The sequence below is a fragment of the Oryctolagus cuniculus genome, chromosome 4 (genome assembly GCF_051225735.1).
Source record: "Oryctolagus cuniculus isolate XC-2025 breed Fujian yellow rabbit chromosome 4, ASM5122573v1, whole genome shotgun sequence".
Taxonomy (NCBI): Eukaryota; Metazoa; Chordata; class Mammalia; order Lagomorpha; family Leporidae; genus Oryctolagus; species Oryctolagus cuniculus.
Genome location: NC_142870.1, coordinates 113,866,108 through 113,938,196, shown reverse-complemented (window position 1 = coordinate 113,938,196; position 72,089 = coordinate 113,866,108). Strand labels below are relative to the sequence as shown.

At 37.4% G+C, this 72,089-nt stretch overlaps 1 long non-coding RNA gene across 1 annotated transcript; it reads right to left on the bottom strand.

Annotated features, from left to right (window-relative positions):
- Positions 1–13,694: 13,694 nt before the first annotated feature.
- LOC149127080 (uncharacterized) lies at positions 13,695–42,662 on the bottom strand. Its single transcript, XR_016232583.1, has 3 exons — positions 41,757–42,662; positions 18,899–18,965; positions 13,695–14,063 (listed from the first exon to the last, which is right to left on the bottom strand). It is a non-coding gene; the product is annotated as an uncharacterized LOC149127080 (long non-coding RNA).
- Positions 42,663–72,089: the final 29,427 nt, after the last annotated feature.

Here is a 72,089-nt window from a genome sequence, read left to right as displayed (position 1 = left end):
TGAAGCCAATAAACACAAGAGAAGGGGGTTTTTTTTAGCAAGGTTTTATTGAAGTGAACAGAGACAGCTCTCACAGCTAAGCAGAACAAGAAGTGGGATCTTCTGAAATGCAAAGGCCTTATTTAAAAGAGGAGAGACAATACTCCCTGGAAAGCAGTTGGAAGGGGCTTTTCTCCACAGGAAAAAAAAAAAAAAACATTGAAAGGAAGTAATGTGGATGTTTTAGAGCCTCTGGAAAGTTTGTACAGGGCCCTTTATGCCCCTCTATGAGCTCATCCTGCCTTCTTGTCCCCCATGCCTCTCATTTTGTCAGTCTCTGGTACCAGTTGTCTCCACACCCAATTTTCTTTAACTTGTTAACAGAAGGTCCTGAGCTTTCATCCCTTATCTCATTAATTTGTAGTCTCCAGGTTTTCTGTTTTTTGAGTCTCCTGTTTAGTTTTTGTTAGGCCTATCTCATAAGTGCATGCCCTTGTTTTGCTTAGTAATCAGCGGCCACTCTCCAACCAGGTAACCCCACCCCCATCCTTAGCTGTGTGCCTAAGTCTAACCAACCTAGGATGTTTTCTGCTACCTGCATCAATATGGCAGCATTTGTGCTTTCAAAGTAGAAATTATTCTCTTAACTTCACAGGAAATTATCAAATACAATGATTTTATACTGTTTTAAAAGTTAAAACTAAGACAAGCACAATATTTGATCTCTGTCACCTAAAGAAGCAAAAGGTGGGATTGCTATTGAATTTTTGAAAACAACAAACAGGCAAATGGAAAAATTACAATAAATTATATAATTTAATCTATGTTAATTACTATATAATTAAATTGTAATGTAAATTATGATATAATATACAACCTAATAATATAGTAATTTATTAGATAAATTATATAATAAAGTAAGTAATAAATACTGAGCAAATGTATAGGAGGCAGTAGGTAACAAATATTTAGTATTTATACACTCTTTTGAATATTTATACTCTTTAATAATTTATATGTTTTATTTATTTGAGAGGCAGAGAGAAAGAAAGAAAAAAATGTCCTACCTGCAGATTTACTCCTCAAATACCTGCAGCAGAGGAGTGAGGGACTCAATCCAGTCTGCCACGTGGGTATCTGATACCCAAGTAGTTGGTCGTAACCTGAGCCATATCTGCTGCCCCCTGGGGTGTGCATTAGGATTAAGCTGGAATCAGGACAGAGTCAGAAATCAAAACCCATACATTTTGATATGGGATGGGAATGTCCCAATTAGCATGTTAACTACTATGTCGAACAGCCACCCTTCATAAGTTTAATTCCTTGCCAAGTTTAAGTCTTCCTTAGAGTCCAGGGAGTTATAATCATCAAATAAAATTATTCCCAGTGACCAGACAGTCTCATTTTTAACAACATTCAATAAACTATAAAAAGAGTTTTAAATATATTGGGTTATTATTTAATTATAAAAATAATTTCATGTATATATTAAGTAGGATTTATACCCCCCAACACAGGCACACATGCATGGAATATAATAGAAATAATAAATTTAGTTAATTACAAATTGTAACATAAAATAGTGATTTCAAAAAAAAAAGAGGAAAACAGAAAGACTGGAGTTAGGAGATTGTTGAAATGATAAGCATACTCATATATCATATTTGGAAAATAAAACTATGTTCCATCCCTGTTGTAGCTTTAAGTCTAATGTTTCCCAACTTAAAGCCTTGCTTAAATATTTACTTATCCTTCTCTTTTACCCTCATCTATATGCATTGAGGTTATGCTCGTTTGTAGGGATTAACTGTTACATTACTCATCAGAATAGAACAAAATGAAGTCCTCCATGACAGCATTTATAAATCCCTGTATATGTGTAATTATTATTCATTATAATTTGAACTTTGGCTATTTGTGTAGGGATTATTTTCCACTCATCTTGTTAGTGACTATTAGCTAATTGGAGTCATAAAAACTCACTATATATACACACATATATACATATATTTTACATACATATATACATTTATATTCTTGCATATGTATATTTACATATACATATATATACACATGTATAAATACATACATATATGGACTGATAGATATGTAGATATGGCTAGTATCAAGAAGTCAGGTTATCCCTGGTCAGAGCTAATTTAAGAAAATCTGATCAGATTTTAATTAAATGAAACACAGAAGGAATAAGCTTGAGTGCCTACACAGCAGTGCAAGCACTGCAGTTCACAATAACCTATCATATGATTCACGAAGAAAGAATCTGAGGTCTTCAAACATAAACCGTTATAAGGAGATGCAAACCTTAATTACTGTGATTTGATGACCACACTGCATATATTTATTGAAATATCAAACTGCATTCCATTAATATTTATAAATATTACATATTAATAAACGTTTATGTGTTTAAGGATATGGAAATTCTAGTTACCTTGATTTGATCATTACACATTGCATACAGGTGTGTAAAATCATACTAATCCTCAAAAATAGATACTTAAGATAATAAATAAGACATGTAAAGTAATTAAAGTAATCAAATTAAGTGAAACCTTAGCTATCACGATGTATTTTAACTTTTTAGAAAAATAGAATGATTTTAGTTACAAAAATACTTGTATCACACCTCTGGTTCACTAACTTGGCAGTTCTGCAATATGGTCAAGACCTTGCCCTTGAGCTGCGGTGTTCCCTTATTTTTATAAAAGAAATAATACTTTATAATAATTTTATATTAGAATTATATAAGAGTTGATCTGAGCTTAGGAATTACAACTGTGGGGTCCAGTGTCATAGGACAGCAGGTAAAGCCACCCCACCTGCATTCCAGTATCCTGTTTGGGTGTCTGTTCAAGTCCTGGCTGCTCTACCTTCCAATCCAGCTCCCTGCTAATGGCCTGGGAAAGCAGCAGAAATCACCCATGTGGGGGACCCAGAGAAGTTCCTGGTTCCTGGCTTTGGCTGGCCCAGCCATGGCCTATGTGGCCATTTGGGGAGCAAAAAAAAATTGATGGGAGATCTCTCTCTCTCTCTTACTCCCTACTTTTCTGTAACTCTGCCTTTCAAATAAATAAAATGACTCTTAAAACAAAGACTTATAACAATGAATCCCTGTCTCTCAAAGTGGATATGCAGAAATTTGAAGCTATTAATAAAAGTGACAGTCAAAATTATCAATCATCTAAGGGTTGGCTACAATAAAGAATCCATAAATCTATTATGTTAGATTAAGAAAATGATTAATTTTATTAGGATATGTATACATGCCATTTACAAATTGTACAATCATGAAAGTAAATACTCTCAAATATTGTACTACACTACTTATCAGATATTATATTATCTCTACCCAGAAAAATATACAAACAAAAGACGAGTACAATACCATCAGGTGCTTTGTGGCTGTCTACAAGTGCGGATTTTAAAATATATAATCATAAAGGCCAGACATTGTGGTGTAACAGGTTAAGTTGCTGCACAGAATCGGCATAGCCCATATCCGAAGGGCCATTCAAATGTCCAGCTATCCTATCTCAAATCCAGCTTCTTGATAAGGCAACGGAGAAGGCAGCAAATGATGACTCAAGTACTTGGGCCCCCTGTAGCCATGTTGGAGAGCTGAATAGGGTTCCAGAATCCTGGCTTTGGCCTGGCCCAGGCCATGGCAACCATTTGGAGAATTAATCAGCAGATGGGAGATTCTCTCTGTTTCTCTTTCTCTTTCCTGCTGCTTGCTCTCATTCTTTCTACCTCTATCTCAATAATCATTCTTCCTTTCAAATAAATAAAACATTAAAATATAGCCATATGTAATCAAAACAAATGGAAATAGGTGCAAATTAACTTATTGCTCTTCATTTAGTTAAATTAGTTGTGTTTGAAATATGCTAATGTTGCTTTGTGTAATTTAGAATACAATTATATAAATACCTCACATAACAGAGACATAAATACATGACTATATTCATTTCAGTTCTATTTTATTTGACAAAAATGTTGTGTATCTGTGCAGCAGTGAGGGAGAGAGAGAGATAGGAGATAGGAAATAAGGATTTGTATCATGTAAATATAAATGATTTAAATGGTGAAGTAAAATAAAACAAATATACAATGTTAGAGAATTCACTGAAAAAATATTGCTAGGAAATGGTACAGAATGTTGATGCAAAAATGCTTTTGTCTTGCCCTGAAACTTTAAGTTTTGTGGGTGTTTTATTAAATTTCCCCATAGTTATACTTACCAAAGTGTAGCGTACACTTGCATTTTAAAAATTTATTGTGATTCTTAGGACTCATTTCTAAAACAGTCCTTTTCTATGAACTCCTTTTGTGCTGTTGGAAAGGAGTTAGCATTCATGCTCTTACATTCAATTCTTCAGAAGCATAAATCTTTTCAAATGCAAGTGGGTCCTAAAAATAGTTGCTGGCCAGTAAGGATTAATCAGCGTCTGCTCATGTTATCAGTTATTTATATACCATTTTCCCCACTGAGCATCCCTACTGCCATAATGACCTGACTGCAAGCAGTGCAGGCTGCTGAGACAAAGCTCACAAGCTGATTTTATTGCTGTAGACACATTGAACAACAGAAGAGCCCATCAGCATAGGAACATTAGGATGCTGGAAGTGCATTGCAATCATTTGCAATAGGAAATCACTGTACAGTGTGAATATATATCAAATCTTGTGTCTTTTATCCCTTCAAAAAAAGTCTATAATACCCAATAAGTTATACTTTAACAGCAATGATAAATCTTTTCTTCTGACCTAATGAAAATGAAAATCATCACCACTACTTGCAAATGGTTTAATAGTTAACCTCTTCAACTTAGCGCAACACAGTATTGGGCATATTGGATTAGCTTCTATTGACTTAGAATAGTAACCTTCATATCCACAATACACAATGGTATTTTATTTTTGGGCCTGGGTCCCTGATGTTTCATAGAGAACCCTTCTTCATAAACCATAGTAATTGAATTTGTGTTACCTATAAGTCATTGATCTAGACAACTATTTATATGTAATTCAACTGTCCTTGAAAAACCAAATGGTCTGTGTGTGTATGTGAGGGGGAGGGGGAAGATTCATTTCAAAAGCCAAAAGAAATGTGGAATAATTGTTTCTAGTTTACACCAATTATAACTACTATAGCTTCCATGATTTCATATTATGGTATCTTACACAAGATATATGTCTAATGGCATGCCATATTAGTTGGTTGACAGAATACGGTTATCATAAAAATGTATTATTACAAGCACTTATTTTTATATAGCATTTTATTTGTTTGCAACATAAAACTCCAATGAAAATCTTGAAAATACTTTTTCACTGTCACAACCTCATTATACAGAATGCTACCAAAATAAATTTTTAGAGATTTTTTTAAATCAAATAAAATACTCATTTTGTTTAATTCTGTCTATGACATAAATAGGAATAAAATGCTTTTAAATATTTGACAAAGCAATTGCAAAGCAAATAAATCAAAAAGTAAATTATGAAATGTCACCATTATTCATTTTTGGGTGATTGTGCACACATCTATATATTTAATACTTAAAAGTTATCATTATTTATAGGTATATCCTATGATAATAATCTCAAAGTCGTCAATGTGAAGCAATCAAAATCAATTTACCAATACAAGTGTGAATAGTGTACTGCTCCTATCTTAATTAATTAATATTGGATTCAAGAAATAACTGACATAAATAAAGCATAGGGTCTGTCTTTGTGACAGTTTGTATTCACTGCCTGTGAAGCTAGCATTCCATGTCAGAAGGCTGGTTCTTGTCCCGACTGCTTGAGTTCCAGTCCAGCTTGCTGCTAATATTCTTGGGAAGGCAGTACGTAATGGCCCATGTATTTTGGGTCCCCACCACTAAATTGAGAGACAGGAATGGAGGTCCTACCTCCTGTCTATGGTCTGATCCAAACCTTATCGTTGTGGCCATCTGGGGAGAATTGGCAGATAGAGGAGCTCCACCCTTTCTCTCTCTCCCTCTCTCTCTTCCTCTGTCTCTCTCCCCGCCCCCATCCCTACCTCTCAGTTTCTGTCACTCCTCTCACTCTGTCTCTTCCTCTCCTTGTTATGCTCTGCTTTACAAATAAGAAAGTATAAGTGTTTACAATAAATTCATGAATATAACATATGAATGATTATTTTTTGAATAAGGAATGTAGTAAAAATAACCAAATTGAGTCCAAATTTGATAGACTGAGTATGATATAAACTTTTAAATCTGCTCTGGCATGAATTGAGTGCCAGGTCATCTAGCATCATTCGGGAGTTACAGAATGTGATTATTACTGCATTTTTGCTGAGTTAATAGTACATCACGAAGGATTATTGGGAAACATTAAGGAAAATACCAAAAATGAATAAATTTAAATGCCCTATGAATTTGTTGAACTGTTTAGACTGTGATTTGACTTCTAAATTTTTATCTATATCCTGAAAAAACACTTTTTGTCTTAATGACTTTTCGTCACTTTGGATGGAATCTGAAGTAGTTTCTGTGTCTGGCCCTACTCATGCTTTAATACAAAAAGCCAAAATTTCCAGAAGTTGAAATGGAATTAAATCCTTCACATTCCCATTTCAAAGTAATGAAGTAAGATTCTTGCTTCCCCTGAATACCTGGGGCAATTCTTATTGGGATATTGTTTCTGGATGTGTTTAATTTTCTATCATGTTTTTGGTATTCATATTCATGTCTTTTCTCCCATTCAAGAGTAAAAACTTCTTAAACAAAGGCATTTTTCCCTTGTGTTGATAACACTTGTTAGTACTTGGCATACAGATTTTTAGATCAATCTATAGAATAAATCAAAGAAAGTTAATACTTGGACAATATTTTACCCAACAGATGTTTAAGCTCATGCTAAATAATTACATCAGACAGAAAATATTAAAAAGCAATCATTCTAAATAAATAGTAAAATGCCAAATTAATAGTAAAGTGGTAATACAGAGGCAAGCATACGATTTAGTGGTGAAGATGCCTGTCATGACGCCTGCATCCAATATCAGCATACCACATTTTTAGTTTCCATTCTAGTTTCTCATTCTCATTTCTTCACTAATGCAGAACCAGGGTGGCAGCAGTAACAGTAGTGAAGGCCCAAGGAATTGGGTTCTTGCCTACAACACTGGAGATCTGGAATGAGTTCCTGCCTCCTGACTTCTGCTTGGCCAAAGCATGGGCTTTAGGCTGTGTGATCCAGCAGATGGGAAGCCTTTCTCCTCATCTTTCTGTGTGTATCTACTGGTCTATATATAAAAAAAAAAATAGAGTGCTAATATGTTAATATTTTTAAACGGTACATCTTGTAAAATAATATGTGGACATCCAGTGTATGTAATTTATTATTTTATATCATATAAAATTCGTGAAATATTTTGTAGCTGATACTCTAGAATAATGTATTCCAAAGCCAAGGACAGCAAAAGGAAAAAAGAAAAATATTGCTCTCAAAAAATTTTTAAGGTTACTTGAGGCCTGCAGAAGATGTGTTACATATTATATGATGAAGTTTTTTTAAAATTTTTTTTTTACATTTATTTATTTATTTTAAAAGCAGTTACAGAGAGGCAGAAGCAGAGAAAGAGAGAGAAGTCTTCCATTCACTGGTTCACTCCCTAAATGGTCACAAAGGCTGGAGTTAAGACGATCTGAAGCCAGGAGCCAGGAGCTTCCTATGGGTCTTCCCATGCGAGTGCAGGGGCACAAGGACTTGGGCCATCTTCTACTGCTCTCCCAGGCCATAGCAGAGAGCTGGATCAGAAGTGGAGCATCGGGGACTTGAACCAGTGCCCATATGGGATGCTGGCACTGCAGGCAGCTGCTTGACCCACTGTGCCACAGCGCCGTCCCCCTATGATGCGGGTTTACATATACCTGATATCTTTTAAAATGCAAAATATACTTAGGAGTATGGTACTAACAGAAAAGAATATGCTGGAACAAACAAAATCAAACAGAAATATCTTACTTAGATATGCCATAGCAAGAATTTTCTCTGAAAATTATTTACTTCAAGAAATTGTCTTCCTCCAAATGGTAATGATTTTTATTCAGTTTTATCCTATCTGGTTGTATTAACATGAATAAGTAACGAATAGCAATAAAAATCCACTAGCCTCAGGCGTTACTAAAATAAAATAGTATATCTTAGGTATTAATGCATAGCTAATCTTTGAAGTTACTTATCAATTAGAAAATACACTGTTATTGCTTTATAAATTATATTTACTTTGCCACAGCACCACCACTTATACTTTTTGTATATTGTTTCTAGTCAAACCAGTGCTTCCAATACTCCAGTAAACCAACTACTCTAGGATTTTGCTTTTTCTGTTTATTTGAATAATTTTAATTTATTTCATCAATTAAATCTGGCAACCAAAACCTTAACAAAAGTAACAACATTTCAAATGTTAATTAAAAAAAAAAAATCTATGCAGATCCTCTCTGGGGAGAGAGCAAACATTTTCAGAGGTAGTTTCTGAGAGGCCTGGGAAAAGCTAATATAGAACTTATTTGAATTTATTTTCCTTTAGGAATCAAGAAACATGGAGAATTATTTGTTCTAGTATCATTCTATTTTTTGAAACCTATCTGGTATGAAGGTAAGTATTAGGAATGTCTTCTGCAGAGGATACAAGAAGAATGCTTCAATATATCACATAATTAGATTTTTCAGTTAAATTATTTAAATATTAAAGCATGCCTTGTTTCTTCATGGAACTCTAATAGAGTTTAACTGATTTAGAAGCCATTCCAAATGACTTAAATTTTAAAAGCGTTTGGAAATATTACCTCAGGTAATAGAACTATACAAGATATATATAAAAATGATGGCATAATTTAGGGCACAGACAAGGCATAGCTGACAGGTGAGTCATGGATGCACAGTCCAGCAAATGTATAGTTGAAGGGTCAATGAACAAAATTAATTAAAATCTACAGTGTGATATTGATTTTAATATTCATTATTGAACATAGTGCAATAACATATGGACAGCAGCTGAATACATTCTATTACCAGAATTTTATACCATGTTGACCACAAATTTTGACACTTCTATTTCAACAATCTTAGTTGATCTAGAAGAATATACCTTGGATAGTTTATAAATGCAAAAACTATCAGTTATTAGTTGGTTAAATAGCAGAACAGATGATTAAAAAGAGCTGATTATTCTTCCTAGCAAAGTAAAATGTACTATTATATGCAAAACATTAATAATAAAAATCAACAAAACAGCTATGTAATTTGTAGAAATATAAAAATGGAGATTATTCCTATGGAAACATTAATGCATATTAAGTTTTCCATCCATATCTAGTGAATTAAAGGCACAGACAATGGAATGTAATTTTACAAAATATTCAATTAATCCAAAATAATTCACAGAAAGCAGAAAAGGAGAACAAAAATAAATGGCTCAAAAATCTATCAAAATAGTATCTAAAAATTGAAATACACAAATAACACACATAACAATATAAGTATATGAATTGTCCAAACAGTTCAATATATTGAATTAATACAAAGATACAATTCTATACTACCTAATAAATATCCACATTACATATAAACACAAATAAATTAAAAATTAAAGAATAAAACATGGGGGCCAGCGCTGTGCCTCAGTGGGTTAAGGCCCAGGCCTGCAGTGCCCAAGTCCTTGGGCCCCTACACTTGCGTAGGAGACCTGGAGGAAGCTCCTGGCTCTGGGCTTCGGATCATCTCAGCTCTGGCCATTGTGGTCATGTGGGGAGTCAACCAGCAGAATGGAAGACCTCTCTTTCTGGCTCTACCTCTCCCTGTAACTCTGTCTTTCAAAGAAATAAGATAATTCTTTTAAAAAAAGAATAAAAGAACATGATAAACCATGTTCATGCTAATTGAAAAATTAAGTGATTATATTATTATTCATCAAGTTTAAAAATAAAAATATAAGTAAGGGTTATTTTATAATTATACACTGTTCAAATTTTCAAAAAGACCTCATAATTTTCATCATTCATCTATTCAATTTTGCTGTAAAACACAGAAGAAATCACCTGCTTTTCTATTTCAAGAGAAAATAAACAAATCCACCTGTATAGTTTCAATAATTAATTTAAATACATGTCTATTAATAATCAATAGAACAACCGAAAAATCAGTAAGAATGTACAAAAATTCACCAAAATTCTCAACCGCGTTGATTTCATTGACATTTATAGAAAATTGTATTCAAGCACACTAGCATGCACATTGCTTCCAAAGTACAAGGGTACTTACCCAGTAGACCATTTTCTAGATCAAAGAATTTCTCATACATTTAAAATACATGTCATAAAATGTATGTTCTCTGACTATAATAAAATTAAATTATATCTCCTTCTAGAAAAATACATGGAAATGACCAAACTTTTGTAAACTAAATGAAACATTCGTTTCCTGTGGGTCAAATTAAAAAGCAAGTAAGTTAGAAGAAACATCTCAAAGCAATATCTTCAGCTTTTCATTTCAGAAAGTAGAAAAACAAGGGGGTGTAACACCCAACATTCACAAAGAAAGAAAAACAAACAAAATATCAGAGTAGGAAAATATGAAGCTTAAGATGAAACAAAAACCAAGATTGTGAGAGTTCTATCCAGACAGATCTATAAAACGAGTAAGATCTCATATTACCAATATCGAAAGTGAGGGAGGTGATATCACTGCAGTTTATAGGTATTATAAGATAATATGCTAGGGACAACTGTATGTCAATAAATGCTAAAAAAAAAAAAAAAGAAACAGTGAAATGTGAAATTTCTTGAAAGCCAGAATGATCAGTTGTTGTCAAAAGAACAAACTAAAGAACTCCACATAAAAGAGTCTGAATATGTGCTTAGAAATCTTTACGTGGGGTGTACATTTGGCCTAGTGGTTAAGATGTCCACAACCCACATTGAAGTATTTGAGTTCACTGCACGGTTCCAGCTCCTGGCTCCAGGTTATCACAAACACAGAACCTAGGAGGCTGTGGTGATGACTCAAGTAGTTGGTTTTCTGCCACCCAGGTAGGAGACCTAGGAAGTGCACCTGTCACCCAGCTTTAGCCCTGGCACAGTCCTGCCTGCTGCAGATATTTATGGAGTAAGCTAAAAGATGGAAGGATCTCTTGCCCCCTCCTTCTCTCTTTAGTTAATAAATTTATCAATTTAAAAATGTTTTCATGAAAGAAACTTGAGGCCTGAATAGCATTATTAGTGAATACTATGAAACATTTAGTGATAAAATTAAACTAAGCCACACATACCCTTATACAAAAATGAAGAAATGAGGGGCCGGCTCCGTGCAAGATGGATATGTTCCAACAACTGATTTTTGTAAAATTCTAATTTCCCTGATGACAGACTGAAGAAAAATACCACTAGAAAATATAATTACAAATAAATGACCCTCTTGATAGTAGATACAGAAGTTCTTTGCCAAAATTTAACAATTAAACCTTACAAAATATCTTTTGAAAGTTAGAAATTCAAGTTTCTGATAAAACATGTAAGGAGTTTAAAAGTCTTCTCTTCAGGGCCAGCACTGTGGCTCACTTGGCTAATCCTCCACCCGTGGTGCCGGCATCCCATACGGGTGCCAGTTCTAGTCCCAGTTGCTCCTCTTCCAGTCCAGCTCTCTGCTGTGGCCCGGGAGGGCAGTGGAGGATGGCCCAAGTCCTTGGGCCCTGCACCTGCATGGGAGACCAGGAGAAGCACCTGGCTCCTGGCTTTGAATTGGCGTAGTTCCGGCTGTGGTGGCCACTTGGTGGGTGAACCAACAGAAAGAAGACCTTTCTCTCTCTCTCACTGTCTATAACTCTACCTGTCAAAAAAAAAAAAAAAAAAATGTCCTCTCTTCTTCACAAGAAAATGCAAAACACTATGAAATCTAACAACTCATCTTAGATTCATTAGATAACTGAAATTATAAAGAAAACATTGCACTGACAACTAAGTGATACAAAGAACTTCAAAAGGTTCTTGGAAAATGTGTTTTTCTTTCTTATGCCATTTTTTCAAATTCCTGCATATGAAGCATCTTCAAAATGTTCATATAAATGAATATTATTAAAATGTTATGCACATATTTCAAACACTTATGCACCAAAATGAAATTAACTTTGCATTTCATTTCCCACAAAATTTTTGAAATTCCTTTGTATGTGCGTACTTGAACTACAGATCACCAGTAACTGACGATGACAAGCAAACTCTGGGGAACAGAATTTGGAAGCTGCACCAAGTCACATCCAGTGCTGGTTGGAATATTCCTTGTGTAATTGACTGATTTCTGGAAGTTTAGTGTGGACTAACTTGATGGGTTAAAAAAAGAAAATAAAAATAAACTGCGGCCTAGTCTTCAGGACAGCAGGGTAAAAGGGAACATTTATAAATTTTACCTACAGGAGCCCTACCGCTTTCTCACTGGGAAGATCAAAGCACATCCTTTCTTGCTTCAGGCAGCAGAAGGGAAAACATCATCGTTTTAATTTATGCCCAGCACACATTATTTCTCTTTTACAATGATTGCCCTTAAATGAAAATATTTTTCCACAGCCTAATTGATCAGGAGGAAGAGAAATATTTAACGCTAGCCTTTCCAAGCCCTTGGTGTGGGAGAAGGAACTAGCCAACTCCAGTTCCAGCTTGCTTTTGGTGTAGGCGAAGGTTTACACACAATTACTTAATTTCTTCCCCCTAAGTCCTCCCTGATTTAACTAAGGAATGAGAAAAAAAAAGATGAGAAAAAAAGGAAAAAGCTCAGAAGCACTTGTGAGGGTCATAACCTAGGGACACAGGTGCACTAAAAGACTGTGACTTAATCATTGAAGACTCTGTTCCCATTGACCCCTTACCACTGCATAAATCAGGTACTCACTTTATTACCATGGATTAAGGTTGAATGGATGTCAAGGCTAACGTCCCATTTAAGAAACAAACTCTAGGAAAACAGAAAGAAGATAGACACTAGCCGGAATTGTAACATATTTAACCTATAGCTGTAGCGAAAATCACATACAGTCCAAAAATCACATAAACATATAACTTATTATTACAGGTGAAGACATCACACAAAATTTACAGGACAATATCCCTTACAAATGGACATACAAAATTCCTCACTAAAACCCTTGCAAACTGTATAAAATACTACATCAATAATAAAATGCAAAGTTGTATTAATATCTAAAAAACAATATCACAGATCACGTAAATAGAATAAAGTACAAATACATTTTTTAATAGATGCAGAAAGAACATTTGATGCAGCTCAACACTATTTTAAAAGACAGCACTCAACACAGAATGTAAACAGGACCTTCAATATGATAAAAGGCATTAATGAAAAATCTGTCATTATTACCTTACTTAAATGTCAAAGATATTAGTCCACCCTGCTCTCCAAAAATCTGGAAAAATACAATGTGTTTCTATTCAACATTACACTGTATGCAGTACACTCATTAGATAATAAAATTATAGAATTTATAATTGCATTAAAAGTAGAAACAAAATTATTTATCTAAATAGATGGTATAATCTTATAGTCAAATATTATAAAGATATAAGTATTTCATTAAAATACTAGAAAATTAATGAAAGGAATTTACAAAGTCCAGATACCAAAAAAAAATTATCTTTATTCAACAACAGTGAGCAAACTGAAACTGAAATTAAGAAAATTATCCCAGGCCAGCGCGGCAGCTCAATAGGCTAAATTCTCTGCCTGCGGTGCTGCAAACCGGGTTCTAGTCCCCATCAGGGTGCCGGATTCTGTCCTGGTGGCTCCTCTTCTTGTACAGTTCTCTGCTGTGGCCCGGGAGTGCAATAGAGGATGGCCCAAATCCTTGGGCCCTGCACCCACCCACATGGGAGACCAGGAGAAGCACCTGGCTCCTGGCTTCAGATCAGCGCGGTGTGCTGGCTACAGTGCGCTGGCCGCAGCAGCCATTGAGGGATGAACCAACAGTAAAGAAAGACCTTTCTCTCTCTCTCTCTCTCTTTCACTGTCCACTCTGCCTGTCAAAAAAAAAAAAAAATCCCATTTATCATAGCTTAAACACAAATTTTCAGAATAAATTTGTTTAAAAAGTCAAAATATATATTCTAAAAACTACAAATTATTATTGAAAAATGTTAAATATCTAATTAAAACAAAAAACTATGTCCTTTGATTACAAAAATCAATATTGTTAATTGGCAATTGACCTCAAAATTTAACAAAAGTGATATATAAATTTAATACAATCCTTACCTAAATCCCACCAAGTCAATGAATATGCAGACAAATAATTCAGTTATAAAATGCTCAAGAGATTCAAATATTGCAAACCATTTGAAAGCAGATTTATAACAATTTCAAAGGCTAAACTGATAGTTATCAAATAACTCAAAATTTCATTATTGGGTATGTATCTAACTCAGAAAAAATATAAATTTATGTAGGTACATCAATTTGTACATGGATGTTCATAGCAGCATTATTTATTATAGCCAAAGGGTAGAAACATTCCAAATTTCTATCAGATGTTGAATGAATAAACAATGTGAGATATATCCATCACTTCTCGGCTTTTTGACTAAGATCAAGTGTGTGGAGTTATATTCATATTTTGCAATATTATTTGTCAATAAAAGGAAATTGCACTTGCCCCAAACTGTAGAGTTAGAAACCAGGGGATTCCAATTCAATCCCATCAAGGTGGCATGTATCAATGCCATCTCATTAGTCCAAGTGATCAGTGTCCATTCACAATTGATCATAATGATAGGATTAAGAGTCAAAGGGATCACACAAACAAGACTAATGTCTGCTAATACTAGCTGATATATTAAAAAGGAGAGAACAATGCAACATGGGAAGCAGTATACACAGTCCGTTTGGTTCATAGAATGGCAGATGTCCTAAACAGCACTCTGGCCTCAGATACAGCCCTTATGGCATTTGGATCCAGCTAAAAAGCCCATGAGAGTATTTCAGGCATGGAAAGCCAAGACACCCTGGCAAAGAAAAAAAAAAGGACCTAAATGAAAGATCTCTGCGAGTGAGATCCCAGCGGAAAGAACAGGCCATCAAAGAAGGAGGTACCTTTCTCTGAAGGGAGGAGAGCACTTCCCCTTTACTATGACCTTGTCTAAATAAGATCAGAGTTGGCAAACTCAAAAGACTTCCATAGCCTTGGCAACTCATGGCAAGAGCCTAGGGTGATTACTGATGCCATAAACAAGAGTGCCAATTGTTAAGTCAACAACAGGAGTCAGTGTGCACTTATTCCCCAAGTAGGATCTCTGTCCTTAATGTGTTGCACTATGTGAATTACTGGTATAACTAGTACTCAAACAGTACTTTACACTTGTGTGTCTGTGTGTATGCAAACTGTTGAAATTTTTACTTAGTATATACTAAATTGATCTTCTGTATATAAAGATAATTAAAAATGAATCTTGATGTGAATGGAATGGGAGAGGGAGCAGAAGATGGGAGGGTTGCGGGTGGGAGGGAGTTTATGGGAGAGAAAAGCCATTGTAATCCAAAAGCTGTACTTTGGAAATTTGTATTTATTAAATAAACGTTAAAAAAATAAAAGGAAATGGAAAAATGATGAAAGTTACAACATGGATGAGCCTTAAAAACATTATACTAATAGAAAGAAGTCAGTGAAACAGTACTACATATAGTATGATTACATTGATGTGAAATGTGTAGAATATTCAAATCCATAATAACATAAAATATGCTTTCTTGGAGCTGGAGAAAGGATTAGTAGATGAGGAGTGATGGCTTAAGAATGCAGGGTTATTTCTTTTCTTGTAGTTCTTAAAATTCTTCTAAAATAGAAAGTGATGATAGCTACAAAATTTTTAAAGCATACACTCAAAATGAGTGAGCTGTGTATTATGTGAATATTTCAATTAAGATGTTAAAAAAGGCAATCTAACACATCAGCAAGAAAATGCATGTGATTATCCCATGAAATTTTGAAAGTGCATTTGAGAACTTCCAGCATCCACTCTTTACAAAAAATTATCAGAAAACTAGAAAGAAAAGATAACTCAGAGACAAATGGTTTCAATGAAAAATCTATAGTTAATACTGTACTTAATGAGACATGATTGCATGCTTTATACCTCATGAGGAACAGAGTAAAGATACCTATTCCCTTTTTATTTAACATGATACTGGATGTTTTACTCAGGATACATAAGCAAAAAAAAAAAAAAAAGAAAGAAAAATAATTCACATTTAAAATGAAAAATCGAAACCTTTATTAACAAATCACATAAAAAACTTAAACAAAACCCTCCTTGAACCTTCAGAAAAGCCACTATAAATAATAAGTAAGTTAAGTAAGCTTACAGAATGCAAGATAAATACATAAAAACCATTGTAATTTTATATATTGGCCAGAAAAGTGGAATTTGAGACTCATATGTTGTCATTTACAATAGCACTGCTCAATATGAAAAACTAGAGATAAATATAATTACATATGATGTTATACATTAAATATTACTTATACAATGAATTGGTGACAAAAGTTACAGGTCCTCGTTTAGTGGATAGATATGTCATTGAACATATTGGTAAGTATTGCTCAGACATCAATTCTGACTTAATATTGGTCAGACATCAATTCTCTCCTAATTAATTCTCTTCTATTTGACAGAATTCCATGCAAATTATTTGTATGCTTTCTTATACAAATCCTCAAGTTGTTACTACAATTTATATAGACATTGAAAAACCTGACAATAGCCAAAACAACATTGAAACTTGACAAAATCAGAGGAATTAGAAATGTGACTTCAACAATTATCAGGAAGATGCAGTAATTTTGATGGTACAATTATTGGCACCAAGTAGAAAGATATAAAAGAGAAAAAATAAATTCCAAAAGTCAGTGAAAGTTTCTTTGTCCAATCGTATATAATGATGCAAAAATAATTCAGAAGATAATTTGAATTCAATGTAATTTCAGTACTATAAGGATTCAATAGGGGCCTGTGCTGTGGCACGGTAAGTTAAGCCTCAGCCTGCAAGGCAGGCGTCTCACATGGGCACTGGTTTCAGTCCTGGCTGCTCCCTGCTGATAGGCCTGGGAAAGAAGCAGAGGATGACCCAATTACCTGGGCCGCTGCACCCACATGGGAGATCCAGAAAAAGCTCCTGGCTCCTGGCTTCCGGCTGGCACAGCCCTAGCTGTTGAGGCCATTTGGGGTTTGAACAAGTGGATGGAAGATATCTCTCTCCCTCTCTTTTTCTCGCTCTTTCTCTCTCTCTATCCCTCCTCTTGCTCTTTAACTCTACCTTTCAAATAAATAAATATATCCTTAAAAGAAGTTTTCAATACACATATGCAAATAAGAAAGAGTAAATGTAAAGTTTGAATCATATTTTAAAAGAAAGAGATGTAAGATTATAACCTATAACTATAGAACTTCCAAGATAAAAAGATAAAATATCTGTTGAGTGAGTGAAATTTCTTATACATGAGACTAAAAAAGATTGTAGTAGAAAAATTTTGAAAAAAATCCATAAGTTGAATTTCTTCAGCTAAAGATACATTAAATTAAAGTGATTTTATGTGGAAGAAAAGGAGATTCCCAAAATGAATAGAGAGGATCTGCGTTAACCTCAGATAGGAGACAATTCCAGCACAATGAAGGAAGAGCCATATTTCCAAAACATTATTTTAGGAAAAGCTTTTGTAAAGAATGGATGGCAATCACAAATATCATGAAGACTGAAAACTATCAGAGAAAAACAATCAAAGATTATTACTGTTGCCATTGCATCTAACCCAGCACCCTCACAGAAGGAAACCATCTTATTAAGAAAAAGATTCTGTATTTAAGCCATTAGAATTGAAGAGATTGGATGAAGGCGCACTTCAACAGAGAAGTGATGAGAACTGTAAATGGCACAGAGACTCCAAAAAGCAGATTGAGAGATAAACAAAGATGTCGCCACCACCATTGTCACTACCACTGCCTGATGCCTCTGCCTGCCACTCTTATCCATGCTCCCTAGCTGGAGAATGCCATCTTGCTGAAAACTTGCCATGTGTATATTATATAAAATAAAATATTAGAACTAAAGAGACTGAAAAACTTCAGTAAGGAAGTGATGAGAACTGCAAACAGCACAGAGATTCTGAAGGCCAGTGAAGAGACAGGAGAAAAGCACACCGCTGTTGCCACAGCCCATGTCTCCTTCCCAGCTCCCCTGTTGGGGGGATGTTATCTTACCAAGAAAAGGCAAACATAAAGTGCCATGGTCCCTCTCATTGCTGCAGGCTGATGTCCTTAACGACAAGGGTAGGTCCTCACTGACTTTAAATCAAGTCTAAAGGGTTTAATGTGTTCAGAGTGACTGCTTTGCGACAAAGAAGGAACCCACATCCCCCTCTTCCTCCAAGGTTCAAGACCTGAGGTGCTGCAGAGAAGGCGCTCAACCCCACTTATCATAGAAAAAAGCAAGCAACTGGTTTGCTGCCAGAGGTCCCAGAGCCAGCAAGGGCCATTTTCACAGCAGAGAGCAGACCCGTGTGAAGCCTACAGCCATGCGAGTTATCGGCACAATTGCAGGTGGTATACCTGCTTGCTCTGTGCCATTGGAGAAATTCCCAATGGCTTCTTGGGCTGTTCAGCAGCAGCAGCTCATACACAATCCCAGAGAAGTAGACTGAAAGCAGTATCTTCTTCAGTTCTTACCACAAGATGCTGGGAGGCCAGAGAACGCAGCCCAGCATTACTCTTTCATGCCCCATGGAAACAGAGCAATCTTCTTTGTATCCTGGAACTCTGGGACTCTTTCTACTGGTGCTGTAACTCTTGAATTAATTTGTACTCACCTCTAGGGTCTAAAGGGATCTGCCCAGATTCCTCTGCTCCAGACGGATTACTGCCAGTCCATAATCCCTGGGGGGGGAAAAAAAAAACCTGTTACTCTCTGAAACCTAGGAAACCGTGTAACCCGGCTGAAAGACTCTATTAGTACTACATTCCAATTAGTCGTTATAATGTACTCTTCAGAACCTAGGGAAGAAGCTACCACAACTGTCAGTGAGAAATCCTCAGCATAACTTATATTTACCCTGAGGGACTGGGTCACAATCCCCTTAACCTTTCTGTACTAGGTGTTGGGCCCTGGCTGCTATAGTCTCCAACATTAGTCATTCCCACACACCAGGACCTACTGACAGTCCCATCTATGTCTTACAATCTGAGGAGTCTGAGACCCCAGCATCATTCACAATATTCATGGTTATCTGTAAGAACAAGGTACAATCCCCTCTGTGACCCATAACACCATAAATATAGCTATAGTCATCAGGAAACTTTTTTTATTGCACTTACTCTAACCAAAGTCATATCAACAACCCAACTGACTAACCCTTATTCTAACTAAACAAAAAACAGAATTTTCTCATGATTCCTACTCCACACACAAACCCATAAAAAGTAGCCATTACATTGGATGCACAGACATCAACAGAGGGACACAGGAGACACAAAGAAGCAAACAAACATTGACACCTCTAAAAGAATGCAGGTTTTTTTTTTTTTCAAAAATAGATCCTAATCTGAAAGTAACACATGAGATTTTTGAAAAAGAATTCAAACAATGATCCTAAGGAAATCCAATGAGATGCAAGAGAACATAGATGAAAAGCTTAAACAAGTAAGTAGAACAATAGATGGAGTCAGGAATTCAACACTGCACTGTCATCAATGGAAAAATCATTGTGACAGAAAATCAACAAAGATGCATCATACCATTGAACAACTTGTCACAACAGACATTTATAGAACATTCACCACACCTACAGGATAAACATTCTTCTTATCAGCATATGGAACAATTTCTAGGATAGGACATAAAGTAGGCCACAAATCTAGTCTCAGGAAGTTTCAAAAAGTTCAAAATTATACAATGTATTTTCTCAGACCAAAAATGAATAATACTAGAAATAAACAAGAATAATAGAAAATTTTAAAATGTATTGAAATAAAACATGCCACTGAATGACCAATGGGTCACTGAAGAAAAGAAAAAGGAAATAAAAAACTTTCTTGAAGTGAAAGAAAATGGACATACAACACATAAAAGCCCATGGGATATAGCAAAAGCAGTAGTAAGAGGGATGTTTATGTTCAGAGTTGTGGTGCAGAAGTTTAAGCTGCTGTATTTGATGCCAGAATCCTATATGAGAACTAGTTCAAGTCCTTGCTGCTCCAATTCCATTCCAACTCCCTGCTAATTTGCATGGAAAAGCAGGGGAAGATGTCTTGGACCCTTGCACCCTTGTGGAGACCTGGATGGAGTTCTAGGCTCTATGCTTCAGCCTGACTCCACTGGACTGTTGTCATCATCTTGGGGAAAAAAAAATAAAAGAACCAACAGAGAGAAGATTCCCTCTCTCTCCCTCTCCCTCTTCTCTCTTTTTTCTCATTCTCTACCTGTACTTCCAGATAAATAAATAAATCATTAATCTTTAATTAAAAGACAGATGCTTACCACAATAGACATTTTAAAAATGAATTTCTAAAATAAAATATATAATGAAACATTTCAAGAGTGTTGGAAGACAAGAATGATCCAAACCCAAAAAGAGTAAAAGTAAGAAATCAGAAAACTCAAAACAAAAATAAATGAAATTGAGATGGAAAAAAATGCAAAAAACCAACAAAATGCAAAGCTTTTGGGGGCAAAAGATAAACAAAATAGGCAAACCTTTGGCCAGACTAACAAAGCAGAAAAAAGGGAAAAACTCAAAAAAAGATCTTTTAAAAAAGTTTCAGAAAATTTAAATAGTATCATAACAAGCATGGAGAATGAAGAAGTTAACTAAAGATCATTCACTGAGGAAAATTCCAAGACATGATAGCTTTACTGTGGAATTCAACAAAATACTTAAGGAGGAATCAACTCCAATACTTTTCAAACTATTACAGAATTTGTAAAGGGTTTAACTATGTCCATTTTTTTTTATGAGGCCACCATCATTCTGATAACTAAAACAGGTAGACAACAACAACAATAAAAACTACAAACAGATATCCTTGATGAACATAAATTCAAACATTCTTAGCGAAATATTAGCAAACCAAACCCAGCAATACATCAAAAAGATCATATACCACAATTGAAAGTTATATATCCCAAAGATGCAAAGATGTTTCAACATTAAAAGTCAATAGACGGGCCGGCGCCGTGGCTCGATAGGCTAATCCTCCGCCTAGCGGTGCCGGCACACCGGGTTCTAGTCCCGGTCGGGGCGCCGGATTCTGTCCCAGTTGCCCCTCTTCCAGGCCAGCTCTCTGCTGTGGCCAGGGAGTGCAGTGGAGGATGGTCCAAGTGCTTGGGCCCTGCACCCCATGGGAGACCAGGATAAGTGCCTGGCTCCTGCCATAGGATCAGTGCGGTGCGCCGGCCGCAGCGTGCTGGCTGCAGCGGCCATTGGAGGGTGAACCAATGGCAAAGGAAGACCTTTCTCCCTGTCTCTCTCTCTCACTGTCCACTCTGCCTGTCAAAAAAAAAAAAAAAAAAAAAAGAAATAAAAAAGTCAATAGACATCATAACTCACATCAAAAGAATAAATAACAAAAACCATATGATAATCTCAATACATACAGAGAAAGAATTGGTAAGATTCAACATTCCTTCATGAAACACCCTCAACAAATTAGATATAGAAGAATCATACTTCAAAATTTATAAAGGCTATACTTGATAAACCAATAGCCAATATCAGGTCAAGAACAAGAAAATTGATGTCCATTCCCACCACTCAAATTGAATATAGTAATGGAAGCATTAGCAAGAGCAATCAGGGTAGGAAGGATAAAATAAATAAAGGGCATTGAAATTGAAAGGGAATAAGTCAAATTTCTCATATATGCAGATGACATGATGTTACTCATGGAAAATACTAAATACTCCACACACACACACATACATACACACACACCTGTAAGAACTGATAAATCAACCCTGTAAAGTCACAGGATAAAAAATCAACATAAAAAGTATCATTTTCATACACCAACAATGATCTCACTAAAACAGAAATAAGAAATCCCATTCACAAAAGCTACAAAAAATTTCAAAAATTTGAGAGTAAATTTAACCAAATAAATGAAAGGCCTCTACTATGAAAAGTATAAGACATCGATGATACAAATCAAGGAAAGAAAAAAAGAATGATATCCCTTGCTTATAATTTGGAAGAATTAATATCATTAAAATGTCTATACAACCTAAAACAATCTGCAGATTCAATGCAGTAACTATCAAAATACAAAAACATTCACTACAGAATTATGTTAAAAAATCCCAAAAAGCATATGGACTCAGAAATGACTCTGAATAGCATACATTTAGCTTTGTGGTTAAGAGGAGCATTGCTCACTTCACAATAACAAGATTAAATTCCTAGCTATGTTCCTAGCTCCAGTTTCCCGTTAATGAAGATCCTGAGGTGCAACTGTGATGATTCAAGTAATAAGGTCCCTGCCACTGACTTGGGAGAACTGGATTGTGTTCTAGGTTCCTAGTTATTGTCCAGCCAAGCCTAAGCTGTTACATGTTAACCAGTGGCTGGGAGATTCATTCATTTCTCTCTCTCTCTTTCATAAAAATGACTGCCATGCCAAAGGTGGTAGGAAATATCAAATTATCTAATGACTTGGCAAAATGGTTTGACAATTTCTTAATAAGTTAATCACTTATCTTTTTTTTTTTTTTTTTTTTGAGAAAAGTTTGTCAGGTGGGGGAAGCCTGATGGGCTGAGGGGAGATGAAGAGAGAGTAAAGAGAGAGGGAGATTGAGAGAGATCAAGAGAGAGAGCATATGTGCAGGAAGCAGGTCCTGTTATACCTTTGCCTGGGGGCAGGGAAGTAGGAGCATCAAATCCCATTAGGGTGGGGGTAGAGCTGACACCTGTGATTGGACCATCTGGTCACCTGGCTTTAGCAATAGTGGCAGGGGCTGGAGCCTAGGAGGATATCTAGGATATAGATTGTGCCATAGACAAGACTGCATCATGTTACTAGCATTCCCCTCTTTTATTTTTATAAAGCAGATGTTGTATGGGATGACATCAGCCCCAAAAGTCCATGTCATCCCCAAAAGTCCAAGAAGGGTGGAGGGATGATGATCTTTCTTTAGACCTATTTCCTATTGACATGGGTGTAACAAGGTTCCCTCCACTGGCATGGGGTGATGACTCAAATCACGATGTCCTGGGTGGGGAGCTGAGTATATCCCTTAGCAGCATTTGATTGATTGCCTGGTTGGTGAAGCCTTTGGTTCATTCCATTCTCACCTGTAAACAATCAGACACAGTAGTATGTAAGATGGGTATAGTGGCTGTCTGCACTCCCAGCATCCCATATGGGCACCATTTCTAGTCCTGGCTGCTCTTCTGATCCAGCTCTCTGCTAAGGCCTTAGAAAGTAGTAGAAGATGGCTCAAGTCCTTGGGCTCCTGCACTCACATAGGAGACCAGGAAGAAACTCCTGGGTCCTGGCTTTGGATTGGTACAGCTCTGGCTATTGCAGCCATCTGGGGAGTGAACCAGAGGATGGAAGACCTCCCTCTCTCTCTCTCTCTGCCTCTGTCTTTCTGTAATTCTGCCTTTCAAATAAATAAACAAATCTTTTAAAAAGACAGGGTAAGAATAGCAGCCAATGGTCCTAAGAGTATCATTAACCAAGTAATGAGAGGATTTCATAGAGGAGAGGAAATGGACTCTGATGAATACTGTTTGATGGATGTGGATTTGCTTGGCCTGATCGGTTAACATAATAACAACAGTGTTAAGGCCTGTCTATTCCATAGTACTACACCTGTTAGTGAGGTATCAGCTGAGGTCTCAGTGGACCTAGTGACCTCCTCTTGTAACTGTTGCAGTTGTTTTGGAGCCTGTTGGTTGAGAAAACATTTTGGCCCAAAGCTGTTCTTGAGATCACTACTGAGGAGAGAGAAGCTGCAAAGCTGATCCCAACCAAGCTGGGAGAAAGACCACTCATCTGTTCTGGGTAGAGGGGCTTGTATGTCGAAAAATCCTTAACAATCATACAACGTTAAGTTGGGAAGAGGACCATCAATACACATGGGTCAGGAGTAGAGCCATTGATATAAAAGTAGAGGCTATGATTACACAAGAATGAGGCCTCAAGTGGGCTAGACAGGGTCTAGAACAAAAGACAAAGTCATTATTAGATGACCTAAGAAAGGTGCTGTTTAAACCATGATACGTTTTCCAATTGAGAGGCAAATAGAAATTGACAGAAGGGGCTGGAGAATAATCAGGTGAACTTTAAGGCCTTGCCAAGTATGATGCCCAGACTTATCTATCTCTTCACATAGAATACATTCTGAGGGAGGTGTGATAGTCCTTGGGGAAGGAACTCTGTTGACTTTCATTTCCTAACTGACCTGGGAGGAGTGCTGGCCAGGAAATTTACAGACTTTCTGTAATGTTACTGGCCTTATTTGGCCATCTCTTCAGCGGTGGTGGTTACTTTGGAAGCTGGGCCAAGTGAAGGGCTTTTAAGATTAGAGCCAACAAGATCTGTGGCTCTGACATGAAATCCTTTGATTCCAGGGTAGTTCAATTTTCAGTGACCCAACTCTTTGCTGACAGAGCTGCCAGGGCTCTTCATAAGCTGACTTCTGCTGAAGCCCTGGCTCTCCACATCAAAAACCAATGTAGTGGACTGGCCTGTTTGGTCTCCTTGATGGCAGATCACTATATGGAGCCATTAATTGGCCTGCTGCCTACCTTTACATTGCTTCTGATGCCTAGGTTTCTCTTCCTCCTGGTTTTTTGTTAAAGCTGACCAGAGGAAACCTTTAAGAGGATGCAAGTCAAGGCAGTTCTCAAGTCCCATATTTAATCTTTGGTGGCCTAAACTAGAAGTCTATAGTCACAGGCATGTTCTGCTAGTGATATTTCTGTGAGGCAGACAATGCCAATGAAGAAGGCTGCTGGTATCCCATATGGGCACCAGTTCTAGTCCCAGCTGCTCCTCTTCCAATCCAGCTCTGTGCTGTGGCCTGGGAGAGCAGTGAAGTATGGCCTAAGTCCTTGGGCCCCTGCACCCACATGGGAGACCAGGAAGAGGCTCCTGGCTGCTGGCTTTGGATCAGCGCAACTCTGACCGTTGTGGCCATTTGGGGAGTGGATCAGTGGAGGGAAGACCTTTCTCTCTGTCTTTCCCTCTAACTGTCTGTAACTCTACCTCTCAAATAAATAAATAAATTCTTTAAAAAAAAAACATTAAACATGATGACCATCTTATATATAAAATTTGAAGTCATTAGTAAAACTTTCTCTCCTTTGATTGGGTTTGAAAGGGGAGGTTTTGCCTGTTTACTGTGCCAATTGCCAAGTAAATCTAGCTGTGAAATCATAATTTAAGCTCTCACTTTGGCTATGCAGTTAATATAGAAAAATGTTAACTATTACTTTTATAAGATCTAAAGATCAAACCATAAATCCTGGAGAGTCCTTTGGCATAGAGTCAGTTTCCCATCTTGAATAGACTAGAGAAGTGAGGGAACAAGTCAGGCTTCCCAGATCTTTAACTGACAATAACAACATCAAATGAAAACTTAGCAATCAATTTAAAGACTTATGAAAAATTTACCAGGAGTTCCAGCACTTTCTATAAATTTTAAGAAAAGAATACATGTTAGGTTGGAAGTATGTATGTGGAAACATCTGCTAAATGTCTAACATGATGTAACTTGCTTGACCAGCAAACTCAAGCACAAACATGTCAATGGCTTAACCAGTTTTAGTTTATTTCTAAAAAATATTTATTTATTTACTTGAAACGCAGAATTATACGCAGAGTTGATGCAGAGAGAGAGAGGTTATCCATCCACTGGTTCATTCCCCAATTGGCCTCAATGTCCGGAGTTGTTCCTATCCAAAGCTAGGAGCCAGGAGCTTCTTCTGTGTCTTCCCATGTGGGTGCAGGGGCCCAAGGACTTGGGCCATTTTCTACTGCCCTCCCTGGCCATTGCAGAGAGTGTGATCAGAAGTGGAGCAGTGGGGATTTGACCCGGTGCCTATATGGGATGCTGGCATTGCAGGTGGAGGCTTTACCAGCTATGCCACAACACTGGTCCCAGTTTTAGTTTCTTTCTACCAACAAATTTAAAGCATCTGATACAGAGATTCAGGTCACACAAACCAAAATGCGCCTTCGATTAACTTAACAGTTTAAATTGCAATATTTTATCTATAATCCAATTAAAACAGAGTTCTTAAATTTCCCCATGTAGACATACAACATGCATACACGTATAACATGACATACAAGATAGAACAATAAAGCAGTTTCAGTAATAGCTTCTTAAAATCTTTAACTGTTTTTTTTTTTTTAAATTACCAATTGTTTCAAATTAGCTTCTGTTCTTAGTAACCTCAATTAACCATACTTTCTCTCAGCTGGAACCTGCAGTATACTATTGGCTTCATCTGCATACAGAGCCATCCCAAACTAACTAAAGCAATGTTTTAGTTTTAGGAGCAGCAAATCTGATTTTTAGTGTTTGGAGGAGAACACAAACTTTGGATGACAAATGACTTTAAATAGCCATCTTTTAAAATTATAAACTCATTAGCCAAAAAGAAGAGGCGCTTGCTTATTCCATGTAATATTTTTGAAAGCACCTGTAGGATTTTATAAAATATCCCTTTTAGGCTTCTGGGCCTTTCTCGTTAAAATAACTTCTATGTCTGGTAACACTAGATCATTAGACTTTTTAATGTTTGGATGTTTGTATCAGTAGCATTTTACATTATCATAACTTACAATTTGGCACCACTTCACATCTTGATAGTACCTGTGATATAATCCAAATAGCCTGGGTGGGGGGCGGTGCTGTGGCACACTAGGTTAATCCTCCACCTGTGGCACTGGCATCCCATATGGGCACCAGTTCTAATTCTGGTTGCTCCTCTTCCAGTCTAGCTCTCTGCTGTGGCCTGGGAAGGCAGTGGAGGATGGCCCAAGTGCTTGTGACCCTGCACCCACATGGGAGACCAGGAGGAAGCACCTGGCCCCGGCACAGCTCCGGCAGTTGCGGCCACTTGGGGAGTGAACCAGTGGAAGGAAAACCTTTCTCTCTGTCTCTCTCTCTCAATGTCTGTAACTCTGCCTGTCAAATAAATAAAACAAAATATTTAAAACAAAACAAAACAAAATAAAAAAAATAGCCTGATTAGTTGATATCGCTACAAGATGAGAGACATATGCTTTGATATTTCCAGGGGCCCAGCTGAAATACCGAATTCCAAGGAATTTGAAACTTCGACTTTTTTTGTTTTTCTTTTGAATGCCTGTCAAGGATGCCAAGGATGTTTCAAATGCCTAACAGAAATAGGATCCCTTAACATCATGACATAATAAAGACCAAATTTGATCACTGTTACAAAGAGATTACTTAAATGCTTTAATATGAGTATAGATTAAAAAAAAAAACTCTTAATAAAAAAAAAAAACTCAGCTGTATTTAAACAATTAGAACTTAACAGAAACATTAAAAGAACACAATAGATTACTTCAACAGAACACAAAATCTGTGTCTCTTGATTGTTCCAAAAATTGAATAAAAATCCTTAAATTTAAGAGCTGGTGCATGGAATCATATCCCATAATTTGCGATGGTTTTTACAGAACTAGGGAATAGAGAGCAGCTTACAGGAGCTGGCTAGAAACCCAACAGAGTCACCAATTAAACAAAACTATTAAAAGAAAATGCTGCAGGTTTTAAATAGATTTTTAAGATGATTTCAAAATATTATAAATATATCATTTCTCTAACAGGGAATCAGATTCTAGTTCTAGGTCAAATAGACTAATAGTTTTTGCTTTCCATGTGCTGATTTCCTTGATTTCCATTTTGAAATCACCTTTTTGAATTTTCCGAATGAAGACAACATTTTCTAAATAAGATAACACATCAAATTTCAATCTTAGTTACTTTCAAGCAGTCTTGAACTATTTTCATATGGACAATTTATGGAAACATGTTAGCAAACTCAAGTGGTTTTTCCATAGAATATAAGGTGCTAAGAGTACCAAAGTTTGTATTTAGACACATGTATCTCATTTGCCTTACTCAATTTACATTTAGCAATTACACCTGGATGACTGAAAATGCTGATATCATACCTACCTTTATCTGAATTATGGTCAAAACTATATTCATATGGAATCCTATTCCTTTAATAAAACTCTAGCTATAAATCAGTGACATTAAACTAGAGACTGCAAAATCCACCTTAGGGACTATAACTAGTACTGATTACCCATTGCTATATCATCAGAAACCTGCTAAAACAAATTGTAAAACAAGTTCAGTAAGTTACTAAGCAATATTTTTAAAGGTAGTGATCTTTGTAGATTCAAAAGAGAGAAACTCCTTTAAACCAATGTCCAGTTACAGTTGAACCAAATTCTCATTTACAAGATTGTTATTTACCAAAGACAGCTTTTTAGATTCTAATTGATTTTGAGTCTACTTTTCTTTTTACACAAAGAACCTTAGGCCAATGATGCCCTAGTCGAGGGTCAGCTACTTGAGACTGCCTCAAACAAAATGTTCAGGCAGCTGCTGGACAGGTCCCATTGGTGCTTATGAGCCAGGGACAAGAAGTCTACTGGAGATTTTTGTTCACCATTATGTTAGGTTTAATGTGAGAAGACATCTACCAGAGTAGGCGGGCATCCCTGCAGTGAATTTTAAGGAGGAGAATCTGAAAGGTGATAGAGTAAGGGGCAATTAGGGAAAAGAAGATATGTCTGGAAATAATAATAAACCCAGTGAGCTGGCTGGTTTTAAGGATCATTATTTCACATAGGTTGGGAGAGATATGTCTAGCAAATGCTCACTAATGAGAGCAGGAAATCAAGTTCATAAGAATTGAGGAGACCTGATGAGGTCAGGTTGATAGTCACTTACAAGGCGGGGACTAAACTCATCAAAAGACCTGATTATCCTGTTTGGCTTGTTCATGACAAAACAAAAGAATCATCAGAAGGGTGGCCCAGGAGGATGCTATTCTTAGGGTGAAATTAGAACAGGAGGGAGAGGAGCAAAGATCAGTTGGAGAACAAGGGGAGCCAGAAGGTGATGGCATAGAGGCAGCTTGTTCCCAAATTTGCCTTTGCTTCTCGGGGAGGAGGGTGTTAGAGAGGATCAAGATAAGACGAGGGCTGGTTCTGAGAAAAGGTTGCAATTCCCTGGCCCGAGGCGGAGGTATAGTGAGTGAGAGACAGTGAGAGCTGGATCAGTGAACATAGTAAAAAGGGGTTTTGGATTTTTACCAAGAGCTTTGGTTGTTAAGAGAACTAGAGCCAGAGGAGCTTCAGAGCTCAGAGAGGTGAAAGCTTAGACATAGAAAATCTTCCTCTTTTCCAAATGCTCAAAGATAGAGATCTTGAACTGGTTGTTGAGATAAGAGACAACCAAGAGGAGGATCAGATGGAACATGGGAATAAGAAGCTGCCATAGTGACCAGTAGAGTCTGATTGGTAGATATCCGGTGTCCAAGAAATCACAGCCATCCAATGGGAAGATATCAGCACAGAGGGCAGAGGTACCTACTGGAGCCCAGGGATTAGCCCATAGCGGGGAAACAAGGGTTGAGTCATCACTCACACCCACTGTTGCCTGGACACAGAGTCCAGAAAGGCAACAGGCTATAGGCATTGTGTTATCTGGTACCAGTACTTCTGGGTGAAGTCGAGTAGAACCACAATCCATAGAGAGTCACATTGAGAGGATCCTCAGCCCACCTTGTCTTACATCAGGAATCTGAAAGGCCAGGGTGTAGATGGAGATCACGGAGCATTCGATGGCATGGAAGGAGGTCCGGGTATGTGTTTTGTGGCTGGCAGAAATCCAGGATCCCAAAGCAGCTCAGATCCCCAAAGGGAGAACAAATGATGGGAAAGTTTGGATCCAAGTCATGGCACCAAAGTAAGGCCACCACAAAACAAACACACCAAACACCAGATTTGGAGGAAAGGTTGATTGTCAGGTGGGGGAAGCCCGATGGGCTGGGGAAGAGAAGGTGAGAGAAAGGGAGATTGAGGGTGAGAGATTGAGAGATGGAGAATCATTTATCTTTCATAATTCCTAACGGTGCCATTTCTAGTTATGTACCTATAAAAAAAAAAAGCCAATTCTGAACTAGTGTTTATAGAAATTTCTGTTTCCTTAGTAGCCACAAACCAGATACAACCCAAGTGGCCATTAAAACGTGAACAGATAAACAGATTATGTAAACCTGACAAATTAGCACAATTTGATGATATCAAGAAATGGACCATTGTTACAAGAGTATAGGTGGTTCTTAAAATTATTATGGAAGAATCTAAATTGAAAGTATTACAGGCCGGCGCCGCAGCTCACTAGGCTAATCCTCTGCCTTGCGGCGCCAGCACACCGGGTTCTAGTCCCGGTTGGGGCGCCGGATTCTGTCCCAGTTGCCCCTCTTCCAGGCCAGCTCTCTGCTGTGGCCAGGGAGTGCAGTGGAGGATGGCCCAAGTGCTTGGATCCTGCACCCCATGGGAGACCAGGAGATGCACCTGGCTCCTGCCTTCGGATCAGCGCAGTGCGCTGGCCACAGTGTGCTGGCCGCGGCGGCCACTGGAGGGTGAACCAATGGCAAAAGGAAGACCTTTCTCCCTGTCTCTCTCTCTCATTGTCCACTCTGCCTGTCCAAAAAAAAAAAAAAAGAGAGAGAGAGAGAGAGAGAGAGAGAAAGTACTACATATTATAGGATTCCATTTGTAAAAAATCCTAATAAATGAAGCCAATCTCATGACAGAAAGCTGACTACTGCTTGAGGCCAAGGGTAAGGAAGGCTGGGGAGGAAAGATTAAAATAAGGTCTGCAGAAACTTGGGTTGATAGATATATTTATTATGAGCTATGTCACAACATGAAAATTTGCACTTTATTTTGTCTCAACAAACCGGCTACAATGAAAATGTTTCTTATTCCTGAAGAAACAAGTCTGAAGTGATTAATTAGATCAAATACATTTCTAAGGGTCGATTAGGCTATTTGGTACAATGAGGTATAAAAATGGGACATTCAAACTTAGAGAACTGGGAAACTCTTGAATAGCAAATTATGATAAGATACAGAAATGACAGAAATGTTGTATGAAAAATATGCACAATTTAGCACAACTTATATTCCCAAGAAATCCTTAGGTTATGTATTGTAGTATTCATATAAACTTAGTGTATGACATAATATTTGAACATAGCAAGGGAATTAAGAATGCTACAAATTCAGATAATAAACTAGCAATTCCAGAAATAAATAACATTAACTATTCAAATTCAATAATTTCAATTTTCATATAATTAAAATACAATTCATATTGAAGATTGTATGAGTCTAGAACAAAGTAACTTTTTATCAAATGCGTAGAGTATAAACAGAATTATTGAAGGAAAGAAAAATAAAAAAAAATCAATATTCTCAATTCCTTAAAAATGAAGGACTCCCATCCAAGTACCAACCAGGCCCGACCCTGCTTAGCTTCTGAGATCAGATGCGATCAGGCACATTGGAAGGGGAGAGGGAGCAGGAGAGGGGAGGGTTGCAGGTGGGAGGGAATTTATGGGGGGGGGCCATTGTAATCCATAAGCTGTACTTTGGAAATTTATATTCATTAAATAAAAGTTAAAAAATAAAAAATAAAATAAAACATATATTATCAAATCATATGGCATATATACACAATGGAATACTACAAAAAAAAAAAAAGAGAAGGACTTTTCATCAGGTTAAAATAGAAATACCAACAATAAAAGAACATGTGATAAATCGTTGAAAAGATACTTTAATGAATCTATGTCTATATGTCATTTTTGATGAAATAACACAATGATGCAGGTCTAGATATCCAAATAACCTATGTCACATGCCATATATTTTGATTTAAAAACGTATTTCTCTAGCCAAGTCAATGAATGAATCATTGTCAAATATGCTGGTACTATTTTTAAAGAAATGGTCTGAGTTGTCTGTAATAATTGATGCTATGGACCATGGAATCCAGAGCTGCCTGGGAGCATCTTTAGTGTTAGTTAGAGGGTTTATAATTTAAAATGTAGAGAATAAAAATAAGATTAAAGTTAAAAGGTGGAATGGAAACTGAATATTTACAATATTTTTTGAATTTTATTGTCTCTTGGGCCTTTAAACCCCTTGCCCTTACTGCATGAATTATTAAATTTCATTTTAGCTTGAGCTTGAGAAATTTTTTGTCTTTTGAAAATAAACATCCTCACTACTACTCATATTGTTTGTGAAAAATGAAGAACTAAAATTTATTAGTGAATATACCATTACTGAAGTAATGATGAACAAATAATTCACCCTAATACATACCACTATTCCTCAGTTAATTGAAACTTGTTGAAATTTTTTTGTAATTGGATCTACTAGAGATTGTAAAAAGTGAAGAAAATCTCTGCCTTTGAATTTGATAAATTCTGATTACACTGATCTTCAAGTAAAGAATAAAATATGTATGCTTTTTTATTAATTAATTTTATTTGAAATCCATAAAGGCTGAGATAAAGAAGGCGGAGCCAGAGAAAGAGAGGCTTAGACATCCCATTCACTGGTTCACTTACCAAAGGCTTGTTACAGCCAGGCCTTACCTAGGATGTAGCTTGACAATTCCCAGAAAGTCCCCCACTCACTCTCACAGAGAGAGTGGTGGTTAGACAAAGAGAAAACAGAAAGTGGCATATACAGTCACTATGGAGTTTATTTAAGCTGACCCGACATTTCAAACCTGACACTTCATTACCCACTCTTTTTAGTAAGGAGTCAAAGCATTGACTCGCCTTCGCCTTCCAAAGGGTTATAATGAGTCCCAACATACATGAGTTTAACAGAGGCTATGTGCTGCTTGATAAGGTCTATCAACCAGTTAAGGATACAAGGACTGAAAATCAGACTGAGGAGGAGCAGATGTCACATTAGGAAAAGATAGGGAGAGGTACAAGCAGGTCTCAGAGCAAACCTCTCCGTTGCAACTTACAGCTTGCATGCAAGCAATATTTTGCTACAGTCAAAGGGGCCCACAGACACTTAGCCTAACTGGATGAACTCAGCACCCCCTCTTTTAACGCATGCTCTACTACTGTAGGGACCCAGGGTGTCGATCTCATCCAGGCTGCTTCCTGCTTACAACGGATTGTTTTTCATGGGGCTGCTTAGGGTGTGGAATTTCGAGAGTTGTGGTCATTGCCATCCAGGTTGCATTGGTAGGAGGTAACCTCCACTTGAGGTTTCATCTGAAGTACCATCTGAATCTTGATAGACTCTATTTTCTATTTCATCTGCACCCATTGCAACCAGGATCTCTCCGTATCGTATTCTAGGGATGCGTAGTCAAGACAGGGTTCCAGCAGTAAGTGGCCTCTCCGGGGGCTGCAGTGCCATCTTGGAGAAACTGCTTCCATCCAAGTTTTCCTGTGCATGGCCATCTAGAATTTTTCTTGCTTCAAGAATGAAAATAATGAATCTAACAAGCACATTAAATACACAGGGTCTAAAACAAAGGACAGAGTCGGCCAGCGCCGCAGCTCACTGGGCTAATCCTCCGCCTGTGGCGCCTGCACCCAGGTTCTAGTCCCTGTCGGGGTGCCGGATTCTGTCCCAGTTACCCCTCTTCCAGGCCAGCTCTCTGCTGTGGCCCGGGAATGCAGTGGAAGATGGCCCAAGTGCTTGGGCCCTGCACCCCATGGGAGACCAGGAGGAAGCACCTGGCTCCTGGCTTCAGATCAGAGCGGTGCACCGGCCGCAGCGGCCATTGGGAGGTGAACCAATGGAAAAGGAAGACCTTTCTCTCTGTCTCTCTCTCTCACTGTCCACTCTGCCTGTCAAAAATAAATAAATAAAAAAATTGAAAAAAAAAAAAAAAAAACAAAGGGCAGAGTCATTGCTAGTGGATCTATGAAAGGTACTGTCCAAATTATGAGGACATTTTCCCACTGAGAGGCAAACAGAAACTGAACGGAACAATTTGATAATAATCTGGTGGGTGTTAAGGCCTGGTCAGGTACATATGAAGTCCAGACCTGTCTATCCATTGGGGTACGGGAAGAGACATCATAAAGGAGGTGCGGATCTCCTTAGGGAAGATACTCTGTTCACTTCCATTACCTGGCTGGCCTGGGAACAGAGATGGCCTGAATAGGAGGCTCATATAGAATAGGCAGGATCTCTAAAAGCCAATTTGCAGCTCTGACTACAGTGTTGCTGACCCTAGGCTGCCCCACTGATGGCAGAGGTTACTTTGGATGTGGTACGAAGTGAAAGGCTTTTCAGGCTACAGCCAACAAGTTCTACAGTTCTGGACTGGGAGTCCTTCGAACCCAGTGAAGTTCCATTTCCAGTGCCCCAGTTATTGGCTGGCAGAGCTGACAGGGCTCTTCAGAGGCCAAAGCCCTGAGGGATTTCCACATTGAAAACCAATGCCATTTGTAGTGTACTGGCTTGTTGGGTCAGGTCATTGTGTAAAGCAATTAGCTGGCCTGCCACCTTGTTACATTGCTCCTGATGCCTTGCTCACACCGCTTCCTCCTGGTCTCTGTTAAAGTGGAACACAGAGGAGGAATTTACAAGAATGTTTATCTTATTTATTTTTAAAAAATTTGGCCCCTAACACTATTATTATTTAAATTATAAATATTTCAGTTATTTTGCTCTTGCAACTATTTAGCACAGTATATAAAAATACATCTAATTTTAGTTCATTATAATGGCATTGATTTTCATCGTGATTCTGCAGTTTGGAAAGCCCTTGAGAGGGAATGCTGGTATCTGTTGCCATTTGGGCAGTGGGGAGGACATTTGATAGAACCATATGGAGGTTAACTCATGTATAGATCTGGGCTTAATTGAGGAAGATCCAAACAGCAGGACCTCCTCCAGCATTTTTCTCTATCTCTGGGGTCTTCCCTCATTTCCTTCTAACATAGAATCTTTATGGAAGTAGTTTCTAATATATTGCCTCACATGTCCTGAGAAATAAGCAATACCAATTTTAGAACTTAGAAGTAGTGTAAACATCACCTTTGCTGCATTCTACTTTATTAATAGGAGCTGTTTCAAAGACTCTCAGAGGTTCAAGGGAGGGGAAATGTACTACAGCTCTTGATAGCTGGTAGAAAGCAACTTCAAGATCGTGAAGGATGAATGGATGTAGCATGAACATACACTTCTGGCCATTTTCAGAAAATATAAGGTATCACAAGTTGACCAAGGACTATAAGCTTTCACTAGAAAAATCTTCGTAGAAATTCCCAGTCACAAAAGTTTTGAGCTTCTCTCCTCTCAGAACATATCAATGCATTCCCATTAACACATGATCTTATCATTGCCTAAATCATATAACAGTATTTTGCATATGTTCATCTCTGCAGATAAACACTATATTGCTTGAAGATAAGAAGCCTATCACATTTGCTCATATGTGTATGCATGACTAATACATATAAATGAATATATAATATATAGCATATATTATACAGAGTTCATGTATTATATATAATTTATTAATACATAGGTATCTTATATATGTTGCAGGTATACAGTAAATAAACCTTGAAATAAATTGACTATAATTGAACTGTAGTGCTACTCACATGATTGGTATTATTTTACTTCCTAAGGGTTAAAGTGTAAATATGTTAGTAAAGTTATTCAGTTACTGTGGAATTTAATAGGAAGAAGCAATAAAAGTTGGCAGGGTGAACTTTCACTTCAATTCAGATCTGATAGCCATGAAGAGGATAAAGAATAGGAAAAAAATGTAGTTAGGGATTTCTTCAGACAATAGCCATGGTATCTCTAGTGTGTCTTCTTTGCTTATACATTACTGGCGAACGTTCCACAGAGGACATAGCCTCAGTTCTTCAGTAGATTCAGAAGGTATGGAAGCTGGATTTGTCATCTAATTGTAGTTCTCAGAGTGATTTCTTACTGGATGGAGATCTGAGGACCACATTGATAACTTATTTCTCTCTTTTCTTAAAAAAAAAATAACTGACAGATAAAAGTTGTGCATATCATGTAATGTTTTGAGACATGTATATATTGCATCAGGTACAATCAGGGTAAAAATATCTATATTCCTAAACATTTGTCAATTTTTTTCCTTTTTTATTAGTAAAAGGGGAACAAATTTTAAATATTTCATATATGCAATTTTAAAAACATAATTTTTTCACCATACCTTCCTTCCTTCCCTCTCTCTCGTACTTGGTCCTTATTTTCTGATTTTTCTTTTAATTTTTAAAATGATATACTATCAATTTTCTTGATAATCTAAAGGATAAGTTTCTACTAAATAAAGAATTCAACATGTAGTAAGTGTAAAAAATGAGTGTTCTTCCAGAATATAGACAGGGCTATAAGCAATAATCAAATCTCAAAATGTCAACTTTGCTCATATACATTGTGTTGTTTTTGTACTCTGTGTGTTAAGTTACCCCACATCAAGGAAAACATTTGTCTTTTAGAGACTGGCTTATTTCACTAAGCTTAATGGTCTCCAGTTGTATCCATTTTGTTGCAAAAAACAGGACTCAGGATTCCATTTTTTTTTCTGTGAAGTCATATTTCTTATTTATTTATTTATTTATTTATTTATTTTTTGACAGGCAGAGTGGACAGTGAGAGAGAGAGAGACAGAGAGAAAGGTCTTCCTTTGCTGTTGGTTCACCCTCCAATGGCCGCCGCGGCCGGCGCACTGCGGCCGGCGCACCGCGCTGATCCGATGGCAGGAGCCAGGAGCCAGGTGCTTTTCCTGGTCTCCCATGGGGTGCAGGGCCCAAGCACCTGGGCCATCCTCCACTGCACTCCCGGGGCCACAGCAGAGAGCTGGCCTGGAAGAGGGGCAACCGGGACAGAATCTGGCGCCCCGACCGGGACTAGAACCCGGTGTGCGGCGCCGCTAGGCGGAGGATTAGCCTAGTGAGCCGTGGCGCCGGCCCTATGAAGTCATATTTCATTGTGTAGTTATACCATCGTTTCTTTATCCAGTCATCAGTTGATGGACATCTGGGCTGATTCCATGTCTTAGTTAATGTGAACTGAGCTGCAGTAAGCATGGGCATATGGTTAACTCTTCAATATACTGATTTCATTAACTTTGGATAAATTTCCAGGAGTGGAATCATACGATAGCCAAAGGGTCATAGGTAGATCGACTTTCGGATTCCTGAGGAATCTCTATACCATATTCCATAAAAGTTTACATTCATATCTACAGTGTATTATGTACCTTTTATCCCACATTTCATCAGCATATTTTTCTGATTATAGCTACTCTAACTGAGGTGAGAAGAACCTTCATGTAGTTTTTATTTGTGTTTCCCTGATGGCTAGTGATCTTGAGCATTTTTCATGTACCTGTTGGCCATTTCTATTTCGTCTGTTGAGTGTCTGTTCATATCCTTAGCCCATTTCTTACTTGAATTGCTTGTTTTGTTATTGAGTTTCCTGAGCTCCTTATATTTTCTGGATATTAATAATTTATCAGATGTTTAGTTTATAAATATCTTCTCTCATTCTGTTAGATGCCTCTTTACTTTGTTAATGTTTCCTTTGCTGTACAGAAACTTGTTGGCTTTATGTAATCATTTTTTGAAAATGTTTGCCTGTATTGTTTGTGCTACTAGGATCTTATCCAAGAAATCTTTGCCTATGCCAATAGCTTTCAGTGTTTCTTCTATATATTCCTCTAGTTATTTGATAGTTTCAAGCCTAAGATTTAGATCCCTCTTACAGTGTGAGTTGATTTTTGTACAGGTTGTAAAGTAGGGGTCTTGTTGCATGCAGAGATTCAACTTTCCCAACACCATTTGTTGAAGACACTGTCCTTTCTCCAGTGAATGATTTTAATTCATTTTTCAAAGACTACTTGGTTGTAGATGTGTGGATTAATTTCTGTATTCTCTAATCTGTTCCATTGGCCAACATCTATTATTACACAATTACTATGCTGTTTTGATTTTGACTGTCTGTTAATATGCCTTGAAATCAGGTATAGTGAGCCCCAGCTTTATTTTTATTGCCTAGGATTGCTTTAGTTTTCCAGGGTCTCTTATGATTTCACATGTATGTTAGGGTCATTTTTTTCCAGATGTGAGAAGAAAGTCTTATATTTTGATTGGGATCACATGGAATCTGCAATTTGTTCTGAGTTATATAGACATATTGATATTAATTATCTCAGTAAATGAACATGGGAGATTTCTCAATTTGTGTGTGTGTTCTTCTATTTCTTTTCTTAATGTTTGTAAATTTCATTGTAGAGCTCTTTCACTTCTTTTGTTAGATTTTAGATTTACTCTAAGGTATTTAAGTTTTTGGAAGACATTGTGAGTGAACTGATCTTACAAGTTCTTTCTCAGCTATGACATTGTTTTTGCAAAATGCTATTGATTTCTGAGTGTTGATTTTATAGCTTGCAACTTTGGCAAACTGTTATATGACCCCCAAAGTTTTTTACTGGACTATTTTGGTTCTCAAATGTATAGGATCATGTCATTAGCAACCAGGGATAATTTGACTTTCTCCTTTGCAACCCTTTGATATATTTTTCTTGTCCAATGACTCTGACCAACATTTCTAGAACCATTTTGAAAAGAAATGGTGAGAGTGGTCATCCTTATCTGTCTCCTGAATCATAGAGGTAAAGCTGGAAGCTGACTGAAGTTTTTTCATATATTGCCTTGATTGTGCTGAGGTATGTTTCTTATAAACCCAATTTGCTTAAGATTTTTATCATGAAAGAATATTGTATTTTATCAAATGCTTTATCTGTATCTATTGAAATACTCATTTTTTTTTAATTCTGCAGTTTGGTAATGTGATGTATCACATTTATTGATACACATATGTTGAACTATCCTGGTATCCCAGCATTCACTTGGTCTGAGTGAATGATTTTTCTGATGCGTTGTTGGATTATATATATATATATATATATATAATTAAAGACCACTTCACTGAAACTGTTATGGATGTCATGAAATACAGCCCTAATTATAATACTAAGGGCAGGGAAAATAGTCATGGTATTTAGCTGGATGTTCATCTATTACCAGCCCTTTCATACCTCCACTGACACCTGTGGGCCTTGATAGCACTTCAGGTTTCCCAGTTTAAATATCAGTTATGGTCCTATAGCCAACAGTCCTCATATATCTGAGTGCTTACATTCACTTAGTGTAGAATCACCCGAGTAAATGTTCATAGGCCCTTTTGGGGAAGGATTACAGGGTAATTGAATACTTGTTTAAGTAAATGAGCTCAAGATCTGAATATTGGCTCGTGTCTGAGAACTGAGCATGAGATCATAAGTATTTATGGGGGAAACCAGCATTGGATTCCTAATCTTCCATTTGTACTTCTGATTATAGATTTGGAACACTATCTTTATTTACTATGTATTTTACTCCTAGCAACTCCGTGTTCTGTTAACTAACTTGTCAACTTCTTTATCAATAAAGCTCCCTACTGCTTCTCTGCCCAAGTTGGACACAACAGCACTTTGTGACTTCCTGACTTCAGGTGGTTTATCAATAGAACTTGGCCTCTGTTACTTTGGGGTTTCATAATTTTCTTTACAATCAACAATCCAGTTTTGTGGCTACCTCTTCAACCATCGATCTAGAGTACAGAAGTGAGTCTCCTTTTACTGATATCAGTATATATCCCTTTCATGAGTACAGTTATTACATATTTGACAAAAGATGAGTCCTCTGGGCCTTCCAATGGAGCAAGTTCTTTTTATAGGTCCTCTGATCTGACATTCTATAATCATGTTATGCACCTGCTCCTGAGCCTTTCTATTCCTTTCTTTACCATCTTCCACTGTAACTCAGGCAATTTTTTGCTCAGCATTAGCTATGACTTTCTGTGAGATTATTTTATTCTGTAGCTTTATTGAGCAAATAAAAATTTAGGAATGGGATTTTGAAGTAAATATACCTGTAGTCCCTTACCAAAGAAAAAAAATAGTAGATATTTATTTATTTATTTATTTTGGAAAGCAGATTTATAGAGAAAGAGGGAAAGATATCATCCAGCCACTGGTTCACTCCCCAAATGACTGCAGCAGTTAGGGCTGAGTCAGAACAAAGCCATGATCAGAGTTGTCGCTCCCCGTCTTCGTGGGGGAACGACACAGGACCCTGCGCTGTTCTTTCTGTCTGCTCGGCCCTCCCCGGGTTTGCTGCTGGTTCTTCCCGGGTTGGCTACTATCCCTTCCACCTCCGTGGAAGGGCAGTTCCCCCTGGCCACATTCCCCACTTCCGCAGGGGAGCGGCACACCGCCGGCCGGCTCTTTCTGGGGGGCTGCACGGGTTCCCTTAGATGTTCCCCATAGATGTTCCTGGTGCATGCCGTCTCTCTCCTCCTTTATAGTCCTCCTCCGCCAATCCCAACTCGGCTGCCCACACGCCGAGTACGCTGCTCTCCAATCAGGAGCAAGTCCTACAGTTAATTGGTTGAACTGGAGGCAGCTGTGCGGAAGCTGTTTACTTCTCTCCCAGCGCCATATTGTGGGAGAGCAGATGCATAGAATAAGTCCTAATTCGAGTAACTTAGTCTAGTCCGGATTGCTCCCCACAGATCCCCCTTTCTTTTTATTTTTTAGCGTTGATACGCGCCTGTCTTCGGTGTCCCGCAGCACACACTCTGCTCTACTTGCTAGAGTTGCCACAGGCTCTTACAAGTCCTATCAGGCAAACCGAATCCGGGTCCTCTCTTCGCCATGTTGTGAGGAGGTTTTTAGGCGCTGATGCGTGCCTGTGTTCGGTGCCCTGCAGCGCATGCTCTGCTCTGCTAGAACTGCCTGCAGGTGTTTACAAAACCTATCAGGCAAACCGAATCCAAGCCTTCTCATTGCCGTATTGTGGGGGAGACTTATTAGTGTTGGTTTGTGCCTATCTTCGGTGACCTGCAGCTCATACTCTGGTCGAGCTGCTTGCTGGCGCTTACCGCCTTAAATCAGGCAGACCGAATCCAAGCTTAATATTGTTGTATTGTGGGGAAGCCTTACTGATGTTAATTCGTGCCTGTCTTCGGTGACCTGCGGCGCATAAGCTGCTAGCTGCCCGCAGGTGCTCATCGCCTCACTTGATTAGGCAGACCGAATCCAAGCTCTCACATTGCAGTGTTGTAGGGAGGCCTTTTTATTTCTCTATTTCTCTATCTCCGGGCATTCCTATTTCTCCCATTTTACTTCTATCTTCCAGCATTCCTATTTTTCTCACTTTACTTCTAAACTTCTGTTTCTCTTATCCCCGCGGCTTTCCGGCGCCCGCCCCGAGACTGCTTCTCGGCGGCTTCCCGGCTCTGAGCCGCTTCAGCCCGCGCTTCTCCGATCTGCGCGGCTTCCCGGCTTTGCGCGGCTTCCCGGCGCCTCGCCCCGCGGCAGCTTTACGGCTCTGCGCGGCTTCCCGGCGCCTCGCCCCGCCGGCGGGTTCCCGGCTCTGCGCGCACGCTCCGCGGTCTCCACGCACTTCGCGCCCGCACCACGGCCTCGCGCCAGCGCCCCGTGCTCTCTCTGCACGCGGCGGCTTCCGCGAATGTTTCCGCCACCACCGGCATTCAGTCCAAGTTCCCCGGACTAACCTGGCGAATCCTGGCGGCCCACGTCTCTGCCTCTGGTTCCAGATCTTCGCCTCTTGCTCCCCGGGGTGACTTGAAGAATTCCAAGATGGCTTGGCCTGCACTCGCGGCTTCATCCTCCCTAACATTTCTCTCTACCCGGTATGTTTCCTTAAGTTTTCTTCCAACAATATTCCTCTCATTTCTCCTGGCTACTCCCCACAGTCCGTATCCGAGTCCAAGCCTCCTCCAGGTTTCACTTTCGCTTTCAATCTCCTAGCTTCCCCACCATAGTCCGCATCCGAGTCTATGAAAGCTTTCACTTTCGCTTTCAATCCTAACTTCTTTCCCACAGTCCATATCCCAGTCTATGCCTAGGCTTTCAATAGCTTCTTCCGGCACCTAGGCTCTTTGCTAGTCTCTCTCTCCGGTATTTTCCTGCTTCTTCCCGTTTCTTCCCTCCTAAGTTTCCTATCCGTCCTAGGTTTCCTAATCCGAGTCATGTTTCCTATCCGAGTCACGGCACCATTATGTCGCTCCCCCTCTTCGTGGAGGAACGACACAGAACCCTGCCTAGGCTTCATATCCGAGTCACGGCACCATTATGTCGCTCCCCGTCTTCGTGGGGGAACGACACAGGACCCTGCGCTGTTCTTTCTGTCTGCTCGGCCCTCCCCGGGTTTGCTGCTGGTTCTTCCACCTCCGTGGAAGGGCAGTTCCCCCTGGCCACATTCCCCACTTCCGCAGGGGAGCGGCACACCGCCGGCCGGCTCTTTCTGGGGGGCTGCACGGGTTCCCTTAGATGTTCCCCATAGATGTTCCTGGTGCATGCCGTCTCTCTCCTCCTTTATAGTCCTCCTCCGCCAATCCCAACTCGGCTGCCCACACGCCGAGTACGCTGCTCTCCAATCAGGAGCAAGTCCTACAGTTAATTGGTTGAACTGGAGGCAGCTGTGCGGAAGCTGTTTACTTCTCTCCCAGCGCCATATTGTGGGAGAGCAGATGCATAGAATAAGTCCTAATTCGAGTAACTTAGTCTAGTCCGGATTGCTCCCCACAAGAGTCAGTGAACTCAGGAGGCTTCCATAGCCTTGGCAGCTCATGACAAGAGCCTAGGGTGATTACTGAGGCCATAAACAAGAGTGTCAATTTGTTAAGTCAACAACAGGAATCACTGTGCACTTACTCCTCATGTAGGATCTTTGTCCTTGGTGTGCTGTACATTGAGATTTAATGCTATAACTAGTACTCAAACAGTATTTTTCACTTTATGTTTCTGTGTGGGAGCAAACTGTTGAAATCTTTACTTAATGTGTGCTAAACTGATCTTCTGTATATAAAGATAATAGAAAATGAATCTTGATGTGAATGGAAGGGGAGAGGGAGTGGATAAGGGGAGGGTTGCGGGTGGGAGGGACGTTATGGGGGGGAAGCCATTGTAATTCCATATTCTGTACTTTGGAAATTTATATTCATTAAATAAAAGTTAAAAAAAAAAAGGGATCTAAGAGCTTTTTCCAGGTCTCCCACAATGGTGTGGGGCCCAGATAATTGTATCATCTTCAGCTGCTTTCCCAGGCATATTAGCAGGTTTGTAAATGTAGCAGCTGGGACTCGAACTGCCACCCATATTGGAATTCCAGCTTGCAGTCAGCAGTGTTATCCACTGTACTACAATGCCAGCAAAAATAGTAATTCTTTAAAGGATAAATGGGCTGTATCTATAGGCAGTGTGCGTTCAGAAATCTGAGACATCTTAGTGGCCAAGGGAATCCATTATCATGTCTTCACGCCATCCTTCCTGTCTTAGGTTAAAAAATAAATAAATAATTAATTGAAAAAACCTTACCTTGGCTGGGAATTTAGATCTCAGTTGGACATCTCAATGGTTAGCAAATAGGTTATATTACAATAAAAGGTAATTACTTTTGTGAAAGTCCTCTAATCTTAGATAATTAACATTATTTACACTAAAAATTTCGTGATTGCAAAAAATTTTCATACCACTTTGTAAAATCCAAGCAAAAATCAAAATTTGTAAGCACTTGTGAATTTAGATTTATGGATTATGTGATGAAAATTAATATTTTCCCCACTCCCTACAAAATGCCATAATCTTCCTAGAATAGTTTTAACCTGTATATTGACTTTTGATTTGAAGGAAAGGAGATTATTTGTTCAAAAGTGTTTCTAACACAAGTTAGTGAATAAAGTGAAATAAATGATGGCATTATTTTGGTATATTTTTAATAGTAATTTGCTTTCATCTGGTAATGACACAAGTTTAATTTATTGGAAATAATTACATGAACTATTGAATTACTGATTCGTAGATACTAGAAGCATTTTTAGAATTCAAATTGAATACAAACTCATAATTGCATTTCAAGGTTTTTTGGAAATTAGTTTCCATAGTGTTCTTTGGCCAAAAAAAAGAGTTTCAATTATTTAAAGAAGTGCTTATTGGCTTGTTCTTTAATTAGATATAATATTAATTGAAAAGTTACAAAACATAGTAATGCAATTTGATGATATGTCCTTAGAATAAAAAGAAAGTTGTACTATAATTAGGAGAGATAATTATATTCTTATATGGATCATGACATGCTAACCAAATTATACACATAATTCAATTTTATAGATTACAAAACCAAATATTTCTCAAGTGCTGTAAAAATGAAAAAAAGTTAAATGAAGCAAACATACAGACTTGGATGATTTGGGCCCTGTTAATCCTCCATTCCAAATTGAGCCTTCTATTTAATCATCTCATTTCATAACACTGTTGATGATTTTATTGATATTGATAGAGGAAAACCATATCTTACTCATTATTACAGAGATATATATGTACATTTTTACCTAAACAAAGTATTGACTTATGTAAAGACCTTTCTCTCTGTCTCTCTCTCTCTCTCACTGTCCACTCTGCCTTTAAAAAAATTATTATTTACTTTGTAAATACTTACTATCTCAAGGCTTAACAAATTTTATACTAGACAAATATCTTTTTCCATTGGTTCACCCCACAATGGCCGCTGCGGTGGTGTGCTGTGGCTGGCGCACTGCGCTGATCTGAAACCAGGTGCCAGGTGCTTCTCCTGGCCTCCCATGTGGGTGCAGGGCCCAAGCACTTGGGCCATCCGCCACTGCACTCCTGGGCCACAGCAGAGAGCTGGACTGGAAAAGGAGCAACCAGGACAGAATCTGGCGCTCCGACCGGGACTAGAACCTAGTGTGCTAGCACCGCAGGTGGAGGATTAGCCTATTGAGCCGCGGCACCAGGCAGTAAATAATATAATTTTTAGAAACAAAATATGGGGCAATTTTGTGTTTATGAAATAGCACATAAATTCAAACCTCCTTGTATGTTTCCCATATACTTAACAATATTACTTTGTGTAAAGTGATTTTCATTAATGTCAGTAAATGAAGTAAAAAAAGAACACGATCTAGAAAGAGACAAATAACACTTCATATAGTTTCATCTCCAGGATTATTTTATTTTCATATATTGTAGTATCCACTTTTTATTCCATATGGATAAAATTCTATTATTTAGGCTTAGGACAATAATACATTATGATAAAAATAATATTTCATTGACTTTACAATTTTGGAGGCTCAAATTGATGATACAGGTGTTCATGTTAATGAAGTATGAAAAGACAGAATTTGGTGTACAGTTAGATTATCCTGTTAATTGCTATTCAAAAAAAAAGTCATGAAACAACAGAGTACATGACCATATAGGAATGTGAAATAATTATGAGATTATAATTGTTTTGCAGAGCCTTCTAAATTGTTGAGAGACAGTTCCATTTACAAATTGATTTGTGTATATAAGCATTTGCTCTCTGCAAAAATTTCAGTACTATTGACGTACCATAAAATTTATATTAAACGAAGTTGTGCAACAAAATATGCAGAAAGTCACAGTGAAAGATTTTAAAGGCCAGCTTTTGGACTAGAAATTAAGACACTGCTTGTGATGCACACATTACTTATGGAGTTGCCTGAATTCAACTCAAAGATGAGTTATCATTCCAGCTTCCTGCTAATTCATACTTTAAAAGGCAGTAGGTGACAGGTCAAGTATTTAGGTCCCTGCCACCCATGTAGGAGACACAGATTGAATTCTTGGCTCCAATATTTCACCTTTCCCAGTATCAACCATTGTAGGTATTTGGGGAGTGAAACAGCAAATATGGTATTTTACTCTCTCTCTCTCTTCTTTTCTATTCTTCTCTCCTTCTCTCCCTCTCTCTCTTTATCTTTCTCTCTGTCTCAGAGACATGAAATAAATAAATAAAGTAAACAGAAAATAGCAAACTCAAAAAACATATATTTCAATGCCTTTTTATAGATAAATATGTCCCTGAGTTTCATACTGGAAAGAACTATTATTTGTCTGTATGTATGATTCTATTCAATTTTTTGATCACCCCATTATAAAGGAACTCCACATTTCTGATCTGTAAGGAATATTTTCTGTAACAGCCACTTTCAATGAAAATATTTATACTATTTTTAGTCTTTTATCTAGAGGTTGTCAAGGCTCAGTGGCCATCCAACTTGTCCCCTCAATTTTTTCCTTGTTCTCCAAATACCTGCTTCTCAGCTTTGTCTTCTATCTGATCCTTTGTTAGGCTGTATGCTCCTCACACTCTAACTCAGGGTCTCATCTATGTTCATCAGTGATATTGGTCTATAGTTCACTTTCTTTGTTGTATCTTTCTCTGGTTTGGGAATTAAAGTGATGCTGGCCTTATATATGGAGTTTGGGAGGATTCTCTCCCTTTCAGTTGTTTTGAATAGCTTGAGAATAATTGGAATTAGTTCTTTAAAAGTCTAATAGAATTCAACAATGAAGCCATCTGGGACTGAGCATTTCTTTCTTGGGAGGGTTTTTATAACTGATTCAATAGTCTGTCATGATTATTGGCTGTTTCGGTTTTCTGTATCTTCATGACTCAATTTTGGTCAATTGCATGTTTGCTTGAATCTATCCATTTTTTCTAGATTTTCTAATTTGTGGCATATTGCTGTTTTTAGTAACTCCTGATATTTTCTTTTTTTTTTAATTTTTTTTTTGACAGGCAGAGTGGACAATGAGAGAGAGATAGACAGAGAGAAAGGTCTTCCTTTACTGTTGGTTCACTCTCCAATGGCTGCTGCGGCCAGCGCGCTGAGGCCGGCACACCACGCTAATCCAAAGTCAGGAGCCAGGTGCTTCTCCTGGTCTCCAATGTGGGCGCAAGGCCCAAGGATCTGGGCCATCCTCCACTGCACTCCTGGGCCACAGCAAAGAGCTGGACTGCAAGAGGGGCAACCAGGACAGAATCCGGCGCCCTGACAGTGACTAGAACCTGGTGTGCCGGCGCTGCAGGCGGAGGATTAGCCTAGTGAGACGCGGTGCCGGCCCTGATATTTGTTTTTATTTATTTTTTTTTTGGTATCTATTGTTATGCCCCTTTTTTAAGATTTTGTTTATTTGAGAGGTACTGTTACAGAGAGTAGAAGAGACAAAGAGAAAAGTCTTCCATCCATTGCTTCATTGCCCAAATGGCTGCAATAGTCAGAGCTGGGCTGATTTGAAGCCAGGAGCCAGGAAATTCTTCTGGGTCTCCCGTGTGGGTACAGGATTCCAAGTACTTGGCCCATCCTTCACTGCTTTCCCAGGCCATCAGTGGTGAGCTGGATAGGAAGAGAAGTACCAGCATCCATACTGGATCTCAGCACCACAGGAGGATGCTTGGCCTGCTACACCACAGCACCAGTCCCCTACACCTCCTTGTTTATCTCAAAGTCTAATGGTTTGAGTCTTCTCCCTGTTTTCTTTGGTTGGTGGGGCCAATGGTGTATACATTTTATTTTTTCTAAAACCAATCCTTCTATTCTACTTTTAGTTATTTCTTTCCTCCTATTTATTTTGGCTTGTTTTGTTGTGATTCTAGGTCCTTGAGATGTGTTGATAGCTCATTTATTTGATATCATTCCAATTTCTTGACATAGGCAAGAAACTAACTGCTATAAAATTTCCTCTTACCACTGTCTTTGCTGTATCCCATCAGTTTTGGTTGCTGTGTTCTCAACTTCATTCGTTTTGAGGAATTTCTTTATTTTCCTTTTGACTTCTTCTATGACTTACTGTTCATTTCAGAGTTGTTGAATCTCCATGTGTTTGCATTTTTTTTGAAATTGTTGAGTTGTTAATTTCCAACTTTATTCCATTGTGGTCAGAAAATATTCATTTTAAGATTATAATTTTTTTTAATTTCCTGAGACTTGCTTTATGGTCTAGCATATAATGTATCCTATAGAAAGTTCCATGTACTAATGAAAATAATGATATTCTGCAGATGTGGAATGAAAGGTTCTTTAAATATCAGTTAAGGTCATTTGATCCAACAGTGTAGATTTGTTCTGTTGATTCTTTGTTGATTTTCTGTTTAGTTGATGTGTCCATTGTGAATGTAGGGTGTTGAAGTCCTCCATTACTATCATATTTGAGCTTGTGTCTCCCTTTAGATCCATTAACAATTCTTTTAAATATCCAGGCATTCTATAATGGGTCCATATACCTTTATTATAGTCACATGTTCCTGTCAAATTGACCCCTTAATCATTAAATAATGCCATCTTTTTCTCTTTTAACAGCTTTTGTGTTAAAGTATACTTTGTCTGATATTTTGAAGGCTATATCTGCAAGTTTCTGTTAGCACGGAATATCTTTTTCCATCCTTTACTTTCAGTCTGCAAGTATTCTTGTTGGCGAGGTGTGTTTCTTATAGGCAGCAAATAGTTGGTCCTGTTTTTTAATCCATTCAGCAAGTCTTTGTATTTTAATGGGAGCATTTAGTCCACTTACATCAAGGTTACTATTGATAAGTAATGATTTGGCCCTGCCATTGTTCCATATATATATATATATTTTTTTTTTACTGGGAGATTTTCAGCCTTCAAATTTTTTCATAATGATGACTATCTTCTATATTTCTGTGTGCAACACATTCTTAAGAATCATTTGCAAGTCTGGACAAGTAGTGACACATTCTTCAAATTTCTGTTGGTTATGGAAGGTCTTTATTTCCCCTCATTCATTGGTGGGAGTTTTACAGGGTACATTATCCTAGACTGACAGTATTTCTTTTTTCTTTTAAGACTTGGACTATGTGTCTCCATTCTCACCTAGCCTGTAGAGTTTGTGATAAGAAATAAGCTGTGAATCTAATTGGAAACTCTCTAAAAGAAGTCTGGAATTTCTCTAAGGCACATTTTATAATTTTTTTGTTTGATTATTCATTTTACTGTTGAAAATTTGACCACAGTGAGTGGTGGTGAAGATGTTTTCTGGTCATGTCTATTAGGACTTTTAAGTGCCTTGCATGCTTGGGCATCCTTTCTTTCTCCAAATTGAGGAGGTATTCTATAATTATTTCACTGGATATGCCTTCTAATGTATTTTCTCTTTCCATACATCAGACCTGCATATTGGGTCATTTGATAGTATTCCATTAATCTTAATTTTTTTAAAAATTTTCCAATTTTTTCTATTTTTGGGGTGTCTGATTGAGATATTTCCAAAGATTTGTCTTCTAGCTCAGATATTCTTTGTTGTGCCTCACTAAGTCTATTGTTAAGGATTTTTGCTGTATTTTTTATTTGAAATTTTCAATTCTTCATTTTTATAATTTCAATTTTATTTCTCCTCAAAATCTCAATATAGCCGGCGCCACAGCTCAATAGGCTAATCCTCTGCCTGCAGCACCAGATTCTGTCCTGGTTGCTCCTCTTCCAGTCCAGCTCTCTGCTGTGGCCAGGGAGTGCAGTGGAGGATGGCCCAAGTGCTTGGGCCCTGCACCCGCATGTGAGACCAGGAGAAGCACCTGGCTCCTGGCTTCGGATCAGCGCGGTGTGCCGGCTGCAGCGCGCCGGCCGCGGTGGCCATTGCGGGGGGTGAATCAATGGCAAAGGAAGACCTTTCTCTCTGTCTCTCTCTCTCTCACTGTCCACTCTGCCTGTCAAAAAAAAAAAAATCTCAATATAATTGGAAAAATTTTCCTCCATGTTCATGTATGGATTTTTTTAACTCACAAACTGGCTTCTCATTGCTTCAAAATAATCTTAAGATCATTCTTTTGAATTCAGTTTCAGGCATTTCATCAATAGCTTCATATTCATATTCTAATGTTGAAGTTTTGTTTTGTTTCTTTGGCAGAGTCATGCTGCCTTCCTAATTCTTGTTTCTTGAATTTCTGTATTTATATTCAGTTTCTGTGGAAGTACTTCTTGGTTTTTTCCTCTGATGGATTTTATCTTTGAACTATGCCTCTGAGACCTAGAGTATCAGCTCTTTAAGTGAATAGCCAGATGCTTGTTCTGTGTGTGGCCAGGGAGTTCTGGTCAGTGCTCCAGGTTGGAGCAAATATCCAGGGTGACACCCCAATTCGGGCATGGTAGAGCTCCTCTATTGTCAGCATAATCCCACCCTCACCTCCTGTCTTCCAAGGTGATGTATGCCTGTGTTTAGCCCATAGTGGATGCAACACTCACCTGTGCTGCTGCATGGACTTCACAAAGGATCTGTACAGTCCCCATTGTATTAAACCCTCAACAATGATCCACCCCAAGTAATGAGGCAGCTCTGAGCCTCTGACTTCAGACACAGTGAATTCCCAGAGACCCAGCCTCATCCCATGACATATTGTGCAGTCACAAGATTCCCACAGTCATAGCATGCAAAGCTCCCATAGTCAGCTGGTGCAAAGGAGTCCAGAGAGGCAGAGATGTTTCCAGAGCCTGTGCATTCTCCATGTTGGTAGTTTGAAAGAAAAACCCTGTGAAATGTTCAGAAGCTGATACAATCTGACTGTCCTATGTGTGTGCACAGCCCCCTGTCAACCCTTCCAGCTAGACTCAAAATCAATGGAGAACACAGATTTTTTTTTTCCCTTGGCAAAATCCCCTGATCACATGAGTGCACAAGAGCTGCAGCTGTATCACACACAAAACTGCATTGTAAAGACTTCTGCTTTTTATGTGTTGAATTTTCAGTATTCCTTAACCATGCATGAATAAAAGGGTCACAAATACCAGTTTTTCCTTGTCCCCGCTTCTCTTGCACTTAGTAATAATATAAAGACTAAGCTTTGGCCACTATAATATATTCTAACAACTTGTACTCATCATCTCACACTCCAATTTCTCTGCGTAGTTCTCCTTTCTCAATGTAATGTGTACCAACCCTCAATCACAAACAATATATATAATACTAATTTAATAATACTAATTTATCATTATCATTTATCATTTATCATTATTCTGTGGAATTTAAAATGTGATCTGGTGCCTTTATTTCTAAAACTTTCCTTTCTTTTCCCTTATTTTCCCATTCTAGCATAAAAGAGCTATAGAAATCTTATTTTTTGTAATGTTTATAAAATATCTTTCCTTCAAATATCTTGCTGCTTTCTGAAAAGATGTGACTTCCCCATTGCTGGTTGTCATCATTCAGCTGATAAGGTGTTTCAGCATCATTTAGCTTGGTAAGCATTTGGATTTTCTCCTTTTCTTTTTGGAATTGCGTAGAATATGGAATTTGTGAAGCTGGTTTTATAGAATGATTTATTTCATGGAAATTTCAATATGTTTTACTCATGTTTCATTTGCATCTAGCATAAGGGCCTTAGCATATTCATTTGATAAATCTGTCAGGGTATATAGCGATGGTCCAAATTTTTTCATTTTGTATGTACACAAATCATTTATTCCATCCACACTATAGTAGGTTAGAAGAAATTGTATAAAGACAATAGTGGTATTCAATTTTAATACATAATTACAGTTTAAAAATTTTAGAGAGTGTTTTATATTTATAGTAATTGCATACAAGTGAAAGGAGATTAATAAATATTTATTTGACAGTAAATCTGAAATTCAGATGGATGCCCAAAGGACTTTGATTACAGAATCTATCTTTATCTTTCTATTCCACCCTTTCCCCATTATCATTTTTAAATATTAGGTCACTCAATAAGTAAGTTATATGTTTGAAAGTTTGACACCAATCCATACTAATGACTACAACTGCATATTGGAATCCACTTGAACTGATGTTTCTTTGGTGTTGACATTATTGTGCAAGGCTTACAGGACTGGTTACTGAATTTTCAAGTAGGTCATCTTTCATTTGCATCTGTTTCAGATCCTCTGTCATTATTAGAAAACGAAGACAGAAGAGCAGGCTCAGCAAACTGAACAAACTAATTAAAAAGCAAACGTGGAGATGGTTTCGCATTCATGTGAAATTATCAAATTCCTTTAAAAAGTGTATGTTTAATGACACATTTTTCCAGATTAACAAAGATTCTGGATTTTATTTTGTTTTATTATCTGAAGAAAGCTTTGACAATATCATTTTCATGAAGGATTGAATTTATTTACCTTTAAACATAACCAGAAATTATCTCAATTTCCATGAGATGACAATGAATTAAAAAATTGAGAAATATTAATATACAGATATATATTCTGAGAAAATGATACATTTCGATTAACTTAAACTTAGAATCAATCTATGCATGAAATGGCCAGAAACTAAATTACAAATTTTATTCAATAAATTAATTCAGGAAATATTTATTTATTAAACATTCAGCTTCATGGTATGTCCTTCCATTTTATAGGTAACATATTTTATTACAGAAAATATTTTTGGATCTCCTACATTTCTGTTCTGTCCTCTTGAGTTGATTTTATTTTGTATAAGGATCACAAATATTTATATTGCTTCCTTTTGAACTATAATTTACATCTATCATTTACTTTCAAATTTCATTTCGCCTTTTATTAACCTATTTTATCCACTCTATTCTCTAGTTCATTTACTGTGCTTAGCATGGTGTGCATTCTATTCTTTTGCCCCCTATATTAGACTTCATTTCTAATGCAGCATTGCTTTAATTTTTATATTTTTTGTTAGTTCTCAGTTTCTAAAATTCCTATTTTGCAGCAATTTCTGAGCTATTCAGTTTCTATTTTGATTCTTTTGGAACTATGCTGTTTTATTAAATTATTTTTTCCTTAAAATGTCACATATGTTTTCTGTGATGTCACTCTATTTCATCATAAAATTTGATTCAATTTAATTTTTTTCTTAGAATAACTTTAAATAAATCAGTTTTATTCCCCATATATGCGTAGTAATTTTTGGTGAAGGTAATTGTTAAGCAAAAGAATTTCCAAAGTTTCACAAATTCAGTGCTTCTTCAAAATATGTAAAACTCAATATGTGGTCTTTCTGTATAGGAATCTTAAATCTGTTAACTGTATCTTCATTCAGAATGTTTTTCTACTCATTCATTCCTATGTTCTCTTGTCTCCAAATCATCCTAAAGCTCTAGAGCTATTGCCTTTCCAAAAGGCGCCTAATCTTCATTGCCTCTGCAATTTTTTAAGCAATTCATTCATTTTAAAGGCAATGTGACACAGAAAGAAGGATAAATGAAGAAAGAAGGATTCTCCAACTGCTTATTCCCTCCTGAAATAACCTGTGTTAATACAGGCTTAAGCCAGGAGTCAGGAACTCAATCCGGATCTTCCACATGAATGGCAGGATCCCACGTCTTGGATCATCATCCACTGCTTCCCAGGCATATTTGTGAAAAGCTGAATGGGAGTAGCTTAGACTTGAACTCGACATCACAGTATAGGATACAGGCACCCCAAGCGTCAGGTTAACCCACTGCTCTGCAATGCCTACCCCATCCTGCACTTTCTAATGTCTTCTTTCTACCCATTCCATCTTTTGTCTTAACCTCATCTTTCTTTTTTCTTTAAGATTTACTTATTTATTTGAAAGGCAGATTTAGAGGAAGTCAAAGAGAGAGACAGAGACAGAGAGATCTTCCATCTGCTAAATGATCTTCCACTCCCCAAGTGGCCACAACAGCTGGAGCTGGGCCAATCCAAAGCCATGAGACAGAAGCTCCTTCTGGGTCTCCAACGTGGGTGGAGGGGCGCAAATAGTTGGGTCATCTTCTGCTGCTTTCTCAGTACACCAGCAGGGATTTTGATAAGAAATGGATCAGCAAGGACACAAACATATGTCCATATGGGATGCCATATCTGCTATTCCACAAAGCTGGCCCCTTAACCTCTTTCTTTCATCTAGGTTCTCTACTTGAATAAATTTGAGCTGCATGTAGAGTGGATTTTTGTCTTTGTGAACAGAAGTATTTGGTGGCTATTTCTGAGATTCATACGAGCTCTGACCTATTTGATCACTTGAATCAATAAGCATCTTTTTGTTTTCTTTTTAAGATTTATTTATTTATTTGAAAGTCAGAGTTACACAGAGAGAGTAGAGGGAGAGAGAGAGAGAGAGAGAGAGAGAGAGAGAAAAGAAAGAGAGAGGTCTTCCATCCAATGGTTCACTCCTCAATTGGCTGCAACGGCCAGAGCTGTGCCGATCTGAAGCCAGGAGCCTCCTCCAGGTTCCCTATGCAGGTGCAGGGGCCCAAGGAGTTGGGACGTCTTCTACTGCCTTCCCAGGCCATAGCAAAGAGCTGGATGGGAAGTGGAGCAGCCGGGTCCTGAACAAGAGCCCATATGGGATGCCGGTGCTTCAGGCCGGGGCGTTAACCTGTTGCATCACAGCACCGGCCTCAGCATTTGTTTTTATTTTGGATTTACCTGTACATTGAAAGACTCTGAGTTCCCTTAGTACTTAAAGTCATTTTCAAGCTTATTTCCCTGTGGAAACTTTTATGGCGAGTCCTCCTCTATTGGATTTGAATATTTGTTAGACAATTAATTGTTTCCACAGATGTTAACACTTGGAAAAGTTCTTTCTACCATCTCATGCAAAAAGCTGGTGATGCTGCTCAGGTTCTGCTTTTGGGATGATCTGGACAAATTCACCACTAGAAACAGGCAGTATTTTGTACTGAGTAATTATATAATAAAGGCATTTGCACATAAATTCTCCTATATTCTCTGTCAATTGGAGAACAAGGTAATCTGCTGAGATTGATGGCAAGAGTTATGTGTTTCAGGATAGAAGGAAAAGTTTATTCAGTCCTAGTAGAGTTGGAGAATGGTTATAGAGGTAGTGATTTCCTTGAATTGCTATGACCGCTTAATGGTCATTTCTCATGATTATGGTGGGAAACAATATATCTTGGTATGGTTTTTTTCTAATAATTCCAGTTGCTTCAGTTTCTCACTAGAGAGAATATCCAGAATAAGATTAATTCCATAGTGTGACACTTTCCAACCAGAATTGATAAAATTTAGGCCTGCAAAGGTGTTTGGTAAATTAGCAATCTAAACTGGATAATGAAGAAGTTAAATATAAGGTATAATTTAAGTAATGTTAGTGGTATAGGAAAAAGTAGAGAGATGGATAGAATATATTGACAAGTTTGAAAAAAGGTCATACGGATTAAGTAAACCAAGAAACTCCAGGGTCATTTCAGAGTGGGAAGTGCCACGGATTGATTTTGAAATTGAATTACTGTCATGTGCTGACAGAGTTTAAGATGTGGGTGTGAAAGTCGCTGATTCAACTGGAGAAAAGAAGAAAGTCAATGGGAATGAGTAGGATAAGTACCAGATTAGACAGAGAGATTGATGTGATACTTAGCTGGTCATAGGTGCTGCCCTGTAAAGAAATCGTGTTAAGTCACATGTCAACATTTGATGAACTATTGTTAGTGGACACAAATGAGCAGAAATGGCAAGAATATGAAGACAGCATATCAGGGACTCATAAAAAATTTGGGATTAACAGTGATGTACAAGTATGCATAAAGTAGAGGATTGAAAAGAGACACCCCAAATCTTCAAATATTGACATACTCCGATGTGACAAAACAGCCACCACTGAAGTGATGTTCACAGTGGAGAGCCACTCGAGGGAAAAATGAGGGCAGAGAAAAGCTTTCCATTCAAGAAACTGGGAACTTTTACAATCATGCTGCAAAATTCTTAGAGCACAGTAGAAGGGTTTGAGCTATAGATAGGAACGGTTCAGAAAAGGTAAGAGTGGAGGAATGTAGGTGGCCAGGACCACACACACAACAGCATGAACTATAGGGAATAATGATATAAGATGAGGATGATTTAGTCTCAGTGGCAAGGGGAAACTTGCCAAGAGGTCATACATTTCAATAATGCATCTTAAAATAAACTGAACACTCCATTAATGTAGAAACTATGTAAGTGTGGCTAGATAAACCATCTGGGTTTCAGTTTCTTCATCTAAAAGAGTGATAACATTATATATCGCATATAATCCCCTGAAAGTTTACTATTCCTAATACTGTTATTAGTGCATTGAATATGCATACTACCTACTAACTATATCATTGGTGCTTTTTTATTTCATATTCAATTTTAAGTCCTAACTAAAGTTATATGGAAATATTGGGATCTTTATGTGAAAAGGCAAAATGCTTTATTTTTATCCAAGTCTTTATTTTCAAAATTGTACTTTTCAGGGAGTATAGTTCCTGTTAATTATGTATTAATAAGGAGAATTCTATGTTGTTCCCTGAAAGACAGAACAAGATGGAATTACTGGGTCTTTAGTGCAAGATGATCATTAAAATATATACCCAGGGGTTTGATACTTTAGCTGTTCAAGGAATTCAACAATTGCAATGTCAACACACTTGTAAAAGTAAATTTTTAGGTCATGATATAGCCAAACAACAGAAGAAAAATTTTACTGACTCCACCAATAAATATTAAACACTGTAATTGTGGGACTGCATATAAAAAAAATAACAAATTTGTTTTCTAATTCAAATTTATTAACCCCGTTGGCCGCCTAGTTAGGGATTTTCCAAGTAGAAATGTTAATATAAAATGTATTAGCTTTCATACTGAAAACCACTTAAGGCCCTGTTGCAACACCAACATTAATTTTTAACAATGCATTGGCAGAATTCTCCACTATTGGGAGATGGGCAGCAATTGATTCACAAATATTTTTGCAACCTTGGCATAGGGACTGCAGTTTTATAATGCAAACAGAACATGGATATATATATATATATATATATATATATATATATATATATTCCTTCACATTACTGTGCATGCTAACATCATTTGTTCCATTAAACTGATTACATGGCTCTGAAATAAGGGCAAGATGAGCTAGAGGACACTGGGGACTAGTTGTGTCACCATGAGAAATTAACCTGGATTGTACAATAACTCAATTATCATGCTGGAAGGCCAGTGCAAATAATATAAAAACTTTAGCTGAAGGTATTCTATACTCCATAGCACAAATTCCCTCCTGAAATATGCATCTCTCTCTAATGTTCAGTTAAGCATTTCTCCCTCCAGAAAGAAAATGTATTTTTGGGGATATATTTCAGACACTCTTCAATCCTGAACAGATTTAAGAAATATGATTAATACTCAATCGGTTGACATATAACTGTTGATTTCCAACTTCTTTTACGTTTTATATTTTTTTAAAAATAATTTACATTGATACTTTTTAATGGATATTTTTGTGTTTACTGCTGTTAGGTTGCAGGAAAACTTCCTCATTTGTGTTTGGGCTTTAACACACAAGCACAAGCACATATACTGCCACAAGTTGAAATCTAAATACACTTTTACAGAGAATGTCTATTAGATGATGTAACCATTTAGAATAAAACTCTTACTGACATTGATTTTGTAATCTTATATACGCTAAAATTATCTACAGTGCACAAAATTTACAGCAACTAAGATTATACACTAGAAGTTCTTAATGGAAGAATTCTGAGAGAAGAATCAGGAAACCAAAGATTGGAACCCTCTTTTGATAAGAACTGTGTGATCCTAAACAGTTTTCTGCTTGCTTGTTTTTGATTGGTCAAGATCTCAGTATCCAGATTGTCAAATGAGAGATTGTGATGTCCTGGGTAAGATTCCCATGACTGACCTAAGGCCTGGGATATGTTCACTTTATTCAGAAGTTGTTCTTTGTAAAGTGCATAATCTCATCACTTTTCATTACAGCTTCATCTTATTGCAGACAAAGGGCTACAAAATAAAAAACTCCTTTTAAAAAATAAAAATCAAAACATCTGGGCTTGTCTACTCCACCAAGGGGAAAAGGTCAAAACACAGAAATTAAATTTGTTTGGAATTTAGGTTTTTTTTTTTAAAGATTTATTTATTTATTTGAAAGAGTTACACAGAGGAAGAAGAGGCAGAGAGAGGTCTTCCATTCGATGGTTCACTCCCCAACTGGCTGCAATGTCCAGAACTGTTCTGGTCCAGAGCAAGGAGCTTCTTCCAGGTCTCCCACACGGGCTCAGGGGCCCAAGGACTTGGGCCATCTTCTACTGCTTTCCCAGGACATAGAGTTACACAGAGAGAGAAAGAGAAGCAGAGAAGTCTTTTACCTGTTGGCTCACTCCTCAATTTGCCACAATGGCCGGAGCTGAGCCTATGCGAAGCCAGGAGCCAGGCGCTTCTTCCGGGTCTCCCACGCAGGTGCAAGGGCTCAAGGACTTGCATTATCTTATACTATTTTCCCAAGCCATAGCAGAGAGCTGGATCGGAAGAGGAGCAGATGGGACTAAAACTGGCGCCCATATGGGATGCTGGAGCTTCAGGCCAGGGCATTAACCCACTGAGCCACAGCAAAGGCCCCAGGTTGTTTTTATCTGGATAAATTCTCATACATTGAAAACTATTCCTGAGCGAACTTGAAAAAGCTCTCATGGGTAATGTAAAAATTGCTTTAAATAAAATTTCTAAGTTTTTAATATTAGAGATTCTCAAAATATTTCAAACTAAAATGCTTTTAGTGGATATAACAGGAAAAAAAAAATCTATACTCTTTACCAGATTCTGACACATAGATCTTATTTGTTGAACCAGTCCTTCTTGAGTTCTCATAAATACAGTATGATGCTTCTTTATAACAAAATATTATTTAAAATATCTTTTTAGTTAAAGATTTTATGCTTAAAAGTTGATAGTTTCAGTATGATATGGTCTCATTTAAGTGTAACTGTCATGCTCTGTCTGTGTTATTTTGAATACTGACAGCTGGTCTCATCATAGCAGCTGCAGCTCAAGGTTCAGCTGATACTGTCTCTATTGACCATGAGCTATGCATTATAAAGGTTACTATTTACATGTCATTGATTTTAAAAAGTTCATGTCTAATCTTACTTTTTAATATTAATCAGTGGCTATGAGAGTGATTTAAAAGGCAATGTTTTACAAATAAGCAAAAGTAAAACTAACCTTTTATCAGGCATTCATCAAGTATATTAAACATATTTATAACCGTAATCTTTCAACATATGTACCAAAATCCTATCCATTTTATAGAACAGAAAATAGAGACCTAGAGGAAAAAAACACTTGTGCAATACCTCATGGTATGCAGATAGCAACCTTAAAATGACTCTACAGATTCTGTAGTTTGTCTGATTTCAGATGCTGCTTTAGTCAAATTCATTTATTTCTAAAATGGGAGAAATTGCAACAATCTATTTCACAAGGATTATGTGAGAAAAAAGGTTTGAAAGAATTTAAATTTGGGTTGCATTTTTCTTCTTTCCTGTTGTTGGAAGGATTGAATAAAGAAAATTCATTGAACAGCATCAGGTGATAAACAACTGACAAAGGTTTAAGATAATGTATAAAATCCTTCAAAAGATACAGAATTGTCCAGCTGAGAAATGTAAAAGTTCTTCAATGTCCCTAGTAATTATTAAAAACAATATAATATAATGGCAAAAATAAATAGAATAACAACAGGAATAACTGGACTTCTGGTGAACTAGCTGTTACCTGTATATCTTTAGACAAAGTATTTTTTTAAACTGATTCCCTCAATAGTATAAAAATCATATCTACCTTTCATATCCAAAAGTTGATAATTAGCAAGTAAAGAGAATATCAATATGAAAATATGAGTTCTTATAATAAATATGTGTAATAGTATTGCACCCTAAATATAAATAAAATAAAAATATAATTTAGTGTATATTATAGGCTGTTGCAGACATTTATGGTGTAAAACATCAGATGGTGGGTATCTTTTTCTCTGTCTTCCTCTTTCTCTGTCACTTTCCTTTAAGCAAATAAATAGATGAATAAATTGTTAAAAGAATTTTTATCATCCATAGTTTTAATTTATATTGTAGTTTTAAGAACAATATAGGGGGCAGGGCCGGCGCTGTGGCTCACTTGGTTAATCCTCTGCCTGCATTGCAGGCATCCCATATGGGCGCTGGGTTCTAGTCCTGGTTGTTCCTCTTCCAGTCCAGCTCTCTGCCGTGGCCAGGGAAGGCAGTGGAGGATGGCCCAAGTTCGGATTGGTGCAGTGCCAACTGTGGCAGCCATTTGGGGGGTGAACCAACAGAAGGAAGACCTTTCTCTCTGTCTTTCTCACTGTCTATCTCTGTCTGTCAAAAAAAAAAATATATATATATATATAGGGGCTGGAACTGTGCCATAATGGCAAAAGCCACCGACTGTGGCACCCATATGGGCACCGGTTCAAGTCCTGGCTGCTCCACCTCCAAGCCAGCTCTCTACTATAACATGGAAAAGCAGTAGAAGATGGCCTAAGTCCTTGGGCCCCTACACCCACATGGGAGACCTGGAAGAAGTTCCTGGCTCCTGGCTTGGGATCAGCCCAGCTCTGGCCATTGTGGCCATTTGGGAAGTGAACCAGTGGATGGAAGATTCTCTCTCTCTCTCTCTCTTTTCCTCCTTCTCTCTCTGTGTAACTCTATGAAATAAATGAATAAATCTTTAAAAAACAATATAGGTATTAATAAAAGTTCCAGCCAAAGTCAACAAAACACAAAATGTAAAATACAACTTTTACATACACCCTTCACGAAATGCTCTGCTTGGTTTTATTTAAAGTAAAGATTGTTTTAAAGATTTAATAGGAAGGTGAATCTAAATATGTAAAGGAAATAGAAAAATAGTTATAAGATGAATTCTATATAAATAATTTAAAGTGTTGATTCTCAGATGACCAGAATTTTGTTCTGAGAAATACATTATTCCAAAAATTATTGATTATTTTCTTAAGCTCCTACCTCAAATTTTTACATTTATACAGAAATAGAATTCACATCATTTTTACAAAAGCATTTATTGAATCCCAATCTTTTTGAGTTTCAAAACTGAGTCAAGAGATTATAACACAGCAGTGAGTACAAATATGTACACACTGTCTATTATAGAAGCCAGAATGTGGTACTTCAGAGATAAGACAATGCCGAAAAATTAAAATAAATAAATAAAAATAAAAAACAAGCATAGAAAGACTTTCATTCTTTCATGAGAAAAGTCTTATGGATATGTCTTTCAGTTGGACTAGAAGAGTAAATTGTGATTTATTTTTACGTTGAGATGAAAATTCAGTATCCCTAGGGTAGTGAAGAGCAGGAGCTAAGGTCTAGTGGAGAGAAAACTATTGCTCTCAGAATTCAAAGAAATCCATTGAGGCCAAAGCAAAGAGTAAGAATGCAGTGAATGTTTGTGAGAGTGGATAGAAATAGTAAGTAGAGCAGAAGTGCTGATGACAATGCCAAAATGGCATAGATGTTCAAGCTAATCAACTTGTTAAAGCTCTTGTTTGATATGGGAAAGCTTTGCCAAGTGCAGTTAATTGAAGCCAATGAACAGTTCATTAATCCTCATACAAAGTCCTGAGTGGAGGCCTCCTAGCAGGAAAGAGGTGTCACACTGAGTAATTTCTGTTTCATAACTGCAAGCAACTAAACATTTCAATGTCTGACAACAAATATATTAACATAACTGTTTGATAAGCATACAAAGTTTATATGACAGCTTTAAAAGAAGAAAACCTCATTGTACATCTTGGAGTAGACACAGAAATAATGGATAGAAGTAGAAAATGTAGTTACATATTGTTTTCTCCGTTGTGTTATGAGTAAATCAGATATAAAATACTATTCTTATACCCACTGGAATACTTTTATTCAATAATATTCACCAGAGCAGGTTACTCTTTAGAAACAATAAAATACTAATAAATATTATAATCAACCATAAATGCATCATGATGGTAAATGTCTGAATATTGCCAAATACAGAACAGTTTAATGAGTTAAATGGATGTATAACATAATTACTCAAGGGACACTAAATGAAATCTTTGTATACTTACATATATGCATGACAGTAATCTATTTCTGATCTATTGTTAAAACTGCAGTATAAAGGAAAATACTGCACATCAACTTATGAATGGATTAGTTTATTGGCGAAGGTGAGAATTTATAAAATCATGTTATTTATCTTGTCATGTCAAATTACGTTCTGTGCCAATGGTGGAAAAATCTTCAAGAATAATATTTTGTGATTATTCTTGTGTTTTTGATCTCATTATTTCTTAGCTTTCTTTGTGCTAGCAGGCAGATAGAGAATGGCAGTGAAATCACTGGTGTGGATGCTTTTTCATAACTACAAGGCATGGTTCATTACAGATAGGTTATTACAACAGCAGAACACAAGTACCTTCCAAAAAGCTTAGTTAATTACATTTTCAAACTGCTCAAGTTATGTCACCACAATAGAATTGCAAAAGCCAAATGGTGGTTAGAAATGGATGCTTGAACTAAAAGCAGAGAGACATTTAAAACAGCCATAATAAAAGAAATGTTCCCATCCAAAACATGAGAAGGTACCTTTTAACTCTAGTACTTGGGGTGGGAACTTTGCTTGGAAAGTTAAAGAGATCTGGGGACTACAGGAAAAAGCATAAAGGCCATAAAACAAATGGGTGAAGATGGAAATTTATGAAGATGAGAGTCAGTGATGAACTATTGAATTTCAACATAGCAGCAACCAGGAGCTCTAAATTTCTGGCATACGAGAAACATTGTGAATACAAAATTCCTTTCAAGGGGGTCATCATTGAGGTTTTTTTGGATTAGATACTATCATCAGTAAGATGGAGATTTCTGCCTGAACAATTTGAACAAAGAAAACAATAGGATTTATCACTATTTCCCAGTATCCTTCACAATTCCTCTTTCACAATGAATTATAAAGATGAATATAATAAAATTAATCACATCAACTACATTTGATTTACCCTGTATTGAGGGCCATGCATTTTGAAAACATTGTCTTATGTAATTATAAAAAGAAACCTGCTAACAGGATATTATTATACATTTTATAGATGAAATAGAAAGGCAGAAGTAGTTGAGAAGTGTACCCTAAATCAAAATTTTACCATGTTAAAATTGCAAGAGAAAAAGGAGCCTGTCTCTAAAACCAAGTTCCTTACCCTCTCAAACATCTTAGACTGATTCTTTTTGAGTGAATGAACAGATGAATAAATGGATAGATGTTCTGAGAGCTGAATTTTTATCTAGCATCCCTGATACCACATACATACACATATGCTATGTTAAAATTCAGTACTTAACCAGTGTCATGCTAACCCCTTTTATAAACAATCCTTCCTATCACTCCTACCCAAGGCCATGATTACATGGAGACTAGTGGCACTCAACCCAAAGTTGTTCAAGTTATGCCACAGTTGAGTGTAACAGGACCAAATTCACACCTAAAATGAACTTAGTGAAGCTCCTTCTAGAAATTGTGGGATCTGCTTCAGGAATTAGCACTCTCTTTGGCTAGTTTCTTCATAAAGAAGTGAGAATTGATCACACTAATTGATCTTACTATGAGAATGACAGTGGAACACTACCTAGGACAAACAAATTTATGAAGGGATCAAAGAGAGAAATGAAGGAGGAGGAGGAGGGGAGGGGAAGAAGGAGGGGAGGGAGAGAGGGAGGGACGGGGAAGGAGGAGGAGGAGAAGGAGAAGGAGAAAGGAAGAGTGGAGAAGGCATTACATGCAAGTCACTGATTCTAGTTCATTCCTGAGAGTTATATATCCTAAGCCCTTTCTATTTTTTCCTTTTCTACACTTTTAACTAAATTACTCTTATATGCTCCTACAGCTCCAATAAAAAAGCAGAATTTAACATGAGAAAAAAATAATTGAAACAGGAATAGAGAATTATCTAGTTGTTAATGTCATGTATTAAAACAAACATCCAGCAAGATTGTGAAAGACAGATGAATTGAAGTTTCAAGCCAAACTTTCTTTGATTGTAGTAAAAGCCAATTAAATTAAAGTTAAAAACAAAGCAAAGAAACACAAGTGAACATCAGGCCGATAAAAGGATGATTTAATCATCACATCCAAGTGCTCCTCCTCTCCCCTTCATGTTCTGAGCATATTCATGAGGTTCCAGTCTCAAACACATGACATGTGGCTGAGACAGATACAAGACGCAGATGCTCACTGACATGGAGTGTTTAGGGGAATACTAAGCACAAAAAGGTAAATGGAAATACTCTAGAATTTGAAGCCTCTGGCCCTTAAAGCTAGAACAATGTTAAACAGTTGCTGGTGGTGTAACAAATGTCTTTAAGCTAACAGCCCATTCACCCTAGTTTCTATTACCCCATAGGAATGTTCTTCAGAAACTTCATAAGAAATTAGTATTGTGAAAATCAGCGCATGGATTTCAAATTTTCTGCATCAAAATAACCTTGTCTTTTAATTCCCTTTTTCCTTGAACACTTTGAGATTCCCTTGAACAACTTCATTCCCTGGCATAAACAATTACAAGATATGCCAAAAGGCAAACAAATCAAAACAAAATGAAATTTAGTCATGAGACTCAGGAATCATAACAATTAGACTCAGACATCACAAAGATTTCAGAATTATCAGAGAATTTTAAATAGCTATACTACAAATTAGATAGCAAGCAGAAACATGTCTATGCTTCCAAGCCAGCTCCTTGCTAACACTCCTGCTAAGCTTCCACCTGAATGGCACTGACATCCCATATGGATGCCGGTTCGTGTCCCAGCTGCTCCTCTTCTGATCCAGCTCTCTGTTTATGGCCTGGGAGGCCACTAGAAGATGGCCAAAGTGCTTAGGGCCCTGCCATCCACATGGGAGACCTAGATGAAGCTCCTGGCTCCTGGCTTCAGCTTGGCCTAGCCCCAGCCATTGCCATCATTTGAGGAGTGAACCAGCAAATTGAAAATCTCTCTCCATCTCTTTCTAACTCTGCCTTTCAAATAAAATAAGTACATTTTAAAAAGAAAATTATTAAATGATTTAATTGTTATGATAAAAAAGAAGAAAAGATGGAATCACATACATTCATAATTATAAATTAATTATGTGCAGACTCCTAGATACTAGAGAAAATTTGGGAATTGTCTTTCTATGTCTGGCTTATGTTACTTAGCATACTGATCTTTAACCCCATCTATTTTGCTGCAAATTTTAGGATCTAATTAATGAGTGATGGCTGATTAATATGCCATAGTATAGGTACACTATATTCTAATTATTCCTCCATTAAGGGCATTTACCTAGTATTTAAAACAGTATCATTCCATATCAGAAAACCTGGGTTTGATATCCTGCTCTGGATCGATCCCGGTTTCCTGCTCTCTGGGAGGCCGTGGGGTGATTCAAGTAATTGGATCCCTGATACTCATGGGGGAGACATGAATTGAGTTCACTGTTCCTGCCTTTGATCTGGACCAGTCTCTGCTCTTCTAGGCATTTGGTCAAGGAAAACACCTTCTCTTTCTCTCCATCTCTATCTGTCCCTCTCTATCTCTGCACATCCTAGAGAGAAAGAGAGGAAGGCAGGCACGCAGAGGTAACAGTCATAACAATGTACTCTAGTTGATAACAAAGCCAAGAGAAACTTAAGGAAACTTATTGCCTTTATAAATGTAATGTTATCCTAGGTGAGATCTTAGGACAGATAAACGTAAAAGATTAAAACTAAGAAGTATGAATAAAGCACGAAATTTTGTGATGTCACTAAAGTATTTATCATATGAATAAATATCAATCAGTTCTCAAATTATAACAAATGGACAATATGAAAATAAGATGCTAAGAATAGGAGAAATGGCACAAGGAGTAAATGACAATGCCTTCTAATATCAGAAAATGTTTTCATAAAATGCAAAGTTGTTCTACTCTGTCAATCATCCCTATACTGGCCTATTCACTGTCCCTTGTTCCTGCTCAAAATATTCCTCCATTGGGGCCAGCACTGTGGTGCAGCAGGTTAAAGCCCTGGCTTGAAGTGCCGGCATCCCATATGGGTGATGGTTCTAGTCCCGGCTACTCCTCTTCCGATCCAGCTCTCTGCTACGGTCTGGGAAAGCAGTAGAAGATGGCCAAAGCCCTTGGGCCCCTGCACTCATGTGAGAAACCCAGAGAAAGCTCCTGGCTCCTGGCTTCAGATTGGTGCAGAGCTGGTCTTTGAGGCCAACTGGGGAGTGAACCATCAGATAGAAGACCTCTCTCTGTGACTCTACCTCTCTCTGTAACTCCTTCTTTCAAATCAATAAAACAAATCTTTAAAAAAATATTCCTCCATCACAGTCTTTTGATTTGTTGCTCCTTGATAGAAAAGTAATTACTTAAAAAATTGACAAGTATTATTGCATTAGATATATTTCTTCCTCATGTGATATAAAATAGACCGCACCAATATTCTCCATCATTTATCCTCCTATATTTCTTCTCAAAATGTCTATTTTAACCTATTCCATATGTCTACATGTATATGTATATGAGTGTATTTATACTTATTTTTCCCTAAGTATATAATTCATGAAAGAATATGTTTTTTTTTCTTTTGGAGGAACTTCCTTAACTATAAAGAAGGCATGTCATAATGCTTTATTTATTTACTTGATAAGTGAGTTAATTTGATTTTAGTGGATAATATCAATTTCCCAATGATGAAAATGGTGGTAGGTATAGCCTGAAAATATTAATCAACATGGATATTAATAATAATATAAGTTAGGGCCAGTGCTGTGGCGTAGTGGGTAAAGCTGCTGCCTGAAGTGCCGCATCCCATATGGGCACCGGTTTGAGTCCCAGCTGCTCCAGTTCATACCCAGCTCTGTGCTATGGCCTGGGAAAGCAGTAGAAGATGGCCCAGGTCCTTGAGCCCCTGCACCCATGAGGGAAACCTAGAAGAAGCTCCTGGCTCCTGGCTTCAGATCGGCGCAGCTCTAGCCATTCTGGCCACTAGAGAGTGAACCAGCAGATAGAAGACCTCTCTCTCTCTCTCCCTCTTTTTCTCTCCTTCTGTCTCTATGCAACTCTGACTTTCTAATAAATAGACAATTTTTAAAAAGAGTAACATAAGTAAAGATATGAACTAAATATTAGTACTCTAACAATTTAAAATATATAAAAATAAATGAAATCTTAAAAAACAAGTCAACTAATTAAACTATGTAGTATTAAAATTTGTATATTGAGATGGACTTTAAAAATAAACAATGCTTAATGCTATTTTTATCTCATATCTCACACTGCTCTATTATTAAGCTTTTTTCAACTCTGTCATGGCAGGCAGCTTACTGATACATAAAGCACTCACAATGCAAAGAAAAAAAGGATTATATATTTCCTTCTGCAATACACACAGCATCTTCAAAATGGATTTTTCTGATATTTAAAGAGATTTCTGACAGAAATGCAAGCACTGACATTCATATTATATTATCATTTCAGACTTTGCTGTGATTTATATTGACTTTAATCCAACCTTATTTTGATCTATGTTTAAAGTGTTAGAAATGAAATCCAATGTTTTTCTCAGATATAAAATTTATTAACCACCTTCAAACTCACTCTAAGTTATTTGTTGGTCCTAAATACTGCCAGCCACGATCTTTTTGAGTTGTTATGATATGTGCCTGAGAACATTTTTACGGAATAACATCAAGTGGAAGTTTACTTTAAAGTAAAAGCATGAGAATTAATACAAGGAAAGTTATATATCTATGTACTATACTTAACATCTATGTTATTCTGGTTAATACATTCACTTATTGACACCAGTTACAATTCCACAATTCCAATTTGTTACTCAAACTTTACTGATTTCAGGATTTTAATAGAATTCAAGTCCTATTTGAGACATCATTATCAGGGCTGGTGCAGTGGTTTAGTGAGAAGCTGTGGCACTGACATTGCATATGGGCCTCTGTTCTAGTCCTGGCTGCTCCACTTCTGATGCAGCTCCTTGCTAATGCACCTGAGAAAGCAGCAGATGGTGCTTTAAGTGCTTGGGCCCTTGTACCTACATGGGAGACCAAGAAGAATCTCCTGGCTCCTGGTTTCAGCCTGGCCCAGCCCTGATCATTGTGGCCATTTGGGGGGTGACCCAACAAATGAAAGATTATCTCTCTCTCTCTTTCTGTCTTTCTCTCTCTCTCTCTGTAATTCTGCCTTTAAAATTAAAAAAAAAAAAATGTTGGCCTGCACTGTGGCTCAATAGGCTAATCCTCCGCCTAGCGGCGCCGGCACACCGGGTTCCAGTCCCGGTTGGGGTGCCGGATTCTGTCCCGGTTGCCCCTCTTCCAGGCCAGCTCTCTGCTGTGGCCAGGGAATGCAGTGGAGGATGGCCCAAGTGCTTGGGCCCTGCACCCCATGGGAGACCAGAAGCACCTGGCTCCTGGCTTCGGATCAGCGCGATGCGCCGGCGGAGGGCACTGGCTGCGGCGGCCATTGGAGGGTGAACCAACGGCAAAGGAAGACCTTTCTCTCTGTCTCTCTCTCTCTCTCACTGTCCACTCTGCCTGTCAAAAAAAAAAAAGTCAGAAAAAATATATTGTTATATTGCAAATATGTTTTCAAATGTTTGTATATTATTGTGTTTTGACTTCTTAAAACAATTCTTTCCAGGGGAAAAAGACTTCTTTCTGGGGCTAGACAATTCTTCATGATAGCTGAAAGTCCAGCCAGGAGCATATGTTTATGCTAATCCAGATCCACCCCTTCTTTCTCTGGCCCTGGTCAGATTCCAGGCATCAAGTGACTACTGGAGTTACTCAAATGAGGCATCTAAACTATTCTTCCTTCTCTGCTTTGCCTTTCCTGTAGAAACCTCAGTAAATGCATTGAGCTAAACTTTCTCCTTGCTCCTGTATTCAGTTCCATTAGCAGCCAGCTGTCTTTGCTGTGATTCTGTGAGGGGATTCTGCACCCTCTTCTCTAGGGGATCTGTCACTATTAGGTTTGTCCTCTTCTATTTCAGTCCCTTTTTGTGAGTAACCCTACTTAAAAAAACCACAGCAACATTAACTCTACACGTAGCATAGTAAATCTTTCTGTAATATTATTGATTAGATATTTGTATTATCAAATTAAAATATTTACCAGTTCTTCTAGCATGTGTATTGTATAACTCTTAATATGATATAAAACTGGGGTCTGGCACGGTGGAGCAGTGGATTAACACCCTGGCCTGAAGCGCCGGCCTCCCATATCAGCACCGGTTCTAGTCCCGGCTGCTCCTCTTCTGATCTGGTTCTCTACTATGGCCTGGGAAAGCAGCAGAAGATGGTCCAAGACCTGGGGCCCTGCACCCACATGGGAGACCCAGAAGAAACTTCTGGCTGCTGGCTTCAGATCTGCTCAGCTCCAGCCATTGTGGCAAATTGGGGAGTGAACCAGCGGGTGGAAGATCTCTCTCTGCCTCTCCTTCTCTCTCTGTGTAACTCTGACTTTCAAATAAATAAGTAAATATTTTAAAAATGATATAAAACTATTATTTTTCATATAACTGCCATATATTAAGTAGCAATTCAGGAAATATTTGGATACATAGGATGTAGCATGTTTGGGGTGCTATTTAGAGGAACACTGAGTACCAAATAAAACAGATAAATAGTTTCCTTGGTACTCAGTATTCTGACAAACCTTATAAACATGAAGTCTTTGAGATATACTTCCTTACAATTTTATAAGATTTAATATGTAAGTATCATCAAATAGCTGGATTACAAGGACATTAAATGCTCTTACTTTGATTTTTGGCTTAGTCATAAAACTGACTTTTAAGGAGAAGTAATTACATTCTGAGAATAGCAAATTATCTTAAGTGAATATTCTTGATTTCTCTTTGGATAATCTTACCCCTTCAAAATAACATTCAAAATTAAAATGCATAAGATTCTCTTGTCTGGCCTTCAGTGGTTACACATTTCTTTAATTTCCACTAAGTAAAACAATAATAATAATACTTCTGTGTCTCCAACTTCCTGATCTCTTGGAGTCCAATAGTTCATAATTTTACTTTTCTCCATTTATTTCTGGAAATCTTCAATAAATGTATGTTCTATAAAAATATCCTGGTTTCCTTTCATCACTTAACCTAGTCATCTATACATTGCAAGGTTGTACTGTGAATCACATTTGCCGACTTACAATTGTCTTCCTGAGATGATATATTTTTAATCCCACTTCATCAAAGCAGTAATATTATTCGGCAGGAATATTTAATGGAATATTACCAAACATTTTCAAATAATTAGAAAGTTATTATGACTGAGGACTTAAGATAAAGAAAGAATTAAGCTAGATTTTTTTTTTAACGAGCCATTGATTCATGTTGTCACTAACTCGGTCCATAATTTTGATTTTACCTTAAAATCAGGAAATATCTGATTAGGAATTTCTTTCCAATAATCATCAATCCCTTCCAAGCATGCAACTTATAAAGAATTTGAGTCTCAGAAATAAATATTGGTCAATTTATTCCTAGTCAATTTCAAACATTTGCAACAATAACTAGCATAAATAATGAATATCTGATATCAAAACTTGATATCAGATATCCAATATTTGATAGTTGAACAAAATACCAGAAACTACATAGTTTATGACTTCATATTTTAGAATGTCTTGCTAATCCGTATTTAATTAGAAACATATAGCCATTCAGCAGATTTTGTTTATATTACTGAAAATTTAGGTATGAAGGTATTGTGGTTATTATTCTTTATTAAAATATCATTACAGTTTCTTTTTAATTGGGACCCAGAAGTCATACACTATCATTTAGTCTTATCTGAGAATTTTAATTAATGTGAAATCATTGAGATCTTAGTTTTAGAAAAAGTAATGAGGGGCTGTGCTGAGGCTCAGTGGGTTAAGCCATGGCCTATAGTGCCAGCAACCCATATGGGTGCAAGTTACAGTCCCAGCTGCTCCACTACAGATGCAGCTCCCTGATGATGCATTTGGGATAAGCAGCAGAAGATGGTCCAAGGCGCTGTGCCTCTGCACCCAGGTGGGAGACCTGAAAGAAGCTCCTGGCATCTGTATTCAGCCTGACTTAACCTTGGCCATTGTGGCCAATTTTAGAGTGAACCAGCAGACAGAAGAGTTCTCTGTTTCTCTCTCTCTCTCTCTCTCTCTGTATGTGTGTGTGTGTGTGTGTGTGACTGCCTTTCAAATAAATTTTATTTTTTAATTCAATAGGTGCCCTTTTTTCCCCTAATGAAATTATCTGTTGAAAAATCAAATGTTATTACTACAGAAATTCCCCAAGCAAGATTCATTCCTGACATTGAAATAGTAATGTTGCATATACTTTTTCTTACCTATTAAATGTGTAATAGTCAAATATTGAACTAGCCCTGCATACCTGTAGTAAGTTCAATTTAATCTTGATGTATAGCTTTTTTAAAATTGACATGATTGCTTAACATAATTTTGAAGAGTTTTTCATCTGCATTCATGAGAGATACTGGTTTGTAGCTGATTCTGTTTCAAATTGATAATGGTATCAGTTCCAGGCTATCATGAAGAGTAGCCCCACATTTATAATAAACATCAAAACCTATTTATTCATCTTCTTTTGTAGCTAAACCTTGTTTATCATCTTCTTTTGTAGATAAATGCTCTCAGGGAATTGAGTTGTGACTATTAAGATCAAAGCTCACTTACATTTCAAACAACGATTTTCCTTTGGTGATGAAGTACAAACATGTGACTCCCTCAGACCACCGTTCTTCCTACTTTCACATTGTTCTGCATTGAATATAGGCATAATGCATTGAAGTGAAATAGTCATTTGGGGACTTTAAGGAATGTTTGGGGATTATGAGGGAATGGCCTAAATAATTGTAGATATTAGTACTGTCATATCTGATATACTGATAGTGTGCTCCGAACTTGATGGATTCCAAATTTTTCACTGTGTTCACAAAATAAAGTTTGATTCTTAAAGCTACTGTTAGTTGATTTACCAGTTTAATTGTAGCTTGAAGCATTTCTAATAAAGCAGTTTTCCCAAAACATGAATCCCTTTATTTTGAAGAACTAATGGTTTTGAGTTATGTCTGAGGCTGTTACGTGTTTTACAATAGAAATCCAGAGATAATAACTTTATAGCTGGCATTATTTTAATACTGCTTGCTGTTATTCAGGAAGTATTTATAGAATCCTTATAGTGAG